General features: G+C 44.6%; 1 protein-coding gene across 1 annotated transcript; it reads right to left on the reverse strand.

The window, feature by feature from the left end:
• Window positions 1–10,579: 10,579 nt before the first annotated feature.
• On the reverse strand, window positions 10,580–48,040 carry LMO2 (LIM domain only 2). The gene is made up of 8 exons (XM_052652179.1): window positions 47,942–48,040; window positions 45,942–46,088; window positions 24,594–24,601; window positions 23,204–23,345; window positions 22,565–22,835; window positions 22,171–22,519; window positions 17,918–18,133; window positions 10,580–11,568 (listed from the first exon to the last, which is right to left on the reverse strand). The coding sequence occupies exons 1-8, from the start codon at window positions 48,038–48,040 to the stop codon at window positions 11,349–11,351; spliced, it is 1,452 nt and encodes a 483-aa protein (XP_052508139.1). The 3' UTR covers window positions 10,580–11,348.
• Between the last annotated feature and the right edge of the window lie 24,049 nt (window positions 48,041–72,089).

Below are 72,089 nucleotides of genomic sequence, written 5' to 3' on the forward strand. Positions count from 1 at the left end.
TGGTTGGATCTCCTGGCAGTCCAAGGGACTCTTGAGAGTCTTCTCCAACACCACAGTTCAAAAGCATCAATTTTTCAGTGTTCAGCTTTCTTTATAGTACAGTTCTCACACCCATACATGACTACTGGAAAAACCATAGCCTTGACTAGATGTACCTTTGTTGGTAAAGTAATACCTCTGCTTTTTAATATGCTGTCTAGGTTGGTCATAGCTTTTCTTCGAAGGAGCAAGCATCTTTTAATTTCATGGCTGCAGTCACTATCTGCAGTGATTCTGGAGCCCAAAAAATAAAGTCTGTCACTGTTTCCTCTATTTCCCCATCTATTTGCCATGGAGTGATGGGACCAGATGCCATGGCCTTAGTTTTTTTAATGTTGAGTTTTAAGCCAACTTTTCCACTCTCCTCTCTCACTTTTATCAAGAGGCTCTTTAGTTCTTCTTCACTTTCTGCCATTAGGGTGGTGTCATCTGCAGATCTGAGGTTATTGGTATTTCTCCCAGCAATCTTGATTCCAGCTTGTGCTTCATCCACCCTAGCATTTCACATAATGGATGTACTCTGCATATAAGCTAAATAAGCAGGGTGACAATATACAACTTTGAGGTACTCCTTTCCTGATTTGGAATCAGTCTGTTGTTCTATGTCCAGTTCTAACTATTGCTTCCTGACCTGTGTACAGATTCCTCAAGAGGCAGGTCAGGTGATCTGGTATTCCCATCTCTTTCAGAATTTTCCACAGTTTATTGTGATCCACATGGTCAAAGGCTTTGGCATAGGCAATAACGCAGAAGTAGATGTTTTTCTGGAACTCTCTTGCCTTTTCCATGATCCAGCGGCTGTTGGCAATTTGATCTCCGGTTCCTCTGCCTTTTCTAAATCCAGCTTGAACATCTGCAAGTTCACAGTTCACATACTGTTGAAGTCTGGCTTGGAGAATTTTGAGCATTGCTTTGCTAGCGTGTAAGATGAGAGCAATTATGTGGTAGTTTCAACATTCTTTGGCATTGCCTTTCTTTAGGATTGGAATGAAAACTGACCTTTTCCAGTTCTGTGGCCACTGCTGAGTTTTCCAAATTTGCTAGCGTATTGAGTGCAGCACTTTCACAGCATTATCTTTTAGTAGGTATAAGTTGACACTTCTCATTCTAACTTCTGTTTTTCTTAATATCATTCTGTGTGATTTTCTTAACTCTGTCCATAGGCTCACTAATTCTTTGTTAAGCTGTTAAACCCATTCACTGAATTTTAAATTTCAGTTCTTTTGTTTTTCTTTCTAGAAGTTCCATCTAATACTTGTTCAAATCTACATTTTTTTTTAAAAAATAGAGACTTGTTCTTTTAATATACTAAATAATATATTTAATATATTCTTAATATATTTAATCATTTAAAAATGTACTTATTTTATATTATCCTTTAAACTGTTTTTCTATGAACTGAAATTCTTGGGGTCTACGTGTGTTATATTTTCTGATACTTGTTCATAGCAGGATGTATACTTTGCATTTTACTTATTTATTTAAAGCTCATCTTGAGTGAGGCTCTAGATTTTCATGGACATTTTGCATAATCTAAGTTTAGTTTTCTGTGGAAATTCTGCATGATCTGCAAGTATGTCGCTTCAGAGAAAGTTGGTGTTTGTTTCTTCCCAGTGAGACAGGAAGAATCACTGGACCAGTGTAGATCTTTATTATAATTTTCTAGGCTGTGTGTGTTTTGTCAATTCAGAATCTGTACAGGCAGTAGGCCTGAGATGTTGAGGGGAAACTTTTGCTTGCTCTCATCCAGTATATCCAGGCAGAGATTACAAAATTCCCTGACATCTCTCTGAGTCTGTGGATAGATTTTTTTTTCCAGTCCACTCTTTCACTGTGGATATGGCCCTTTGCTATCTCTGCTTTTATGTAGGTTTTTGCTTCCACTCCACAGCAATTCTCATCCCTTAATCCCTGCATGGTGCCACACTGCAGTGACCAGTAACTCCCCCAGCATGTCTCAGGAATAACTTGATAAAATTTTTCTGACCTTTATTTCTGGATCTAATCTTTTCTATATTTGTTTTTCCTGCAGTTCAAGTTTGCATTTAAATATCTTTTAATCAGTTTTATTAAAAAAGTTATAGGTGTTGTAGGTGTTATCTTAGGGTGTCATCTTGCCTAAACGAAACATTTTCCAGTTTAGATTACATCACTATTACACCTTTTGTAGTGTTGGATCTGATGCATCTTACCTTCCCTTGTTCAGTAATGCTGGGTATACCCACTGTTGGGCACCTTGGTTTCCTTATAAACCATGGCAAGCTGGATCCGGAGCTTCGCTTTCTAGTGGTTACCAGAGGGAAAAGGGTTGGGGAGTGGGGCAAAATGGGTAAAGGGCATCAACTGTATGGTAATGGATGGAAACTAAATTTTTGGTGGTAAGCACACTCTAGTATATGGGCTCAGTGGTAAAGAATCTGCTGCCAGTGCAGGAGACGCAGAAGACATGGGTTTGATCCTTGGGTCGGGAAGATCCCCTAGAGGAGGAAATGACAACCCACTCCAGTATTCCTGCCTGGAAAATCCCATGGACAGAGGAACCTGGCAGGCTATAGTCCATAGCATCACAAAGAGTTGGAGATGACTGCGCACACACACTCTAGTGTATACAGAAGTACACATGAAACTCATATCATGTTATGAACCAGTTACCTCAGCTTACACCATGAAGACAGTGTTTCTTCAACAAAGTAATGATACCCAAGATGGTTAAGGGAGAAGGCAATGGCACCCCACTCCAGTACTCTTGCCTGGAAAATCCCATGGGCGGAGGAGCCTGGTGGGCTGCAGTCCATGGGGTCACAAAGAGTCGGACACGATTGACCAGCCTCACTTTCACTTTTCACTTTCATGCATTGGAGAAGGAAATGGCAGCCCACTCCAGTGTTCCTGCCTGGAGAATCCCAGGGATGGGGAGCCTGGTGGGCTGCCATCTGTGGGGCCGCACAGAGTCGGACACAACTGACGCGACTTAGCAGCAGCAGCAGCAGCAAGATGGTTAAGAATCCCCTATTAATAGTAGTAACAAGAAAACAACCATGTTTTTAGTGCGTGCTAAGTAATTTCAGCTACCTCTGAAGTGTATCTTGATCCTATTGACTTTTCTCCATCCTCATTGCAAACACACTCGTTCAAGCCACTGTCATTTCTCACTTGGCTTAAGCAATATTCCCCCATCTGGTCTCTCAATAAAAAGCATGTTTAATAACAATAGTGATAATAAAATGCTGCTGAAAATCAGAGTTTTATTGCTGGAAAAATTGTAGGAAAACTGTAAGAGAGAATTTATTCTCTGAGTAAGTTTGGAATAGATAATTTCAAAAAGCTTTTCAACTCTGGGATTGTATTATTGTGATCAGGGATTTTCAAATTCTCTGTGGAGTAGAATCAGTTTTTGTTTTTAATTTTTCAAACCACCATGGACTGATACTTTGGTAAAATACAATAGAAAGTGAAATGACCAGGAAAATTTAACAATTAGATTCAACAGACATAAGATTATCAAGTTGCTCTGAGAGTTTTAAAATGTGTTTTAATTATGGCTTACCACATAATAAAATACCTCAGAACTCAGCGGCTTAAGACAGCTATTTATCTCACATAATTTCTGTCGGTCAGAAATTCAGAGCCAGCTTAGTTGATTGATTTTGACTTAAGAGTCTCTCTTGAGTGACATTCAAGGTTGCAGCCATCTGAAGACCTGACTAGGGCTTGAGGCTCTGCTTGCAAGGTGGCTTCGTCATGTTGTAGGCAAGTGCTGGCTGATAGCAAGAGGCCTCAATTCCTTTTTACTGCATGGACCTCTCCATAGAGCTGACTGAGCATCTCCACGGCATGGCAACTGGTTTTCTCCAGAGCAAGTCATCCAAGAGATAGCTCAGTGGAAGCCACAAAGTCCCTTATGACCTAACCTCAGACATCACGCTGTATCATCTCTGCAGTACACTATTGGTTAGATGTGGTGGTTTAGTTGCTCAGTCGTGTCTGACTAGATGGGTTTGTCTTATGTGATATGAGAGGAGACCACACAAGCATGAAGCTGGGAGGAAAAACTCTCTGGAGGAACAGACTCACAGACTTAGAGAATGAACTTATGGCTGCCAAAGGGGAAGGATGGGAGGAAGGAATAGTTAGAGAGTTTGGGATTGACCTGTACACACTGCTACATTTTAAATGGATAACCAACAAGCTCCTACCATATAGCATAGGGGACTGCTCAGTGTTATGTGGCAGCCTGGATGAGAAAGGAGTTTAGGGAAGAAAGGATACATGTATAATTATGGCTGAGTCCTTTCGCTGTCCACAAGATTATTAACTGGCTATTCTCCAATACAAAATAAAAATTTTTTTAAAAAGAATCTCTGGAGGTATCTTGGGAGACTGACTGCTACAAATGCTTACTTCCAATTTCCACACGTCCCTGTCTGTAAACCAAATTTTGAGGAGCAAATTCCTAATCTATAAGAAGCTTCTCTTCTTGCAGATGAGGAAACTGAGGTCTGCCTGAAGACATACCCCTTAATTAGAGACAAAAATCAGGTTTCCAGTTTCCATTTCAGCATTCTTTCTATCACATACCTTGACTTCTATCTATTTTACCTATTATTTATCTAAGTGGCATTGGCCTGAGCTTCTCATTAAGTAATGAGAATGAATCAGGTGAGGTGGAAAGGCAGTGAGCGACACACAGAAGCTGCAGCTGTGGGTTTTCTTAGGATCACCGCAAAGCTATCTTCAAGGTATCCATCAAATAGGATGATTCAGTGAGCCTGGTTCAAAAGCTTCACAATGTGACAATGGAAATGGACTTGATTTAGCTTCAAAGATTCTATTAACTCAGAGAAATGATGATTTTCTGGGAGAATTAACACATAGTCACTGAGAGGACGAAAGTCACTTTAGTGCTTTGAAACTTCTTTCAACTCAATTCTTAGATCTTCACACAAAACATTATAGCTTAGATTCCTGGTCCTATAACACGTTTCAGAGCCACATGATTACATCGTGATCCTGATTTCAAAGGACATGTAGAATTTGTAGCAAGCTCATTTTATAAGGTTGAGAAATCACTTGCTCCAGAAACTGGCACTACCAGACCACCTGAGAAAGCGATATGCAGGTCAGGAAGAAACAGTTAGAACTGGACATGGAACAACAGACTGGTTCCAAATAGGAAAAGGAGTGCGTCAAGGCTGTATATTGTCACCCTGCTTATTTAACTTATATGCAGAGTACATCATGAGAAACACTGGGCTGGAAGAAGCACAAGCTGGAATCAAGATTGCTGGGAGAAATGTCAATAACCTCAGATATGCAGGTGACACCACCCTTGTGGCAGAAAGTGAAGAGGAACTAAAAAGCCTCTTGATGAAAGTGAAAGAGGAGAGTGAAAAAGTTGGCTTAAAGCTCAACATTCAGAAAACGAAGATCATGGCATCTGGTCCCATCACTTCATGGGAAATAGATGGGGAAACAGTGGAAACAGTGTCAGACTTTATTTTGGGGGGCTCCAAAATCACTGCAGATGGTGACTGCAGCCATGAAATTAAAAGACGCTTACTGCTTGGAAGGAAAGTTATGACCAACATAGACAGCATGTTGAAAAGCAGAGATATTACTTTGCCAACAAAGGTCCCTCTAGTCAAGGCTATGGTTTTTCCAGTGGTCATGTATGGATGTGAGAGTTGGACTGTGAAGAAAGCTGAGTGCCGAAGAATTGATGCTTTTGAACTGTGGTGTTGGATAAGACCCTTGAGAGTCCCTTGGACTGCAAGGAGATCCAACCAGTCCATCCTAAAGGAGATCAGTCCTGGGATTTCTTTGGAAGGAATGATGCTAAAGCTGAAACTCCAATACTTTGGCCACCTCATGCAAAGAGTTGACTCTGGAAAAGACCCTGATGCTGGGAGGGATTGAGGGCAGGAGGAGAAGGGGACGACAGAGGATGAGATGGCTGGATGGACATGAGTCTGAGTGAACTCGGGGAGATGGTGATAGACAGGGAGGCCTGGCGTGCTGCGATTCATGGGGTCGCAAAGAGTCGGACACGACTGAGCGAATGAACTGAACTGAACTGAACTGAGAAACTGGCACTGATTGGATCCTCCTCCTACACGCATCATTATCTGTATCTGGAAGGAATTGCTGGCTTGGGACACATAACCTTTACTTCTAAGGCCAAAAGTGTATTAAAATTGTGACAAACAAATAGTACAATATCACCAACTTCTAAACTAAGGTATTTTCACTCTATCATCTCTCCTGTTCTCCTAATTAAATCAAAAACCCGAGAGAAGAAAGTCAAGATTTCTGAAGTTTTAAAAAAGTTTTACTTGTTAAAGAATCAAACTTTTAAAAAAAGATGCTAGAATAAAAATCATGCACCTATGTATCCTTTATCTAGATTCATTTGTTAACTTTTTTTTGGCTGCACCTCGCAGCAGGCTGGGAATTCCCCGACCAGGGATGGAACCCACAGCTTCTGCAGTGGAAGTGTGGAGGCTTAACTACTGGACTACCAGGGAAGCCCCTTGCTTTAACATTTTTTTCACTCATTTTCTTTGCCATTTCCTCCTGCTCTAACCTCTCTCTCGCTCTCTACACACATGCACACACACACATATACACATCACATGTGAATTTCTTTTATTTGAGAATAAGTTCCATATGTCATGACCCTTTAGTCCTAAGTATTTCAGTACCTACCTAATAGTAGGGATAGTCTGTTTTGTAACCACAGTTGTCAACCTCAATAAATTTAACATTTGTGCATTAGTTTGAACTGATCTACCTATTCATTTTTCAATATTACCAACTGCCCCCATGATGTCCTCTATAACTTCTCCCCTCTCCAGTACTGGAGGGAAAGAAAAGGGCCAGGTATTAGATTCAGTCATCAGGTCTCCTTAGCCTTCTTGAATCTGGAACATTCCACAGCCTGCCTTTATTCTTTATGACACCTACATTTTTGAAAATAGAGTTTCATCTCCTCTCTTTTTGAAAATACAATATTCATCATTTTGAGTTTGCCTGGTAATTTGTCTCATACTTAGAGCCAAGCTCTGTATTCTCAGGCAGAATGCTAAAACAGGGATGGTGTGTCCTCCACAAAGGATCACATCTGGAGACACACACAGTCCCACCATCCCTCACTGATTACCTGGTCAAGGTGCTGTCCAATTTCTCCACCGAGTAATTATGGATTTCCCCCTTGCAATGAATAACAATCCGTGGGAAGGAACTGTAAGACCATCCAAGTACCCTGCTCTTTCTCTGCTGAAATTTAGCAGCTATTGATACTTCTTGCTTGATTCTGTCATTTCAGTATGATAGTTTCAGAAGGAGGACTTTCCAGCTCCCACACTCTCTTCACATTTACCAGTCAGCATTCAAAACTCTGCAGTAAACGAGAGCCCTTTCTTCTCTCCATTTATTTATTATCCGTATGAACCCACAGATGCTTATTTTTCCCCCAACACTTTATAACTCATTACTGTCCTTCATGACTTTCGTAATCAAATTGCCCCAGATTTGGCCACTGATAGCCCCTTCAAACTGGCTTCTTTGTCCTCGTGACATGCCTACATTTTTAAAAGCACTTCCTTATTTTCTAGTGTAATAAGATGTTCCAGGCCCATTTTGTACCTCTCTTGCACCCTTCCTCTGTCCCTCAGAGATTCCTGGGTTTGGATCTTGATTTGCCATGCAGACTCAAAACTGTGGGAAACCCTATCTACCCTGTTTATTTACTCACTGGTCCAGCCCCTCTCCAGCCAAAGGTGACCATAATCACCACCATCATGAAAACTCTGGGTTCATTTGACTGCCTGCTCTACAAGGTCGAGGTCTCTGAGTCTTTGCTCTTGTCTGTGTCACCTCCTTGCTGGTTCAGGGACATTTAAAATGCCGCAAATAGCCACGCGTGGGCCAATTGAACAGTTCCTTTACTTGTGTCTCCATAACATTTTTTACATACCTTTACTATGGTATCATTGTACTTTGGTTACATTTCTGGCTAGACTGAAGTCAAATATTTTCAAGTGACCTGGGGAGGAGGGTATTTATTTTCCCTAAACTGCAGATGAGAAACCAGAGGTTCAGGGAGGTGAGCCTAAGAGAATCAGCAGAGCACAGGATGAGGTCTTGATTACAGCCAACTTCTGCCCTGTATTTACTGTAGGACCTTAAGCAGGTGACGAAGCCTCTCTGTACTTCAGTTTCCCTGGAATCAATGTGGAGGATAATGAACAGAAACTGCCATGTAGGGCTGCTTTATGGCTTAAAGGAGTTAATACTTGTCCAGCCCCTAGAATAGTGCCTGGCACATGGTAAGTGATGGGTAAGTGTTTGTTAAGTAATTAAGTGATGTCATTGCAATTCAAATCCCAGTCTTATGATGAGAAAGCTCCTAGCCACTGCTCTGTTGTAACTTTATAGGATTAAGATTCCCCGAGAAGCAGTGATTCTATTTTTGTTTCTGCTTAGTGGCTAAGTCATGTCCAACTCTTTGCGACCTCATGGACTGTAGCCCGCCAGGCTCCTCTGTCAAAGAGATCTCCTAGGCAAGAATACTGGAGTGGGTTGCCATTTCCTTCTCCAGGGGGTCTTCCTGACCCAGGGATTAAAACTTCGTCTGTTGCATTGCAGGTAGACTCTTAACTACTGAGTCACCTGGGAAGCCCAGTGACTCCAGACAGTAGTTCTATTGCAGACAGCAATAAAAGGAAGCTGGTTTGGGGTATAAAACATGAACAAGATAAGAGGAAATGAAATATCCCAGCTAACTACTGAATTAAGGCATGGACTGAGGAAGGATGTAGGTACCTTGTCCTGACTCTGGGTCTTGGGGCACTGGCTGCACAGCCTGGTAAGGACCACCAGGTAAATTTTGGAAGTTAGTCCCTCTCTTTACATGTCCTTGTCTCGAGTCAGCTGCGGCTTAGACTTTTGGCCCCCTGGGGTGACATCACAGAGACTGCCTATGCATTCACAATTCTGCAAGATGGCGCTATAGACAATCAGAAAAGTTAATTATTGCTTTACTGAAGATGGGAAAGGCATTAGCCAAGTTCTTAAATCTTGTGTGTGTCATACTATTTTGGGGGTTAAGAATAAAATTTACATTTCTAAAGCAAGAATCATTTTTATTCTTACCTAATCGTTTACATAACTAAAATCTATTATTATTATCAATAATGTCGATATGGTTGAAAATGGTGGATTGCATTGTGATTGTTCTGGCAGATGACAACTGCTAGCTGAGTTACAACATTATGTAGAAGTTTTCAGTTTAGAGACCAGGGGTAGACAGTGTTTGTCTGCATGCGGAAAGGTTACTCAGGGATTAACCATTGTGTCAAATATTAGCTATTAACAATTTAGAGCAGATGCTCTACCAAACTGGGAGATGTTGGAGAACGTTCTCAAGCTTGAGCATGAGTCAGGAGCATTTTTAGGGCTTTTTAAAACAAAGATTGTTGAATCCTATTCCCAGCATTTCCAACGCACTCTGTCTGGGATGGAGCCCATGAATCTTCACTTTTAATAAGTTCTCAAGTGATGCTGATATTGCTGGTTCAGGGACCACAATCGGAGAACCACTTCCCTCTGTTGATTTAGAACAAACATCCCCTCACTGGCAGTCCCTTCCACCACCTGATCTGAAACTCAATATAACTAGATTTGATTTAAGCAGGCCACCCTCAGCAGTCAAATTTCCCAACCACTGTTAGTATTTTACAGACCAAGGGAGCCATCACTTATTTCTCCAGAAGGAAAACAAACAAAACCCAAGCAAACCTTAAAGTTTTTAAAGGAATATCACGGTTAATTAACTGTAGTACTAGATGCATGTTTCTGCTGTCTTGATAATTAAACACATTAAGACTTCGTGGTACTTGCCAATATTTTTATGTAACAATTGAAATACACCTCTGTTAGTCTGTCATTGGGACATTCTTGAACTAGAGACCTGAGAGGTGATGACCAGCAGGTGGCGCTCTGAGCCAACTCATGGTGGCCTGGATGCAGTGAAAGGCAAATATCCAGACAAGGTGCCTGCTTTAAATCCTCAAAGCAAGGTTCTTTTAACCACTTGTCATAAAACACCCTGAGACACACGTCTTGGAAAATCGAAGTGTCAAGCTCAGCATCTTTGCCACATTTCAAACTAGGTAATTACTTCTCTCCCAAAGGGAATCTGTTTTATGTATTTGCGTCCTTTCTAGGTTACAGGTTTCCCAAAGGCAAAGATCTTGCCTTCCATTCACTCCATACAATGCTGAAGTGAAATGCTTGTTTTACAATAACAATCTAATTATTCTACGTCCCTCTGAGCTTACATGATGACCTGTTACATACTAATTGCTAGTAATATAGAAATGTGCCTGCCTCCTATAAACCCCACACATAAACCTAAGTTTTATTTGACCTAAAGGCAAATTGCTTATATATTTCTCCTTTTTAATATAAAGTCATTTTTCTGCCATCCCAAATTGTAAGTCATTGCCAAATACACAACACTGCATTTTAGTCAGTCACTTTTATTTTCCGCAGTTTTTTTTCAAACTACACACAACAAATACTTTGATATAATCTAAGATAATAAAATAGTTGAACAACTTTTTTTTTTTTTAGATTTACATTTGTATAGAAACAATCTGTGGAACTCCTCACTTCAAAACTAAGGTGTCTAAAAACAGTGATTCATCAGCATTGCTTTAAATAATTGTTTGGTTAAAAGTCGCAATTTTCATTCTCAACTAAAATGTTGTCTCCATGCAGTATCCCTTGGGTCCAAAGCTGAAGGCCTTGGGAAGGTGGCCAAGAAGAAGAGGATGGCCACTCTTTATCTCTGTCCTTCTCTCGTGTGGAGGACAGTGGCTGGAACAGGGTTGTCATAAAAACCAGGGAGAAAATAAATCAATTGCACATCTCTAGTTTTCAAGGGTCAAAGACATAACAAGTCTGGGCAGAACATGTCCCTCTCTGTAGATGGAAGTCCCATTATGACGGCACCGTAGCCCCCCACGACTCTCTCCTCGGCTAATCATGTCAGTTATTACCCAGAGGCTGGGACCACTGTCCCTAAGTTCCCCAAGGCCAGTCATTTTGTGACATTTAAGTTTTGCCCTCTTGCATCGTGTCACTTGGATGCTGTGTCTTGGTTCTCGGTGCCCAGTTAGGGTCTACCATCCCCTAAGAAATGCCTCAGCCCACCCTCAAATCCCCAGAATGCCCAAGAGCGTAAGACCCCACAGAGACAGGGGCTTTTCAGTGAGTCTCCTCCCCGAGACACTGGGGCCCCTGGCCTATATCATCCCATTGATCTTAGTCCACTCGTAGATGTCCTGTTCGCACACTATGTCGGAGTTGATGAGGAGGTATCTGTCACCCACACAGAAATGCTTCTGACAGGCGGCACATTTGAAACATTCCAGGTGATACACTTTGTCCTTCACCCGCATCGTCATCTCGTAGGCACGGATCCGCTTGTCACAGGATGCACAGAGACCATCTTGGCCGAAAAGCCTGGGGGGAGGAAAGAGAGAGAAGCTAAAAAGGCAGGGGCAGAGATGAGACTGGAAGAAAGAGCCTGCAGATGGGTTCCATGACGTAGGCTGGATTTCCAAATTGTCGCGAAGCAAGGAAGAGCTGGGTCCAGACAGACGGCCAACTAATTCATGCACCTCACCACAACTGACTGTGACTAATTCATAGTCTTTCCTAGAAGGAAGAGGGTCTTCTGACATGAAGCCATGCCTGGGGCATTTGTGTTTGGCATAACTCGCTCCTCTTCCGAGTTCTCTCCCTGCTTCTAGGATGCCCCAGGACCTGCTTCTGTGAAAAGAGTCTTAACAGAAGTGATTGAAGAGGTTAGCTGTGTATAAACTGATACAGCCGTGATGGAGAAGAGTATGGAGATACCTTATAAAACTAGGAATAAAACTACCATATGGCCCAGCAAGCCCCCCTACTGGGTATATACCCTGAGAAAAGCACAAGTCAAAAAGACACATGTACCCCACTGTTCACAGCAGCACTATTTACAGTGGCCAGGAACTGGAAGCAACCTAGATGTCCATTTACAGAGGAATGGATAGAGAAGTTGTGGCACACACACACACACACACACACACACACACACACACACACACTGGAATATTACTCAGCCATAAAAAGGAACGAATTTGAGTCAGTTGTGGTGAGGTGGATGAAGCTAGAGCCTGTTATACAGAGTGAAGTAAATCAGGCAGGGAAAAACAAATATCATATATTAACACATATATATGGAATCTAGAAAAATAGGACTGATGAACCTGTTTACAGGGAAGGAATGGAGACACAGATGCAGAGAACAGACACAGCAGAGGAAGGAGAGGGCGGGATGAACTGAGAAAGTAGCATTGGCATACATACACCACCATGGGCAAGATAGATAGCTAGGCGGAAGCTGCTCTATAACACAGGGAGCCCAGCCTGGTGCTCTGTGACAACCTAGAGGGGTAAATCAGGGCAGGGGATATATATATATATATTATATATAGTTTTACATATGTAATTGTGACTTACTTATGTTGTATGGCAGAAAACAACATAACATTGTAAAGTAATTTTCCTCCAATTAAAAAAAAAAAGGTTAAAAAAAAAAGCTTAGGTGTGGATTGTGTGTTTCCTCCCAAGGGAACTTTTATTTTAGAAGGGGAGCAAGAGTAAAGCCCAGGGGCCTTCTTGAGAGGAATGCAATGAAATGGGCATCTTTCTGAGGCTCCCTCCCACACACTATCACATCAAGGGTTCTAATTCCACCCATGGGGAGGGCTGGTCATTAACTTCTCCAGAGCCACACAGGCCATTGCACACAACCGCTTCTGGGAGATGGAGGGAGCTCAACAGTGAACAGTCCCTCAGCCACCAGAGGGACGAGCAGTATCTCTCCATATAGAATGGAAGATCCTATTTCAAGATCCTCGCTGGCCCAATAACATAAATCTCTGAAAAACTTCTCTTCTGTCATCAAAATCAAGACCCTCCCAAGTCTCAGTTGGCTGGTCATTTATTTTAAGCAATATGCAGTGTCAAAGCAGGAGATGCACTATGGTGGTGCCGAGTGCATGCTGAGTTGTTTCAGTCCTGTCCGACTGTGCGACCCTATGGACTGTAGCCCTCCAGGCTCCTCTGTCCATGAGATTCTCCAGGCAAGAATACTGGAGTGGGTTGCCGTGGCCTCCTGCAGGGGATCTTCCCAACCCAGGGATCGAACCCGGATCTCTTACATCTGCACTGGCAGGCGGTTCTTTACCACTAGTGCCACCTGGGAAGGCTGGAGCCTAGCGCAGTGGTTCTCAAAGTGTGGTCCTGGGACCAACCGCACTGCATCCCCTGGGAACTTGCTAGTAAGTGCACACTCAGGCCCTCCTGATTGAGACGCTCTGTGGGTAGAGGCCCAATTCTCTGTCTGGTCCTGAATACAGCCAGGTGATGCTAATGCAGGCTGAAGTTTGAGAATCAGCCCACATGAGTGGGATAACACAAGCGCTGGAATCAGAAGACTCAGATTCAGGCAGGACTGGCCTTGAGTACCTAAGTGACTCTGCTGAGACCTCTGATGACTGTGAGCTTGTGGAATGACAGTCATCAAGCATCAACCTCACCCGGCTGTTGGAGGATGGAATGCAGCAAGTCAAAGCACCAGTGTTCAAGGGTGAAGCCAATACTGGCTGGGTTTTAACACATCTTGGGGGTATTCCCAAAGGGGCCAGTCTTGCTGCCTGATTACATGGCATGTCAGCAGGTCTTTTCCATGGGAAACCTTCAGGGCAGTTTTAGGTAAATACCTGTTCTTCTCAGAAGTTCTTAGGAACTTCAGCGTAGCAGAGAATCAACTGAGAGGATGTAGGGGCGATGAGAGCAGTTGAGAAATTTAGAGCAGAATGAATGAAACCAGGAAGACGCGGTCGGTGGGTAGAGAGCTTGCGGTTACAGCCAGGCTGGCTAGTTTCCCTCCAAATCCCGCTCTTCATGCGAAGATCTCCGAGTGTTTTCAAGGCCCCACCTGGGAGCAAACTCATTACTGGGGGAAGAACACTTCATCCCAAGACAGCAGATGCTGGAACTGTCGGGAACTGCCACCTTGGAGGTCATGGGGTGGAAAGACAGTTCTGATTTCCTGATTGTTCAGTAAGAGGAGTTTGGGCCTGAGTGAGAATAAATGACTCACAAAACAGCATGGGTGGAAAGCAGCCAACCTCCTGGGGTGTGTGGCCCTTACGGAAGGGGAGCATTTATTAAAGGGAAATCGGGGGGTAAATTACAACACACGTCAGGCAGTTAATGACAGGAAGCATGAAGGATTAATATCTGGGAGATACCTTCAGATCCCGACATCACCTCCAATCAGCCAGTTCTCCTGGAGCCAGGCACATCCTCTGCCTTGGCTTCTGTGTCTTAAGCTATAAGACAAGAGAACTGGAAGGGAAGGAAGGCCTCTACAGCCCCTTCCAGCTCTGGTGTGCTGAGACTTCACTAAGTGAAAATAAGCTAGGACTTGACATCTAACGTGCACATTCACCTCTGGCACCAAGAATTGGTTACTTAGGCTGACTATCCCAGAAACTGACCCTGAGGCCAGGATTTATTAAGGATGTGCCATCAGGGAAAACAGGTACAGTGGCAAGGGAAACCAGACAGAAGATGGAAGGCAGGCCAACGTGCAGTCTTGGGCCAAGTCCCCCAGAAGGGAGCTTTGGCCTAAATGCACGGCGACTCTGGGGTGTAAGTTATGTCTCCAAGTGGCCTTGGCTCCAGGCAAAATTACTGGACTTCGGTCTCTGGCAGTGCCAGCCACTGGGCAAGGTCTGCTGGGCATTGGGTGGGTGGGTGGTGGTACTGGGCAGGCTTCTGGCTTTAACAGAAAGGTGCTGTTGAAGGTAAAACAATAGGCGGTGGGGGCTGCACTGAGCACAAAAATTGTAAAAAGGGATCTGGACTCGGTACTGACATTAACAGCTACTGTTAAGTTCCCAACAAAACAACATAAATAGCACAGGGTTTATTTGGGTTCAGGCTTCCCTGGTGGCTTAGATGGTAAAGAATCTGCCTGTAATGCAGGAGACGTGGGTTTGATCCCTGGGTCGGGAAGATCCCCTAGAGAAGGGGATGGCTACCCTCTCCAGTATTCTTGCCTGGAGAATTCCATGGACAGAGGAGACTGGTGGGCTGCAGTCTATGGGGTCGCAGAGAGTCGGACACAACTTAGCGACTAACAGTTTATTTAGGTCCTGCATGGGGATCTCCTGATTATGTGAGGCTAAATGTCTGAAAAAGACTTTAACAGGCCAGGCAGCAACTGGAAACCCTGGGGAGAAGCTCTCCTGGGGTGACAGTAGGTGGGGGGGTTGGGGGTAAGGACTGAACACATCCCAGGACACATTTCGTCACTCCTCCAACTTGCCTTTTGCAAAGGCACTGTCAGCTATGTTAAGAATGCAAGCAAACAAGTCCATGGCTGAAGGGCCATGCCTGCAGCAAGAAACGATTTTTCTCCTCTGTCAAGAGGTGTCATGTCTGAAGCTTCCACCTGCCCATTTTAATAACAATAATATAAATATGAAAGGATGGCTGGAAACGCCTGCGCTAACACAGAGTTAATTAACATGTTGCCTAGGAATGTAGCAGGGAAAAGAATTATTTCATGTCACCAAGACACAAGTTAATTAACACTGGGTTCTCCCAGACTATTTTTTTTTTTCTCTCCTTTTTAAAAATGCAAGAGATTAACAAGCCCAGGCAGCACGGGATTTTCTTCTTGAATGTTATATAAAACCTCAGAGATAGGGAGAAACCTCAGCTCTTTTGACCTTACTCTATCTGTACTTCACTTAATAAGATTCAAATGATTTGACAGGGATGTAGTCAGGGGGCCCAGTGGGAATCATTTACCCATCTGCTTTTCCGCAGTGACTTGGCAAACTAGTAGCGAGCAGAATCAGGTCTCTATTTACCCCAGTTCTATGGTCTTGTTCCTTAATAATAATAATAATAATAATAATAATAAAGGATCAAAATTAAAATCATGATCCTTGGAAACTTGACTTCTTTTCTCTGAACCACCAAATTTGCAAGGACTTTAATCAGGAAATTTAGGGGGGAGAAAATGCTTATTCTGTCAGTCTCTGGGTAAATAGATAAGCTTGCTTCACCATGGAATTGCCTGCAATTTTTTTTTAATGTAAAATGCTCTGACGGCAGGTTTGGGAGAAAGAGCTGGCCTGGCAGCCAAGGGCACTGGAGTCTAAACAAGCTTCCCTGGGTTGGGTGGTCCTAGTGTATTAAGGCTGCATGCTCCACAGACCCTGTACCCCACGAAGATGGCAAAAAAACCTGACAGCTACACAGTCAAGCAGATTTGACAGCAGAGGGCACAGAGTTACCTCTGCCGCAGCTAATATGAAACTGGAAATTTCATATGAAACTAGAACATTCCAGGCAAAGGCACTCTTTTGAGAGTTGGAAAATTCACATAGCCAAATGTATGACCCAGAGTATCTGAGATATCTTCAGTGCCTCTCAGTGGGCGTTCTAGAGTTCCTCTTCTGCCTTTCCCTTCTTCCATCACTTTGTTCATTAGGTTGGGAAAGACTCTAATGATAAACGTCATGAGGGTTACTGAAAGACAGCAGCTAACATCTATTTGATACCCATGCACCACGCCAAGCACCTTACATGTACCACCCCATCTAATTCCCGCCCCTTTCTGGAAGCAGGTACTGCTATTCTATAACCCCATTTTACAGATGAGGAAACTGAGACTTAGGAAGGTTATATAACCTGTCCAAGGTCACAGAGCTAGAAAGCAGTGGTGCCGGGGCTCAAATCTACAGCTGACTTCAGGGCCTTCCTGCTGTGACCAGAACTGCTTGGAGTGCTGGGGTTATATTGTACTTTCAATTTTTTAAAATTTATTTTTAACTGAAGCATAATTACAATATTGTGTGGTGTTCTGCCATACATCAGTATGGATCAGCCATAGACATACACATATCCCCTTCCTCTTGAGCCTCCCACCCCATCCCACCCCTCTATGTTGTCTCAGAGCCCCAGATTGAGTTCCCTGAGTCATACAGCGAGTTCCCACTGGCTATCTATTTTATATACATTAGTGTATATGTTCGGAGAAGGCGACGGCACCCCACTCCAGTATTCTTGCCTGGAGAATCCCATGGACGGAGGAGCCTGGTAGGCTGCAGTCCATGGGGTTGCGACAAGTCGGACACGACTGAGTGACTTCACTTTCACTTTTCACTTTCATGCATTGGAGAAGGAAATGGCAACCCACTCCAGTGTTCTTGCCTGGAGAATCCCAGGGACGGGGGAGCCTGGTGCGCTGCCGTCTATGGGGCCGCACAGAGTGAGACACAACTGAAGCGACTTAGCAGCAGCAGCAGTGTATATGTTTCCATGCTACTCTTTTTAAATATATCATCACATTATATCGAGATCTTACAAAAGAATACTTAGAACCTATGCATATGTTTTTGAAGCATCAAATGAGCTGCTAGGAATCTACCCTCAAACTTACAAGCTTCAAAATTCCCAGTTCCCTTGGCATACCCTGCGTCTTCCTCCTCCCACCCTCTCCCCTTGTCTGACCTCCAGAGGGAACCACTATTCTGAATTTTGTGCTCATCACTCTCTTGCCTTTAAAATATGAGAACTGGACCACACAGGCATGTGTCCCCGAGAACATGCTTCTCTAACAGGAAGAAAGGTCAACTGCTCCCCTGCACAGGGCAGCTGAGACCAACGTGATCTTGGCTGGCCCAGGAGGCAGGCGCCAGGGAGACAGAGCCAGGGCCCCAGGAGGGCGGCGAGGACGCACCTGAGATAGTCTCGGCGGCAGAGCTTCCGGCCCAGCTTGTAGTAGAGGCGCCGGCCCACCTCGCCCAGCCGGCACCCGCAGAGGTCACAGCTGAGGCAGTCCTCGTGCCAGTACTGGTCGATGGCCTTCAGGAAGTAGCGGTCCCCGATGTTCTGCTGGCAGCCTCCGCATGTCAGCAGGGACGGGGGCATCTGCAGCACCTCGTCCACCGGTTCCCTGGAAGGAAGGCCACGCATTAGGGATGGCCTCACCTCGGGGAGACCAGCACCAGGGGCTCAGGAGTCACACTGCACCCCACAGAGAACCTCACTCAATTGTCTGGTGACATCGGAGAAAGGAGGGGAGAGCATACACCTAGGGCCGACGACGGGTAGAGAGGCCCCGCCAGCCTTGGGTTAGGACAGGAAAGGGGCTAGCCCCTACGTTCTAGATCCTAGAAGAAGCAAGGGCGGGACACCAAGAGGCACCCAGGCAAAGGGTACTGCACACCCCCCTCCACCTACAGCCCAGCCCCCTCCCAGACCTGTGGTCTCTCTTCTTCCTGATCCCCCCTCCCCTCATACTCTACCTCCACACCTCATCTCTTTCCTCCCCCCATATCCCAGAGCCAAGGGCACTGCCCAACCCCAGAGGAGGCACCAGGACTCTAAGAGCTGCTTGTGGCCAGAACAGTGACTAACTAGTGGATTAAACATCTTCAAATTCCCTTTTGAATCTCTGCGCCACCTGGACTCCATCCCTTTCCAACTGCACGAATGCAGAGATGAGGAAGAAAGGGTCCCCAAATTATTTTAGGTTGCTTTCTCTTTCCCAAACAAAAATACCATCAAGATATAATAGAAATTCTCATTATTATTATTTTTAACAGAAACTCCACATCCTATCCTTCTTACGGAATGAGTCCTTGAGGAAAAAATCTCAGGTGTTGATTAAAGCCACTGTTATATTTATAAAGGAGATCAAACAGAACTTTTTGCACATGAACACTTTTACAGCAGCAAAACTGATTCGCATGAAGTTGATTTAGGAAAGAGAATGGGGAGAGAGTGTGGAAGGCAATTAAACACTGAAATCTCCTCCAGGCAATTGTTAAGAGTGAGCCTGTGACATGTGTTCTTTCATTACAAAATCATATAGTGTCTCCAGTTCACTTAACTGGAATCTGAATCCTTTTGTTTTACATTTTAAAAGAAATAACTTTACTTGCCAGAAGAAGATAAAAAAATAATAGGGTGCGAGAAATGATTCCTGCACCAGATGGGACATAGGAAAAACTGAATACCTGTTGATCTGTAGCAATTAACAAATGCTCTCTTGAACTTCACTCAAACACAAATCTATTTTTCAAAAATCTGTTATGTTTGGAAAAATGGACTTGCTTCTAACTGTGAAACTCCCAAAGGGAATTTCCCCCTTGGTACCTTGAGGATATAAATCTGTGTCTCCTATTTCCAGCTGATGCTGGCTTACTTGGTGACCTTGCATCCTGACTGGCCTGTGCCCACAGCATTTAAGGCCCTTTATACTTAGGAAGGATGAGGCTCAGGGAATCAGTGTTGATAACACACTCTGACACCTTCAGAGAACTCTGTCTTTAAAGTGCACACTTCCCTGTGAATATTCAAGCCTATTGAAACCGAGCCCACACTTTGTAGAATGGGTATGAGGGTCCTTTGTGAGATGATCTCCTTTTAGACCAGGGAACTGTAAAACCCAAACTAATTATCTCCTAAAAACTCCAGACTTTAAATAGAGTTTTAAACATCCACTGAAGCCTGACTTGTCTTTGTTTCCACAGGTTATGTATAAGGACTTCCACCCTCCCTCCTGAAAAATAAAACACCCAGCATTTCCCCGTGCCTCAGAATCACTTCTCTTCCCTTTTCACAGCCCGTGGCCTTACTTTAGGCTTTCAGAAACATTCATGGAACCTCAGCACCACTGGATGCCCTGACGCAGATTCTGCCAACCAACTGTGAAAGAAGAGAATTTGCACTTAGCTGGTGCAAAACTGCCTGGAATTGAAATGAACTGCTCCTGTTATTCACAGGGAGGCAGTAGGGGCCACCGATGGCACAGTAGAGGAAATCTGTGTGTGTGTGAATTCTGGCTGTCTTTCTGTCTAAATGTTTCATTTGCATAGGCCTAGGCAAGTTTCTGGGTGTAATTTGGAGTTGCTGATCAGACTGACCTCAGTCACACTGACCCAAGTATGTACTCACTGAAGCATCTGGTAGGGTAGTGGTCCACAGGAGAAATGTTAAGCCAAAAAGCTACTGTCTGTGGTGGCCTAATATGAGATAGGAAAGGACTATCTTTCTATAATTAAAGATAATATCACATTATCTTTGGTGGATGTTCCAAGCCAATAACTGTGGGACTCACCCTCTAATTAATATTTTACATTCTCCTAGAGCCTATCTGAACATTACACCTCAATACACTTTGGCCTGGATTTCTGGGATAATTTCTCAACAGTTTCCAAGAAAGATATGGGGGAAAAATGTTCTGCAATAATTTCTCAGCTAGCTGGTCCATCTCCAATTAGAGCCTATCTTCACTGGGCAAATAGTGAAGCAAAGGATAGAGAAGAGCACCCTACTGAGCATCCTTCCCCAGATGCCTGCTGTGTTATGAGGTGAACATGTTTCAATTTTCCAGTCTCTTTGTGAAAAAGCACAAACTTTGAAAGGAGCAAACTTCCTTCAGGGAACTGAAACCTCCAGATTTATCTTCTAATAAAAAGATTAGTGACTAAGTTCTATTGATCGAAAAGGCATTGGGCACCTTTCAAAGGTAATTCATCCAATGCACTCTCTTATTGTATTACTATCATCTTGCCCAGGCTCTGAAAACTCAGGGCTAAGTTGTCATTCTAGGTTTGTTAAAAAAAAAAAAAAGAAAGTGAGCAAAGCACCCTTCCCAGAGTTTTCCTAAACAAATACTTAAAAAAAAAAGCAATGTTATTTTTTTCCCTGAGAAATTAAGGAAGCTGGGTTTTTGTTAGAACAAACCTGACTCCTTGTAGATCTGGCTTCTGAACCTTCAAGATTGAATAGTGATGTTTATATTCTCACTGGATCATGGTTACTTCCTGTGTTTTATGAGAACACGCTGAGCTTTTATGCTGGTAAAACCCAGGTATATAAACACCATAGGAGGCTGAAATTGGGAGGAGGAGGTATTTCAATCAGGAAAGCACAATTCTTTTAAAGCAGGAAAAGAAAACAAAACAAAACAAATGCCTCTTAAAAGCACAAATGGACAAGTCATTAACCAGCTCCTTTGGTCTGTGTAACAAATCCCTTCAAAGGATTTAGACGGGGACTTCAAAGGAATAAAAATTCTCAAAACCAGACAGCTAATGAATCTTAAAAGGGCATTTGCGCTGACGGGAAAATGACATCTTAAACATCCCTTTCTCCCCATGTTAACACTGAGCAATGGGCTGAAGGTAAAGATTGGGAAGAGGGGAATACTTCAAGCCAGTCAGGGGCTCAGAAAACAAATGCGGTTCATTTAGAGCTCTGTTTCCCAGACCCTAAACCCTTTGAGATTGTGACAAAAGCCGTTTAAGACTCCGCTCTCCGGAAAAATTCACCTATATCCAAAATGGTGCACTAACTTTGGAGGTTCAAAGGTACCCATCGGTGGACTCCGAGGGGAGAGGCGTGTCCGCGTATCCAGACTAACTCCCGTGTTGCTCGGCTGCTCTAAAGTCTCTGGAGGCCTGAGTGAGCTCCGAGGTGAACTCTTGCACCTCCTCACCCGTGGGTCCCCGGCGCCGTGGGCAACCGCTCCACCTGCGGACCCGGAAGGGGACCGTCGGGGACCCGGGGTGGGGGGCTCCACTTGTAGTGTCCCCCTTTCCAGGACCAAACGGACAAAGAGAAGGAACGAGACGGGAAAAGGGAGCAGAATCGAGTCCTGAAGGCTCTCGGGACTGCACCGGCGCGCCTCTGACCTCCCCTTGTGCAAACTTTCTGGCCCGAAGTGGCTTTAGGGAGCGTCCCAGGGAGCCGCGAGGGGCCCGCCGAGGCGCCGGGCCGACCGCATTCCTGCCGCCCGCCACCAGCCCCTCTCCCAGGGTCCCCGGGGTCACCCAAGAGGATGCGGGAGCCCCGCGCACGGCAGAGGGAACCAAGGGCACGCCGCGGGCGCGCACCTGGAGCCTTCCCGCCGGCCGCCCGCCCCGCCCCGCCGCCCCGGGTCGCGAGGCCGTGGACCCTCGTTGGCAGGGGCGTCGCACTTACTCAGATGGGTCCAGGCTCTTCCTCTCGATGGCCGAGGACATTGGGGAGGGAGGTGGCGTGCCAGGCGGCGGGGGCGCTCCCTTTGTGGCGCGGGGCTGGCCGGCTGCCGGGGCTCGGACCCCCTCGGGTGCTCGGGCGCCGCCGCCGCCGCCGCCGCTCCTGCGCCTCTTCTTGCTCCGGCGCTCTGGCGGCGAGCTCGCCCCTCCGCGCTCAAGGACAGTCACCGCGCTCCCTTCAAACGCCAAAGAGAGAGAGCGAATCACCGGGCTGCCGGCGCGCCGCGGCCGAGGAGGGGACCGGGGCGCGCAGCCTGGCCCCGGGCGGCTGCAGCTGCTACTGCTGCTCAGGACTTAACCTTCCATCCCGGTCCCGCAGCCGCCGCCGCCGCCGCCGCCGCCGCCGCCGCCGCCGCCGGGTCTGGCTCGGCTCGCGCGCTGTCGCCGGCTCCGCGCCGCCCGCGGGGATGGTGCGCGCCCGCCCGGCCGCCCCGCGCCCCTCGCACCTTCAGCCGGGGTCGCGGCGCGCAGCTCGCCGCCGAGGGCAGGGAGGGGGCGGCGGCCTGGGGGCGGGGAGGGGACCGCGCCTCTCTCCCCCGGCTCCCTCCTCTCTCGGGAAGGTCTATTTTCGCTCAGCTTCCCTCTGTCTCTGGTTTCATTTCCTTTTTCCTGATCACGATTCAAATACAATAGAAGGAAATCACATTTAAAGAGACAGCTGCCCGGTCCCCCCCGCCACCACCATCTTTTTTCTTCCCTTTTTTTTTAAACGGGGCTCCTGGGGATTAGCGATACAAACAGCGGCAGCCGCAGCAAGACTGAGTTGGCTTCTTAAAGGGGCCAGCGTCGGGGACAGGGAGACTCGCTCAGAGACCACCTCTGCTTGGAGAGGCGGCTGGGTTGCCTGTAAAGCATTCGTTAGGGCTTTCCCTCTTCGGCGTTCCCCTTTTGGTTAACTAAGATTGAAAGTGACCAGCGGGCCGCTCAAGGAAGAAAGAAAAAACGAAAATGTGAAATAAACACATACAGAGATGTACGCGTTCCAAGTGGCTTTCGGGCGCGTCCGGGGTTGGAGGTCCCAGGTCCGCGGCCAGGGAACGCGGAGATGCCCCCAAGACAGCGCGGCTCTGCTGGCTGAGGACTTGTGACTGCGTCCGCGCTCCAAAAAGACGACGGGAGCTGTGCGAGCAGGGACCGCACGGGCTGGGTACGCCTCAGCAGTACCAGGGGCAGCTAATCCCGAGGGAGGGTGTTTGGGAGGGACCAAGCTGGTCTGAGTCTCCTCTCCATCTGCAGGCGGCAGAATTCCCTCCCTCAGCATCTTTAAAAATCGGACCCCTGCAGTTAAACTGGCCCCGTAAAGGGCCAATAGCACTCTTCACAGAGAAAAGTGCCTCTCCAATGATGGAGATCAATGCTTGGAGACTATTTTGCCCTGGGTCAGGAAAAGAGAGAGAACGCAGACTTGTTTGGTTCAGGCTTCCCCGTCTAATCTCAAGGGCAAATTCCAAGAAGAGAGGCGAATGTAGAAGGGGAGAGGAGGAAGCTAACAGTCTTCTCTTCAATAGAGCAAAGCTTTAGGTCCCTTGGGCCTCATCAGAGATCCCTGAAAATAATTGCATTCAGAAATTATTACTAAAGGCCTACTTGAGCGTGCCACAAGTCTTGTAAAGAAGAAACTACCAGTATTCTCAGGATCCATGGTTTTATAGGAGCAGTCTAGATCATGGTCATGGACACTGTATTCCCGTTTTAAAGATGGCACTGAAGGGTCTGGATGAAATCACCCTGGAAGGTGAAGTCAGAAGTACATCCCTGTAGGCTTCGTTTTCCTTGTTTAAAGCTGATTCTAACTTCTTACATGCATACCTAGAATTTACCATTGTCTGCATGCTCTTGTCCTTTTCTTATGTCCAGGTCCAAAGCTTAGGTCCCTATGGGTATAATGAAAATCTCTTTCTAATTCCTCCACTGTCTCCTGTGTGTGTGTGTGTGTGTGTGTGTGTGTGTGTGTGTGTGTGTGTGTGTTTGTGTGTGAAAGGCAGTCTTAAGAGCAGCTTTGGGTCCAACTCAAGCCTTTCAATCTAAAAAGAACTTCTCCTGCTCAGGTCCCTGTTTTTAATTGAAAAAGGAAAAATGTCTAGTATTTTTAAGTCAGTCTAAATTATGTGATAAATATATAACCCACCACTCTACAATCAAAAATGAAAATAAACAAATAGGCTGTGATGAGCAATTCACCTGCTTACAACCAATCAGTGTGGTGGTGAAACGCTCAGACTTGGGCATTGGACTGCCTGCGTTTGATTTAGGCTCTTACTTATCAGCTAGTGGAGCCTATCTAGGAAAGTCACTTAATCTGAAGAGGCAGTATTGGGTAGTGGCTGTGGAGTCAGGCTGCCTTCATAACAACCCATGCTTTCCTACCTGTGAATCTAGTGGAAGAGCAGGAATTTATAAACTCCCAGGATCCTTATCTGTCAATAGGGGTACGAGAGCCTGTTGCATCAACTGTTGTAAGGATTAAAAGAGTAAACGCATGCAGTGTGGCCCGTAGACCTGTAATGAACTGAGGATAATAATGGATATGAGATTACATGCCTGCAAAGCATTTGGTGTATATTAAGCACTCATAAATGGTCATTTCTGTGTTGTAGAAAAAAATCGCTGGGAGAATTTAGAGAGTTTGAAATTAACTTCACAGGTGAAATGGAGGTTAAAAATAAGAACTTCCCAATTTCCCACCTAGGTTTGAAAACCTGTCCCATTTTTAAAAAGCAAACAGAACAGTGTCCTTTCACTTCACCTCCTTGTGCTCGTATACAAAACATACATGCATTTTCCAGTTTAATGTTCACTATCTTGATGACTGCGTGATGTGTTTTCATCTGCTTGCTTTTATTAAATCTGATAAGTTGCTTCCTTCCTTGCTATATAGTTTTGCATGGAGCCTAAGTTAGTTGTTAAATTAAATATATCCTTGGGTTCCAGGAGGTAACCTCCAAACGGCCAACTTTGGGACATGAAGTTTCCTTTTAATAATATGCTTCTGTTTTGACCCGAATGTGTAAAGAAAGAGTGATTACTGATGACTTTGGGTCAGTTTCTTATCTTTCACCACTCTTTGGGGAGAACTTCCTTAGAGAAAGTGAATATTTGAAATGGTATCTTAAGATTTCAATTTCACACACAGTGGTTGTAAGAAATAACTGCCTGCCGGTGGGATTTCATTTCTATTCAATGGGCAATTAAATTGCTCAAATTTAAGTTTAACATTTAGAATCGAGTCTCAAAATGTGTTTTCATTATGAATAATTTTAAAGCAATCATGACCTTATTGTATCCTTCCATAGCAACCTTATGCTTTATGTAGAAGAACGACTCAGTAACTAGGAGGCAATTTGAACATGTAAAATGGTTCTTGAGAGTTGAGGAAATCTCGACTTGATCCCTCCCCAGTGGGTTTGCAATTTAATTCCTTTTACCCACCCTTGACTCCTTGCAAATCTTACATACCTTAAAATTTAGAAAATTTCCAAGTTTTCCTTCCTGACTGTGAATGTCACAGGAAGACTGAATCAGTTGGCATGATGATTCTGACTCTAGGTGGATTACTTTCCTTCTGTTGGCATTTTCTATTCTTTTTGCTTATTATATCTACAATTGTTTTCTCAGGAAGAGCAGTTTCAAGTGACTAAGGCTACATTTCTTTGCTAAAATGTGCTTCTAGTAGAAAGGAAAATGCAAATGTCATTGGGAAAATGCCAAGAATGACAATTTACCTCTTCTATTTTTTTTGCAACCTTTAGAAGCCAAGTTGCATCATATACCTGTTAGTTATGACATTCACTTATAGGGACAAAAATGAAGATTTGTCTTATTATGGCTTCAGCTCCCATGGAAACGCCTTTAAACAACTCAGTTGTCACAGGAATCTGGTTTCCAAACTCATCTCAGAACATTTCAGGGCATGTTGATGGACATATTTTCAGAATGTTAGATCTATCAGTAACATTAGTGAAAAATAAACCAGTTTTCCTATATAGGAGAAAAAAGCCCCATAAATATTTTTCAAAAATCTTTATCAACTGAGTTTAGGAGATGAGCATAGGTGTCAGAAGGCATAACTCCACTGTTTACTAGCTGGGTGACTTGGGGGAAGTCATTTCACCTCTCTGAACCTCAGATTCTATATCTCTCAAATGGAGGCAACAGTAAACTCAGCAGGGTTGGGACTAGAGTAAGGTCACAGGGATATCTGCTTACTTCACAGGGGTTTTAAGAGGATTCAATAGGGTCATGTGTATAAAAATGCTTTGCACAGTGATGTAAATGCTTTGAAATGATACCTGTTGCTATTACCCCATCTTTCAGAAGTCGTCACTACTGTATCAGGAAGCAGCAATCTCCTAGCTAGTCAGGACATCCACCAAAGAATGCTGAGACTGGGGTGCTGTAGAAAAAGCTGAAGTGTACCTAAGACATCAGCTGGCTTCAGGCTTGGGAAGCCCCCACTTTCCAATCAGAAATTCAGGAATGTGACCATTTAGGTCTTAGGTAGGCTGTTGACAGCTTCATCACTTCCCTTCATCTGCTTCAGCCACATCCCTGATTGCATGTTTCTGATTTTCCCCTTTCCAGCAACTTCTAAATCACCTGTTAGGACTGAGATGAGAGACAAAGTCAAAGTGCTTAAGTAACTGCCCCCAAATGTCACAAGTCCACAGCAAGGTCTTAAGCAGAGTTAAACTCATGGCATGTCTGGGTGGAAGGAGCCTCTGAAATGTGGTTTCCCAGCTTGCTCCTTGGAGCAGTTTGAAGTGTTTCCCTAGTAGCCTCCACCCGTTCCTGCTCCAGCCACAGCAGCTCTGCACCTATTGACATGTTGCTCAGCCTCTCTGGACTTCAGCTTCTGCATCTGTAAAGGGGGCATATTCAGGGTACCTATCTCATGGAACCGCTATAACAATTCTGTGAAATGAGACATATTATATAAGGTACTTGGAAAGGAGACAGGCACAGAGTAAGCTTCTGCAGAAGATTCAGCTTATACAGACAGATTCCAGCTTTAAAATATTTGAACACCCGTTGGTGATTCAGGGCCCCACTGATGGACAAGGCAAGTGAGACCTAGAGTCAACAGTTCTTTCTTGTCTCTGTCCCCTTCAAACCCTCTCCCACCTTCTCTCTTGGGTACCAGACCTTGAATTTATTTGCTGCTCTGAATTCAAGGGGGAGTCAGAGCTGGGCGAGCTGACTCACAAAGCTGTCCTGATGCCCTTTGTTCATGAGATTCATATCCTCCCTTTAGTTTCTCAGATGCAGCCCTACCCGAGTGACACAACACAGTGCCTAGGATGCTCAAACGGCACACTTGAAATCCAGCTCCTTTCTGTGGCCTTGAAAGCCTTATCCTCTCTGGCCCCTTCTACTCTTTTTCATTACAACCCCTTCGCTATGCTAGATCCACACTGATGTTTTCCCTAAAGTTTAAAACAAACCAAGTCAACTCCTACTGGAGGGCTTTTGCACCTGCCCTTTCCTCTGCCTGAGATGCTCTTCCTCTAGAGCATCCTATGGCTCCCATGTACTTCATTCTGGTTCAAATGTTTATCCTCATAAGAGCCTTTTAAAATCCCATTTCTTATCATCCTCCATTCCCTTATCCTGCTTTATTTTTCTTCCTAGTATCATCATTACTTCTACTTTACTACATATGTGTTTGTTTTTTATGGGTTTGGTTTTGACCTTTCTTCCCAGCTAGAATATAAACTCCATAAGAATATGACTTGTTTCCGATTGTGTCTTTAGGACCTAGAATGTGCCTAGCACACAGTAGGCTTTCAATAACTGTTCATTGAATGAATGAAGGAATGAATAAATGACAGCCCTGCTCCCTTTGGCCAAAGTATGCCTGCACTATGCTCTCCAGGTAAAAGTTGAGAGGGAACTTGAAGATCACTTGTTTCCCTAGAGCATTGCTATTGGGAGAAAATAAGGGCCCATATACCATTCAGATTCAGACCCAGGAATTTTGTTTGGGAACCAGATCAAACTCGTGGCTCCTAGGAACACACAGATACAGGTGGTGTCAGTAGCAACAAGGACCTGCTTTGAAGCTTGATTCTCCACTACAGGTCCCCCATGCCCACAAGGAGACGTGGTTACAGTGGGCCAATGCATAGAATACAGTCAATTCTGTGGGTAAAGGCACAGGCTTTGGATATAGATCGGCTTATGTTTTAGTCCTGGCTCTTTCAGCTATGTGGTTTTAGGCAAATCATTTGATAGCTCTGAGCCTTAGTTCTGTCACGTGTAGAATGAGGATAATTATATCTTCATCACAGGGTTGGAGGAATAAAATGAGATCATGCATGTCAAATGCTTAGCACAGTGCTCAATGGATGGCGGCTATTATTAGAATTAATGAAGCTAAGAGAACCTCAGAGGAGGATAGTCAACCAGGGCAGGCCCTTCTTGACACACAGGTGGATAACTGGAGTTATGTTACAATATAGGGCTCAGTCCAAGCAGGTGGGGTCAGCCTCCTTGCCTGGGGAACTCCTGCCTTATCTCACCAGCTCGGGCAACCCCTAACCCCCAGGAGGCAGGTGGGTTAGACTCACAGACAGCTGGCCCAGCTTCACACTCAGATAGGCAACAAAAAGAGATGGCGTCAGGAATCTGTGCTGGTCACTGGTTCTTCAGAGTTGGGGGTCTCTGGTCTGAGACATCTCACTCCGGATAGACCTTCCATTGGAGGAGGGGCTGGGCTGCTTCTGGGGAAGCAGTGTTTTCTGGCATTCGTGTCTAGCTGAGGGCCCTGAGCCTGGCGGGGGAAGGGAGTCTGACCTTCCTGAAGACACTTGACTTCCTAAGCTCCAGACCTCAGGCGAAAGGAGTCTTGTATGTGATGCTCCTGGAAATATCTGTAACTGAGGGAGATAACTTTCAGCCAAAACCAGGGAAAGAGCTGCTTGCTTCTTAGTGCCAATTTTCTCTGCTTCCCTTCAGCTACCCCTCATGTATCTGGCTGCCTGACTAATCCATCTGGACTACTCTTTACTTCACTGTCACCACCCTGCTCAAAAATTTGCAGTGACTCCGTTGTTGCCTGTGATCATTGGCAAGTAGCTTAACCTTTTGGGATCTTGATGCTCTCATTTTATAGAAGAAAGAGGTGGACTGAAAGGTTAGAGCTGCAGCTCTATGTGAGATTCTGTCCTTCTAGAAGATCAAGACAAACTCTTGATGATTCCATGAAAGATGCTTGTGACCCTGCCCATCCCATCGAATCAACTTCATATCCCAAACCCCTAGAGCCTGACCCTTCCCACCAATCAGGCTGCTCCTCTTTGACCTCAGACATCTGCCTCATGCCCATTTCTGTGCACTGTTTTATTCTGTTCTTTCCAACAGAAATGTCTGCTTTGTCTGTGCTCCAAAACTTTGGTGCTAGAATTGTAGATGGGTTAAGAATAGAGATTAATAAACCTGGTTTCTAGTCTCCACTTTACAACTTACTATCTGGGTAATTAATCTTAGGCAAATCTCTGTGCTTCAGTGCCTGCAGTGATAAAATAGAGGCGATGATAAATATAGGGTGAAGAGGCATGGCTGAGATAATGTATGCAGCAGGCAGAGCACAGAGCCCGGCACACAGTGAGTGCTCGGTAATAGCAATCATCCTGCAGTTTGTACAAAATCCTCCCCAGTCTTCTCTGCTTCTCCAGATTGTGTCCATCAACCTGGAGCCCACTCAAGCCACATCTCTGCACTGAAGGTTTCTCTGTCCCCTGAACTCAACTCCTTCCAGCTCTTGGTTCTGGGGCCTGGGTAGGTGCTCATTAGACTCTGCCTTGCAGAGCCATGATTTTATGTGTGCATATCATCTTGCCATCTCATAAGTGACTTATGTTCTTAGAGAAGAGAGATCATAATTTTCATTTTTGCTAAATTTGGAGATATTCAATAATTCCTTTTGAATTAAAGAGTTCACATATCACCACCATGTTATCAATTTCCCAATTCCTAGCTTTATACTGACATTCGTCAAGATGTGAGGGTCTCCCCGCTATCAGTATTGAGGATGGCCCATGCATTGTCAGTCATAGACCTCTTTAAAAACTTGCCAACTCAAAACTATAAAACTCATAAGAAAACACAGGGTAAAAACTACATGATGTTGGATTTGGCAATGACTTCTTGAATATGACACCTTTTATTGTCACAGGCTACAAAATGAAAAACAGACAAACTAGACTGTAGGTTAAAAATTTTGTGTATCAAAGGACAGTATTAGGAGAGTGAAAATGCACCCTATGGAATGAGAGAGAATATTTGCAAATCATATAGCTGATAAAAGGTTAATATCCAGAATATTTAAAGAACTCTTTTAATTCAACAGCAATAAAAAAAGAAACCCAATTAAAAAATGGACAAAAGACTTGAAGAAATATTTCTCTAAAGAAGATATACAGATGGCCAATAAGCAGATAAGAGTTTCAGAAATAATAATCATCAGAGAAATGCAAAACACAGCCACAATAAAGTACACTTCACATCCATTAGGACAACTATTATCCCCCAAACAGAAAATGACAAATGTTGGCAAACATGTGGGGAAATTGGAAATTCCATGGTCTGCTAATGGGAATATAATATATATATATAATATATAACATATGGGCTTCCCTGGTAGCTCAGCTGGTGAAGAATCTGCCTGCAATGCAGGAGACCCTGGTTTGATTCCTGGATCGGGAAGATCCCCTGGAGAAGGGATAGGCTACCCACTCCAGTATTCTTGGGGTTCCCTGGTGGCTCAGAAGGTAAAGAATCTACCTGTAACCACTCCACTATTCTTGGGGTTCCCTGGTGGCTCAGACGGTAAAGAATCTGCCTGTAATGCGGGAGACCTGGGTTCAATCCCTGTATTGGGAAGATCCCTTGCAGGAGGGCATAGCAACCCACTCTGGTATTCTTGTCTGGAGAATATCCAAGAACAGAGCAGCCTGTCAGGCTATAGTCTATGGGGTTGCATTACATTATGTGTTAATGTAATATAATTTATGGTATAAGAGTGTTCTGCAAAAAATTAAAAATAAATTAATATGTGACTCATCAATTCCACTTCTGGGTATATACCCAATAAATAAATATACATAAAATGTGTGCACACTATCTTGCCACCTCATAAGTGACTTACATTCTTAGAGAAGAAAGGTCTGCCTTAAAAAAGAAATCCTGTCACATGCTACAGTATGGTTGAAACTTGAGGATGTTATGCTAACTGAAACAAGCCAGTCATAAAAGGATAAAGACTATATGCGGTAGCTAGGGTAGTTAAAAAGACAAAGAGTAGAATGGGGGTGGCCAGGGGCTGGGAGAGAGGAGAGTTATTTTTCACTGGATATCATATTTCAGTTTGGGGAGAATAAAAAACCTTCTGGAGATGGACAGTGGGTGACAGTTGCCCAACAGTGCAAATATGCTCAATGACACTCAGCTATATTCTTGGGAGTGGTTAAAATAGTAAATGCTATGTCATGTATATTTTTCACACACACACACAAAACCCGGTAAAAGTTAAAGACCTTTCCCTAGGTGCACAGCTGTCCAAGGTGCAAAGAATTTTGCCTTTCATTTCAGGGACCTTGCAACCTTCTCAGGTTCATCCATAGATATATTTAACCACATCCAATGTTACGGTGGCGACAGTGGTAAAGAACCCACCTGCCAATTCAGGAGATGCAAGAGATGTGGGTTCGATCCCTGGGTTTGGAAGATCCCCTGGAGGAGGTCACGGCAACCCACTCCAGCATTCTTACCTGGATAATCCCATGGACAAGGGAGCCTCGCAGTCTACAGTCCATCGGGTTACTAAGAGTCAGACATGACTGAAGCAACTTAGTGCGCACACACAAGGTTACAGTGAGCCCTGTTGCATGAGCTCTGAGACAGTCTTTGGGCCCCCCAATGGCAATCCCTGCCCACTTAGGCCCCCGTCAGCAGTGCTGGTCCCTGACTTCCAGATGATGTTCTTTGCAGGCCCACTAGGCCCCAAGGACAGAGGAAAAGGGGGCAGTTTGTTATTATGTACAGCCTCCTCCTTAAAGGGACTCATGCTCTCATAGATTCCTATCTGCCCTCTCCTCTGAGAAACCGAGGGTTAGCATAGCAGGCACAGGCTCCACGTGGAGTGATGGTGGCAGGATTGGGGGGGTGGGGGGTGGTCCCATAGTAGAGCATCTTGAATACCCACTTTGGGGCACAGTCTCTCTCCAGACGCCCCTGGGATGCTCATGGGCCAGTTCAGCTCTCCCCATGATATTAGGCTACAGTCCTTCCCATCACGCTGCAGAAACTGCCTTGGTCACAGCCTGCAAAGGAGGAGCTGTTAAAAACTCTTCCATTTGTATTTCCTGCATGGCTCTCCATCTGGAAATATCTTTTATCTGGCAACTTTTGCAAAGCGAACTGAATCTTGAAGGAGGTCCTGGCAGGTTTATGCTGGCCTCTCCATCACTCCAATAAGTCATTTCCACCCTAACCTTCACCAGAATCGAAGAATCGTGACTTGGTCCCGAAAACGGGACAGGCATGGCATGGCAGCAAGTCTTCCCGCCCCTGAGGCAGCTTTTTAACCCTGAAAACACCCACTGGGAGGGCAAGAGTGAAATCTAGACGATTACACTACATACACTCTCTCAACTCAAACATTACTTCAGCAGGGAAGCCCCCAGCCCCTCATGACTGTATTAGGACCCATCATTATATGACCCCGCTCCTAAGTTTTTCGTTTTTAAATATTTTTTCCTTTTTATTTATTTAAGTAGAGTTGACTTGCAGTGCTGTATTAGCTTCTGGTATACCACAAGGTGATTCAGTTTTTGGTTTTTTTTTTTCAGATTCTTTTCCATTATAGGTTATTATAAGATACTGAATAGTTCCCTGTGCTATTCAGTAGGACTTTGCTGTTTATCTACTCATTGCCAGTTTGGATCACAATGGATAATTCTACATTTTTGTGGTTGTTAAGTACTGTTGGGTTCCCCCAAACACTGCAGGCTCCTTCTGCGTTGGAAGTGAGTCCAAGAGCCTAGCCCAGCATGTATTAAGCACCCAATAATTACTTACTGAAGGAATGAATGAATAAAATGCTCTTACCTGCCTCTCCACCAGTTACTTCAAGTCCAGGGTGAAAAACAGCTTCTTTTCAGAGTCGGCGTTACTGAAAGAAAAGGAGAGGAACTTTCTGGTAGGTAGTTAGAAGTAGAATGGAGGGAGAGGGGGAAAGAGTTCTTTATCTTCAGTTAGGGAAATGTTTTCACAGGTCCCTGATAAACTAGGGACAAATGCCTCCAGGGGTTTGCAATGGCCTGAGCGTCCTTGATAGTGTGGCTGGGTGGGGCAAGTTGAGCTTTGGCATCTGGGCAAAGGGATGGATTCTAACGGTTTCTTCACTGGTTGAAAAGGCTGCTTCCTGCCCAGCTTTCTTTTTTTTTTTCTTCGTTATGTACCAGCTCAGCTTTTAACGAGGAGGAGTGGCCCCCTTCTCTAAGTGAGTGGAGGCCGGCAGAGCAGGAGCCATGCTTATCACTGCTGTTGGGCCGGTCAGCTGGATGGGCCAGCTGCTCTGAGAAGGCAAGTGTCCTGTTTGTGCCTCATACTTTGCAAATCTCACATCCCTGCAGGTCTCAGAAATCCCCCCATCCCTGCCCACCGACTTAGAAAGGCAAGTAGCCAGGCTCCCACTTGACTGGAGAGGAAATTAGAACAAAGTCCTTCCAAACCTGAAACTTGCCTCAACTAGAGTGCCAGGGAATATATATTCATGGGACTCTGGCCGTCCTGCTGACAGGAAGGTCTTTTGACAATTTATTTTTCAAGAGGAAGAGTTTCATTAGGCAAAAATCAACTAAAGGCTATGTTCAATACCTACTAAATGCTACTTGTTGGGTCTGTTTTTTGAAGATTATAATTAGGAGTAGATGGGCCCATTGTAATTAATAGCTGCCTGTCACTGAGCATGCACCATGTGCCAGGAATCCTGTATGTTTTATCTTAGTTAATCCTAATATAACCTTCTGAGATGAGTAGTAGTAATATTTCAATTTAACAGATAAGGAAATTGAGGGTCACAGAAATTCAATAACTTGCTCAAGTCACACAACTATGTAGTAAGGAGGTGGATGTGAGGTCTTCCGACTCCAGACATTTACTCTTACCATGCTATGCTCAGTTGCTCAGTCTTGTCTGACTCTTTCCGATCCCATGGACTGTAGCCCACCAGGCTCCTCTGTACATAGAACTTTCCAGGCAAGAACACTGGAGTGGGTTGCCATTTCCTACATTTGCTTGTTAACAACACATATTCTGGGGCCCACACCAAATCTACCAGATCAAAATCTCTCAGAAAGTCCCTGGATACTCAACCTCCTTGCCAGACACTAACACAGCACTATTTTATTTTTATCCCTGTACTGATCACTATCTGAGATCTTCTCACTTATGAATTTGCATATTTTCTTTCTTCCCCATTAAGTGACAAGTTCCACAAGTGCACCAACAGCACACCCAAAGTTTTATCTCCAGAATACTAAATAAGAGTAGTACCTAGTAAGTACTCAACACGTAATTACTGAATACATTAGTAGACACTGTCCAAAGCACTGTGCTAAGGATGCTGAGTTTGGAGACAGGTTAAGAGGAAGACTGGTATTTTATTGTTAAATACTAGTGTCTCCCAAGGCTATGGGGTGGGGAAATGTTGGCACACATGCCACATATTTGCCACATATTCCAGGGAAAGAAACTCAATCCTAAAAAACTTAAGTGCAAGATGACATAGCATGTCAGTGGGCGAGCCAGGTATAATGTTGTCACTTCCTCAAGGACCTTTATCTCTTACTTGAGAAGCCAAAATGAATGCATATGTAATGGAGAACAGATATATGACTCACAGCAAGGTGCTGAACAGAAATGGAATCAGATTAATTGGATTAAGGAGGAATTGGAGTGGAAATAGATGTGGAAGGTTTTCTGGAGGAAGCATTAATAGAAAGTGAGGTACCCTTGATGAATAAATACCTGGGTATTTCCTTTGTGTCAGACATGTACTGTGGGCTTTACCTAGAGTGGGGTATTCACATCTCTTACAACACCATAATGGAGTAAGTATTGTGATCATAACTTTATGGATGGGGAAACTGAGTCACAGAAAGGCTAAGAAACTTGCTACAGGTCACAGAGCTGAGGAATGAGTAGGGATAAACAGCAGAGATTTCAAAGCCCATAGTCCTAAGCACACAGTGAGTAAAGCACGTGTGACTGGCAGGAAAGAGCCTGAGTAAGTGTCTGGGTGTGGGGTCAAGAGTTGGAGGTGTTGTTCTGGGGGTAGTCATGGAATAAAGACAGGTTCAGGTTCCATTTCACTGGAATATTGTTATGATTCAACTCGACAACCTGTCTGCCATTCCCGCTTGTTTAAAGACATTGCCTGTCCAAACACACCACCCTTGGCTGTGATTACAAGTGACTCAAAGGTCGATAACCTAATCAGACATTGGCAAAGTGAGGGGAATCCCTAGGTGAGCAGCCCCCTGAGAAGAGAGCCCCCTAGCCTCTTCAGGGAGAGAAAGCCTGGTCCTGGGGACATCGATATAGGACAGGAGCCCACCTGCTGAAAAATGCCAGGAGGTGATGGAGAAGAGAGATTAATTTCAGGTGGTCTGAAAGATTAATATACTTGACTGTGGGCTGTACTGACTTCACATAACCAGTTCAGTATGTGAGGTCCACTTTCTGGTGGGAGGGTCCCTGGAGCAGGTCACCCCAAGAGGCAGGGAACATACAGAAACTAGAGACTTCAAGGTACTTTGTATAAACTTTAGTTTCGGTTTGATGGCGCATCTGCTGGGCTATTTAGATGACTTTGCCTGCATCGCTTATCCACACGTAGCAGGAAATTCCCTTGAGGACACATACTCCTCCTCTTTGAGGGTGCATATATTACAGTGGTCAGGTCATCTGGAGCTCGTCAGTCATCTGCCACTCTGGCGGTTAGGATTTTTGCCCTTCAGTGAAAGCCTCAAGTGCTGCCACTGTTTATGTTACACTGTGAATGTCACAAGGTTCTAATAGAACCTCAGACATTCCTCTGCTGCACCTGCTATAATACATTCCTTATGTAATCAAGCCCTTAATCCCATTCCTCTAGCCCCAAGGGGTCACTTTTATATCTGGGGCCATGCACAGGGAAATGTTCATCATTTCTGCTGGGGATTGTGACCAGCAGGGTCCCCTCACGGGGTGGTTGGGAAAGGTTAAGAAGATCAATGGAGTCAGTAGCGTGTGTGGGTGAGTTTAAGGAGTTGGGACATCAGAAGTGAGTTATCTAGGGGAGGGACACTGGAGAACCAGGTTCCTTCTATAGCTTCTAATCACTCATGTTTCTTTACTATCTGGGCCTTTACTATCTTGGAGAGCTGTGCCTCCCATCATGTTGTGTGGACCTGGGAAGTCACCAACACAGGCATGTGGATTTGAATGGTTACATGATCCGGACTCATGGGCCAGGGACCAAACTTGATAACATTCAATCAATGTCCTGTCGGGTCCTGGGTAAGACAGAGCAAGACATAGAGACCTAGACCAGTAGCATTAGTATTGGTGGGTGTAGCGGGGAGCCTTTTTTCATGAATCTTGGGTCATCTGGCATGGTGTGAATAAGGAAGTGGCTTGCTCATAGGGGCTGAGTGCACCCAGTGACTGGGTCTCTGGGATGTAGCCTTGATCATTTGTACATACAGACTAGCTTGGGGAGGACCTTAAGCAGGAGGCTTGCTTTAGGAGGTTTAGGAGGGGGAAGTTTTAGCCACAGTGGTAATGGGGTTTATTATGCCCAATAGGGAGGAGAGGGTTAAGTTTGGAGGTCTGTTTGGTGTTCACCTCTTTTGAGTACATGCTGAGTGGGCTATCCCCTGAGGGGAAGATCCCTGTGTTCTGGCAGGGGCACCTTGGCAGATGATGTGGGTAACTGGGTAGTCATTCTCTGAGTGGTGGTTGTCTGAGATCAGGTCATCACCTGGAAGGCTGTGATAGGCTCCCTGGGCAAGTGCAGCTCTTGACCCAGGTCGTGGATGCATAGGCTGATATTAGAAAGGCTGTCACAAGGATGCACAGGGTAGAAGGCGTGTTAGAGGTCACAAGTTGTTATGTGCTGGGCATCCAACTGGGCATTGTAACTATGGTAGAGGAATCTTCAGAAGTGGACACTAAAATGCAGAGTCACATTCCTTTTTTATTATCCTGCTGGCTGCTTAGGATAATGTAATCTGTTTGGCAGGTGGTGCTGGGGAAGAAGAGTGGTACACTCCAAACAGATAGGAATGCCAGTGTGGGTGCCACATTGCCCAGTTGTCCTGGCATTGAGTAGGAAAACTGTGTCCCAGACTGAGCCTACATCAGCCATATCAGGTGGAGCCAGCTAGTGAAAACCTACAGGTTTGGCACTAACATTTTCAGATGTGTAGGCTCCGCAGTGGTATTCAGGGATGTCATTCATAATGCTAGGGGGCATCTGTATCCCACAGTGTGAAGGGCTGTCCTTGCTTCAACATCGTGTGGTAGGGAATAGAAAGCCTCAGACACGTTCTTTTAGAACATCAGTGTTGAAAATCAGGATCTCTTTTGCTTTTCTCCAAGATCCACATGGTGGTAGGTGTCGGTCCAAGGGCTTTCCCTACAAGAAGGGTCTGAAATTAGCCAGGCTTTAAATTCATCATAAATTCCATCATGGGGGACATTTTAGAGGCTGGTGGTGCTTGTTCACCAGGCTGGTAAAAACATAGTATCGGGGATTTTACTGTACTGCGTATGGCCAAAGGGTCCCAGTTTAAGATGTGCCCTTGGTCTGGACATTAATCCTTTGTGGATTGAGTGCTGATTGAAAAAGGATAGAAGAATGGAGGACCAGGGGCGTTTGCAGCCGTTGGATACAGGAATTTATGACTGGAGCCTGGATCTCCCATTAGAATCAGTAAAGGCAAAATGAGGTCATTTTGTTATGGGTGAGGGGCCCATAGGAGCAGGGATCAAGGGAGATAAAAGTAGTAAAAGAAAACTGATTTGGGAAACCACATGCCATTTTGTAGCTTTAAGAAAAAAAAAAAGCCAACTCTGTAGACATCTTCAGAATTTAGTTTTATAATAAAAACTGTTTGAATAATTAGACCTTCACATTCCTGAAGATAAAATAAACATGTACTCTTATATCTCATCTTGCTCAATAAAATTGTTCAGAAGATCAAACGTGGTAAAGACAATGTAAAATTTAACATTTTAATACTGACGTAGTACACTGTTTTACTTAACATTTTGGGGAGTAACTGCCTCTGACTTCAACTCAAGAAAACACTTTTTGTTGCTAATGTAATCAGTTTTTGTAATGGCGTCAGCAAATAAAGGGATGCTTATTATTCAAAAAAAAAAAAAGATGCATTATCGCCGAGTCCATGGTAGCACTATGGGAGGGGCGAGCCAGTAATAGACAGGGGTCCTGTCCACCATGACCGGCACGTGCAAATCTGGCTCAGGGAACCTGGGATAAGGGCCCATCTCAATCTGTTTGTCACTGGGAATGTGGTTAGGCTTTTGTCCTCAGTCATTCTGCTGAGACTGACAAAGTGCACCCAGCTCTCTCCCCTAGGATTAAATATTTCTGGGAGAGCAGTAGAATATGGCTGGAAAAGGTGAATGTAGCCTCATATTGGAGGTGGTTCTGAATGTCAGTCTCTAAGACTATGAACTTAATGAGCCATTAGTTCTTTGCAGACTTTTGAGCAGAAGAAGGGATGTGACTGGATTGCACTGGGGCTGGACTGGGGTGGGAGAGGCAGGAGGTGTCTTTGCTGTCTTCCTCTCCCTGGAATCTTATTCTCCGGATGCAGGTTCTCCTTATTGGAAAGGCCTCCCTTCGTCCCCAGAATAAGACGCTGATAACCCTGACTGCCCACTTCCTTTCCCCACAGCACATGCACCATCCAACCCCCTATCTGTTTACTGGCCTATTTGTTTAGTGTCGGTCTCTCTCTCTCTAGTTTGCAGGTACCATTCAGGCAAGAGCAGTGTTTGTTTTGTTCACATAAATGTATCTCCGGGGCCTAGAACAGGTCCCGCCATGTCTTAGGCATCCTAAGGTGAATAGGTGAATAGAGTGTATTATTGCCTCATTTGATGAAAGGGAAAATTGATGCCCAGGAGAAGTAAGCAACTCATCCAGATAAGACAGTTAGTGGTTGCCAGAGTCAAGATTTGAGTCCAGAAAAGCCTGATTACAAAGACTGCTCTTCCCGTAGGGTACAATACTCCAGAGGAGACAGACCATTATAACTGAGAAAAAGGGTCTTTAATAAACTGAAGTGGGAACCTCGACAGAAGAAGAAGGTTAGGTGGTGATGGAAGAGAGATGAAAAATCCACTTGACTCCACGCTTGGAGTCCGGGAGGACAGGAGAGTCCTTGGATACCCATCTGAGCATGCTGTGGCAGGTACAGTGCTGGACACCAAGGATTTAAAAGTAAACAAGACACAGTCCCCATCTTGAGAAGCTCACCATGCAGGGGTGGTGTGTCGAGGGTACACTTAACTGAATTCAGGGAGCAGGAAGGATCCCCAAACCCCCACACAGCATCACATGGGCATGCTGCCGGCTCCCTTAGCCAGGCACTGGCTGAGTAGCAGCATCTCATGGTCCTGTTCATCTGTTCAGTACAGTCACTGAACACGTGGGTTGTACCAGATGACGTGGTGATATTACAGATACAGAGGCGGGTTAGACAAGGGTCCATTCTCAGGTGCATACAGAAGCAAGAGGTGGCAAAGCTTTCACTCTGATTCATTCCCCAGCTAGAAAACAAGTGCTTCCCACATGCCAAACACTGCTAGACTCTGAGGATAAAACAATGAACCAAGTAGTTAACATCCCTATACTCAAGGAACTTACAAGTGGTACATAATTGTATGTGGTATTATTGTTACTATTATTAATAACAGCAATGACTGGCAAGGGCTAAGTGCCAACTGCTGTCAAAACACTTATGTGATTTATTTCACATATCCCTTTCAATGACCCTATGGTTACCCCAATATTACAGAGGAAGAAACTGAAGCTGCCATCTCCCTAAAGTCTATGATTTTCTGGGAGCACAAAGGAGAGTGTAACTAACTGTGATAAAGTCAGAAAAGGTTTTACAGGATTTTTCAGAGGGCACCTAAGGACATATGAGTGTCCTCGAAGCAGAAACACTGGGGCAAGAATCTGGAATGGTGAATACCATTACAAATGGTGAATACCATTTGAAGCATAATACCTGCTTCAAAGGGTAGTTGAGAGAAGTCATCAGGATAAGATATGTAAAACCTGAGCCCCGTGCCTGGCAAGAATTCGATATTCTCAAATGTTTGCTCTCCTTCAGGTCCCCCGTGGTGGCCGGAACACGTGACCACTCTCTCCATGCACTTGGATTTTTTAGAAGACATACAAGTCATCTTGCCCGTGGAGGTCACTCCGGGATGATCTCTGCCCTCAATTCAGAGTTGGAATGTTTGTCATTGCCAGCCAGGGCAACTCTTCATTGTATGAGGTCGTAGTACAAACACACACACACACACACACACACACAGGGTTGCTGGGGAGTTTGTGGTAGACACCAGCCTCTCTTTTGGATCAAAATAACTGAGTGGTCTTTGTGGCTGGTCTAGAGGAACACATTACATGAGTAAATTAGCAGTTCCCCCATGACATGAGCGACCACGGGGCGCACACTCACAGACAACGCCTGACTCACCGTGGGGCCTCTCCAAGTCACAGCCCATGAATAGATGCTCTTCCTTCCTCCCAGAGAAGCCAGGGTGCCAAATACCCCGGAGAAGCTTAAAGGCTCGTCCCTGCTATGGAACAGTATTATTTTACAAGACTAATCTAACGATCACTTCTTCTGGCTCCTGGAAGAAGAAAAAAACCGTTCCCTCTCGACACTGCACTCATCGGAGGCCGATGATGTAATCCTGGTGACTTCCCCAATCAGCTCTAGGCCGCCTGCCCCCCCACCCCCGCCCCCCGGACGTCTTCCCAGCTAATTGCCCTGCTTCGCACCTGTTCCTTCTTGGGAGGCTCTGGCACCCTAGCGCCTGGGGCCTGTGCTACCTCCTGTCTCTGCCAGGACACCCGCAGGCCCTGGTGGACAGCCAGGCCCCCTCCACAGCCTGGGGCTGAGCGGATACTTCCTTCTCACTTCTGCTCAGGGTCAGTGGCTGTTCTGCGAGGGGGTTGCAAGCCCACGGCTCGGGGGCTGGGCCTGTGGGCCGCCTGGGTGTCTGTCTGACCGGATGGAACGTGGCTCTCGCCGTGAGCTCTCACACCATGTGTGCTCTGCGTGGCACCCCTGTGTCTTCAGGGCAGGGCCACTGCAGACGGCACCTGCCTGATGGCGCACATCCTAATTCAGACCCTCCTTTTCTGCCTCAGAAACTGGAGAAGACTCATGATTACAGCTTTGAACCAGCTCCAACAGGCCCTCTGATTCCAAGAAGCCATCCTTGATGCCGTGCCTGCATAGCACCCCCCTCTCCTAGGGCTCCTCCTGCTGCTCTTCTCCCCTGCACCTCCGGCCGGTCTTTACTTTTTCCTCAGAGAGACACAGCTGAACATCTAAGCACACTCACTCCATGGAGCACCCTATTATTCCAGTACAGGGATGCTTCAGGCTATACTAGAAAGTTCAGAGGCTCAACACAGGCTTGGATCTGAAGCCTGGCTCAGCCACTTACTAGCTGGACCAATTCAGATAAGGTACACGGTCTCTCAGAACCTCAGCACCCTCATTTCTAAAACAGGGACAACAGTCCCCACCTTGCAGGGCTGTCGGGTGGATTAAACGAGATAAGGCAAGGAGAGAAAGAGCCTGTGCGAGTGCCAGTACGGCATGGCCCAAGCAGGACTGTCTCAGCCAGCAGTAATTTCAGTGCATGGATTTGATCTGCTCTTCATTAGATGTGAAATTCTAATTTGGCTCTTCCTTTGAACCCCTCAGGGTGTATGTGTGTGGGTGTATATGTGTATGTGTGTATGTGTGTGTGTATGTGTGTGTGTGTGCGCACTCAGTTTCTCAGTCTTGTCTGACTCTTTGCAACCCCATGGACTGTAGTCCACCAAGCCCCTCTGTTCATGGGATTCTCCAGGCAAGAATATTGGAGTGGGTTGCCATCCCCTTTTCCAGGGGATCTTCCTGACCCAGGGATCGAACCCAGGTCTCTCTCATTGAAGGCAGATTCTTTACTGTCTGAGCCATCAGGGAAGCCCCAAGGCACAAGGATAGGCAAACAGAAGTCACTCATAAGTAGCTGGGTTTGTGTTGGCTGCATGTTGATAAAAGAGACTCCTGACTCCTACCTCTTCTTGTCCTTTTTTTTTTTTTTAGCTGTGCTGGATCTTAGTTGGGACACCAGGGGTCTATTTGCGGCATGCAAGATCTAGTTCCTTGACCTGGGATTGAACCCGGGCTCCCTGCATTGGGCACATGGAGTTTAAGCCACTGGACCACCAAGGAAGTCCCCTCGCCTTCCTTTGTCCTCACCACAAGGCTCCTATCAGCAGCTCTCTAAACCTCGTCTCTTTGGTCCCGGGCTTTGGGGCCACATCAGGCTCTCCTTTCTTTGTGCCCCTAGTGAGCTCACCGGCTCTTGAGGTCCTGGTTTCCGTGCTGTCGTTGCATCCCTGAAATGGCTACTTTCCCACGAGAGCCTTGTCTCTCATCTGCCTCCCCAACGTTTGTCATCTATCTGCTGGGCCAGGCCCTACCTCAGGTTGACAGCTCACCAGGCCTCACCCTCCAAGTCTCTTCTGAGCATAAGCAGCCCAGCCTGATCCAAAGATAACCTTTTATACCTGACAGTACCGCCTACCATCCAACTAGGAGCTTGTCAATAACCGGGCCATCGCTCTTCCTGCAGCGGCTGACAACACAGGTACCCACCAAGTCTGCTCTGGGATAGTGGAGTAAAATTATTCTGGTGGTGGAGGTGATGCTGAGCACATGAGTTGGAATCTAGGGGAATCTGAATCTAGTCCAGCCTCCTTGTTTTGTGAACAGACGCCTCATCCTCTTTGGATCTGCAGCAATAAGCACAGCCCTTGGCATAGAGCAGGCACTCAATAAATAAACACAGGGGAATTGAAAAGACCAAGGACACATTTTTTTTAAACTAGCAGGCTCCCTTTCTCAATGCCTGTTGATGTCCAATTCATTTCTCTAGCAAATAAGAAATTTCTTTTGCAAATAAAGTTAGCTCACGTCTAATCTCTCATAATCTTTCCTTCCCTTTACTTCTGTGGTTGAAAATAAACTTATACCCGAAAAGAAAGAGATCTGATCCCGTCTTCTTTCCTCTTTCATCTTCTCTTAATCTTAGGATCATGGCTGGGCTCTCTGAAACTCAGGGCCATTTTCAGAAACTAGCGCTGATGAAGGAAATATGACACAATCGAACATTTTTCTTATCTGGCAGTGTGGTCTGGTGGTTCGCACAGAGGCTCTGCGAGTCGGAAGTCTGGCTTTCTATTTCTGGGGCTTAAGTGAAACCATGTAACAGCAGTCTTTGCAGCGCTCACTCTTGCTTTCTCTTTCTCTTGCTCCCTGTAATGAGTCCGAAAGGGAATGGCTTTAGCCACAGCAGTTGGTATTTCAACCAAGAAAGGAAGCGTCCCACCCTGCTGGCCCCCGCTTCAGCCTTGGTTGAGGCTGTGAGGGTTAGTGGTGAACAGATGAAAGATAATCCAGAGAAATGGAAAGTGAGGGTGATGTACCCCAGAGTGGTTTGGGGCTGAGAGTCTGAAGACACCGTGATGACTGGTTTAACCACATCAAACTAAAGCTTTACTCTTGCTACAACCCAGAAGCCTGAAATTGCCAGAGCTCTCGGGGTGGGGGCTGCGGTGGGGATCTTATTCGGCTAAGGAGCACCCTGTGTGCCTGGAAAAGGAGATGGGAAATCACTGGGTTTGCCTTCCAGAGAGTAATTTCAGAAGTGAGAAAATGGGGAACTCCTTTGAACTGCAGTAGAAAAATGGGAAGAGAGAGGGAGAAAGATCCCAAAAAAGAGGGGGTATATATATATATAGTTGATTTACTTTGCTGTACAGTAGAAACTAACATGACATCGAAAGCAATCATATGCCAATAAAAATGAAAACAGCAAAGAAAGAAAAGAACCAAAGTGACAACGAATTTAATGAAACCAGAAAGGGACAAAAAGAGGCAGGAATTAAAATGAGATCCTCGGAGGGCAGAAGACTACGAGGACACACTTTATTGCTGGCCTAGGAGAATTTACACGGTGGCTTGTGAAGGGCCTCCTAAGAGGGTATTTGTGTCAAACCAGCCTAACAGAGATAGAGGCATAAATTTCCTAGGAATTCTACTATACTCCAAACTTCGAAGTACTTCAAGTTTTGAACAGCCTGAACCTTGGCAGAAAACTTTCAGCCTTTGATTGATCAAATTCTCCCACTGTAACTATGCAAGTTCTGGAACTGTATCTAGAAAGAATAGGGCCAGTTGGGGGAAAATAGTCATTTAACATGCCATTTCCTTCCTCATTTCTACTCCGCTGATCTTTAGGTCTCAATTCCTGCTACTGTAGTTGTTGTTTTAACAACCAGGAAGCTATGAGACCTTTTGGGTTATCTTTAGAGTAACACCCTGCAGAAAGTTTTAGGCTGAGCCTTGGGCTGGGCCATCAGATGGCATTTGCCATGGGCTTATTGCTTTGAGTTCTCTCTACTGGGATGGTTTAAACGTTATATTTTCCCTGTTAGTTATATGTGCATTTTGTGAAGTCTCAGACTACGGTGGGAATATGTTGTTTTATGAGCTCTCAGTGGTAACACACAAAGAAGGAGGCTGTTTTGTGTGCTTTGGGGGTGCTTTAAGGAAAAAAATCTCTCTGGAGAGGCAACACTAAGCAAAGGACGCTGTAGTTAGAAAAACCTTAATTTGAATTCTGGCTCAGCCCTTTGTACAGGCAAGCCACTCACTCACTGAATCTCCACTGTTCGTCTATAAATGAGGATTATAAAGCCCTCTTCAGGCTGTTGTGAGGATTTAGTAAGACGTAGAATTGGTGTAATTTCTGGAACATAGTAAGTGGTAATTCACTGCCCCTCTATGCAACCTGTGACAATTTTTAAAAATTAAAAAAGGGGTTTTCACTGTGGAGATTTCTCTCTAGTGTATTGATGTTTATGGAGAAAAAGCCTTAGTTGGCAAAGGCTTTCAAATTGGTATGGGCTTCCCTGGTGGCTCAGATGGTAAGGAATCTCCCTGCAATGTGGGAGACTTGGGTTTGATCCTGGGTCAGGAATATCCCCTGGAGAAGAAACTGGAGACCCACTCAAGTACTCTTGCTGGGATGATGCTACAGACAGAGGAGCCTGCTGGACTACAGTCCGTGGGTTCACAAAGAGTTGGACTTGTATAAGCTCATTTTTGTACAGGGATCAAATCAGCAATAACTCCCATGTGAAGTGGAGCTGAGCAAGGTCCCTGCACTGCTCTAGAAGACGGCAGCAAAGGAAGAGCAAAGCACTTGTGTCATTTTGATTCTAGTGTGTTACCACCTTTATGTATCAGATAACATAGCTTAAGCTGGGCCCAGACATGTTGGAACCAGGCTAGAGGACCTGTGGGGCACCATCCCTGCCCAGGATCCAGTTACCTGCAGGACTAAGCTGCTTCTCAGAAGATGACTTGTCTCAGGGAGGGGCAAAGTTGAGGGATATTTGTCCAATTCAAGGACAATGGGTAACAGTGGAGAGAGGGCAAAATTGGTTCTGATGACAGCTAAAGCATCCACAACAGAGCCCTGGAACAAGAGCACTATAATAAGAGTGAGTGAAAACTGAATCAAAGGTTTCTCACTCGAATATTTGGGGAATAGAAAGACGTAAGACATCGGGGCTAGGTCCTTGGCTGTGAGCAAAGATGGTACTAGTGGCTTCAAAAGATGATTGCCTTGGTTTGGGCAACAGCATGGTGTTTTTGATTTGTTTTTAGATTTTTTTTTTCCTACCTAGTGATGTGAAGATTTATTTAGTTTTCATTTGGGGGCAATTAAAATATTAATATTTTACAAGACTGCAAAATACATCCTGAAAAACACAACACCAGTGCTCTGATTCTCTACTTCTCCAAATCAGAGCAACGTCACATCTGTTTAAAGAAGAACAGATTATAATTGACAGAGATATCAGGATTTTGTCAAGATTCATCAATATTAATTTGAAAAGATTATGTACTGAAAACAGCAACATGTATAAGGAAGCTACACCCAATTTTGACCCACAGATGCATTCACCTGTTCAACACATTTATTGAATGAATACCTGTTATGTGCCAAGTTGGACATCAGTGTGTTTGGTGCAGACATCAGTGCTGTCAATACACAGAGTCCACAAGAAATATTCCTAGGAAATTTTGTGCCAAGACTATTTTTTGGGGAAATGTGATGGATCTGGAGCCCCCCGCAGAGCTGGAGCCAGGGGAGCCTATAAAATCATACCTGATTACAACACCCTGTGACCTTGTTTTATCTGCAGACTTAGATGCACAGTGGTTTAGACACATAACTCTTATCTGTGAGAAGAAAAAAAAATCGGCTCAACCAGGTGATTTCTAAGATCTCTATTTTGTTTGAACATCCACAAACTGAAACTCAAAGTAAGCAGTAACAAATCACTAACCTGGCATTTTCAAAGCAGCATATATTACTTTGGGATCAGTTTGATATGGCCTTGGCTGATCAGCTTCTGAAATGGTCCACATCTTCCCCTTCTTGCTTTTACCTCTCTTTTAGCAGGATCAGGCACTACTTCGCTGTATGCCCTTGCTGCCATGTAGAATTACAGGCCCCCAGATAATAGCCAATAGGGATTTCAAAAGGAATTCATCTGATTTTTAAATATTGGCAAATGATTCAAAAATATTTTTAAAACCTTGCATGGGCCAACACTGTGTACAATCAAACAACAACGACAACAAAAAGAGCAAGCTAACTTTAACCTATTGTATCTGGTTTGCAATCTGATTTTTATAATTAGGACTGGACTGAGTTAGGAGAACTGGAATCCAGTCATACCTTCCTCTGATCTCTGCATGGCCTTGACCAAGTCATCAAACTTCCCTGGGACCCAAATTTCCTCATTTTATGATGAGATTTTAGAATTCAATATTCCTTCCAACTCGGAAAGCTTGTGCCTATGTTCTAGAGCAAGGCATCATGAATGGACATGTTGGCTCATGATTATGTTCCTGTTTTGTGTTCAAGACTAGAAAGTGCAACCCATGTCCTTTCGGTCGGGAGGCAAGGAGGTTCTGGAGGAACTTAATGGCCTACCTTTCCTCCTCTTCCCTTTAGTATTTTGAAACTACTGAGAACTAGACCAGGAGGCCAAATGGGAATTAAATTGTGATATATGTTTTAGGGCAGGTAAAGCTGAATAATGATCTTGCTTTTAACCTGTGGCCAGAGTCAGAGCCTCCCATTACCTCTTCCCAACTTCAGGCCCAGCGACCTGCTTGCAGACAGTTAGGGCTACAGAACAGAACCTGACACTGACATTCTTAATGAGAACCTGGCCTCGTCATCTCATGGGAGCGTTCCTGAGTGACAGCCAGCACCCAGCATGCCCCACCGAGTCGTGCCCCAGGTGTGCTCACCTGGACCAGGAGCTCCAGGAAGTAGAAGCAGAGAGGAAACCTGACTCTGCCTGCAGAGAGGCCACCAGGGACAGAAACAGGGCTGCTGCTAGTCCACATGGCGCCTTTGGAAGAATTTTTTTAAAGATTCCCTTTCCTCCAAGCAGACACAACCATATCTTGGGTCACAGCTTGGCAAGCAGGAAACAAGCCCAACTCAACCACTTGGCTGCATGATCACAGCAATGGCTGGTTTAGGAGCTCACGTTGTAGGGGCTGAGGACAGAACAGCAAGGTGGGGATCTTGAGGGCTCCCTCTATACACTCGAAGTTATTGTCATAAGTTTGATGGTAACACTGACCAGTATCGTGGCCACTAGTCACATGGAGCTACATAAACTGACATTGAAATTAATTGAAACTAAAAATTTCAGCTCTCAGTCATACTGCTGCTGCTGCTGCTACTGCTAAGTCACTTCAGTTGTGTCTGACTCTGTGCGACGCCATAGACTTCAGCCCATCAGACTTCCCCGTCCCTGGGATTCTCCAGGCACGAACACTGGAGTGGGTTGCCATTTCCTTCTCCAATGCATGAAAGTGAAAGGTGAAAGGGAAGTTGCTCAGTCGTGTCCGACTCTCAGCGACCCCATGGACTGCAGCCTATCAGGCTTCTCCATCCATGGTATTTTCTAGGCAAGAGTACTGGAGTGGGGTGCCATTGCCTTCTCCACTCAGTCATACTAGCTCCATGTTAAGTGCTCAATAGCCATACAAGGGCTTCCCTGGTGGCTCAGATAGTAAGGAATCCTCCTGCAATGTGGGAGACCTGGGTTCAATCCCTGGGTTGGGAAGATCCTCTGGAGGAGGAAATGGCAACCCACTCCAGTATTCTTCCCTGGAGAATCCCAGGGATGGGGGAGCCTGGTGGGTTCCATGGGGTCGCAAAGAGTTGGACACGACTGAGCAACAAAGCACAGCCACACAAGAGAAGACTCTAGAGAGTCCCTTGGACTGCAAGGAGATCAAACCAGTCAATCCTAAAGGAAATCAACCCTGAATATCCATTGGAAGGACGGATACTAAAGTTGAAGCTTCAATACTTTGGCCACCTGATGTGAAGAGCCAACTCATTGGAAAAGACCCTGATTCTGGGAAAGATTGAAGGCAAAAGGAGAGGGGGGTGACAGAGGATGAGATGGTTAGATAGCATCCCCAGCCCAATGGACATGAATTTAAGCAAACTCTAGGAGACAGTGAGGGACAGAGACACTTGGTGTGCTACAAGTCCATGGGGTTGCAAAGAATCAGACATGACTGAGCGACTGAACAACAAACCACACAAGGCCAACTGGCTAGCATATTGGACGGTGCAAATACAGAGCATTCCCATCACAGGAAGTGCTCTGGGATAGCATTCTTACTTTCATGGGATCATTCTTGGTTGTATTAACCACTTCTAAGTCTTGACCCGTTTGCCTTTCTCACCTCCCTCTTGTCACTGCCCATTATGTCCTACATTCTCCAGCCTTTTAGACCATTCATGTTGCTCCTAATACTCTGCTGCTAAGCTGCTACTGCTGCTAAGTCACTTCAGTCTTGTCCGACTCTGTGCGACCCCAGAGACAGCAGCCCACCAGGCTCCCCTGTCCCTGGGATTTTCCAGGCAAGAACATTGGAGTGGGTTACCATTTCCTTCTCCAATGCATGAAGGTGAAAAGTGAAAGTGAGGTCGCTCAGTCATGTCCAACTCCTAGCGACCCCATGGACTGCAGCCTACCAGGCTCCTCCGTCCATGGGATTTTCCAGGCAAGAGTATTGGAGTGGGTTGCCATTGCCTTCTCCGCCTATTACTCCGGGTCATATCAAATCACTGTATTTTTGTTCATGTAGCTCCTTCTTCCTGAAATTCCCTTTCTCTACTAATTACTTTTTGTCCAATAAAATCCTGTTCACCCTTCAAATCCCAGGTCTTATGCTGATTTGCTGTATCCCCTAGGTGGACACTCTTCACTCTCAAGAGCTCCCAGAGCTGCTCATTCATCTCAGCACATTTCGTGTTGATTCTAATGGTGTCTGCCTGTCTCGTTTTCCCTGCTCACTGCGTGCCCTGGTGGGCAGGCCTTTTTCACCTCTGTCTCCAGGGCCTGTGTAACAAAGACCCTCAAAGCTGCATCTCTGGAAGGCAGCATAGCATTAAGGCTCTGGGTGGGACAATTGTGTAATAATATCTTTAGATACAAAGCTTTGAGATTCACCAGCAGTGTTTTGCCCTCTCTGGCTCTGAGCCTCAAACCACTGGGAGATTGACACTGTTTTCCCCAACTTCATGAGGGAATAGAGGCTCGAAGAGGGGCAGTCACCCAAGATGACTCAGCTAGAAATGACAGAGTGACATTTGGACAGAAGTCTCACTGCCTCCAAAGCTCAGATGCTGGGGTACCTCTTGTCTGAGGGAGAGGTCTGTGAACGCAGCCTGGCAGACCTACACTGGCTTACTTTAGGTGGGACTAGGACAGTCATGTCCAGATGTGAGAGTTGAACCATAAAGAAGGCTGAGCACCAAAGAATTGATGCTTTTGAACTATGATGTTAGAGAAGACTCTTGAGAGTCCCTTGAACTTCAAGGAGATCAAACCTGTCAACCCTAGAGGAAATCAATCCTGAATATTCACTGGAAGGACTGATGCTGAAGCTGAAGCTCCAATACTTTGGCTACCTGATGTGAGGAGCTGACTCATTAGAAAAGACCCTGATGCTGGAGAAGATTGAAGGCAACAGAGAAGGGGTTGGCAGAGGGTGAGATGGTTAGAAGGCACCACCAACTCAATGGACATGAGTTTGAGTTAACCCTGGGAGATAGTGGAAGACAGAGGAGCTTGGCATGCTACGGTCCACAGAGTTGCAGAGTCAGATGCAACTTAGCAATTGGACAACAACAGGACAAGGTGTTCTAGTTAAGCAGAGAGTTAGGCAGCTATACACAGACACCTGCCCCTACCCTCTGACACCTGCCCCTACCAGGGAGATGACTGACCCTAGGAGATTCTACAGGCTTAATTCCTCTGGACAGGGCTGGGCCTAGTCTAGGGACTCCCATTTGTCCTTTTATTTTCCTCTCTGTGTTCTTTTTTTCTACTGACTTGGGATGCAGTAGAAAAGCCAGTGTGACTCTGAGCTGGGAGGGGACCTGTGTCCCTCGCTTTCCCTTCTGCCTCGGCTTCAGGTCAGATGCTCTTATCTCCACTCTGTCCTCAGAGTCACCATTTCCACAGCAGGTTTAGAGGAGCTGAGCAGTTTTATGATGACATAAAAAAATATTTCCTTCCTGTGAGAGGCTTCAGTGTCATAACTAACTCCGGGCATCTTATTACTAGAACTCTTCCTGCATAGGGAGAGATATTTTATACTCAAAATTTGTTCAGAAGAGTGGACAACTGTGGGGGAAGGAAGCCCAGCTTGTTCAGTACAGCCTGCCCTCCCACCTTGACCCCTGAACAGGTTTCTGGGAGCAGTACTGTGGGGCAAGGCAGTAAATGACACAGCTCGATCCTCTAACCTCACAATCACCTTGGTGTTGTCCTTCTCTGCTCTTGCCCTCCTGCAAATTCTCATTTTCTTGTTTCCCATTTCTTTCTTCTGCACACACCTTAAATATCTCACAGAGTCCCCCTGGCATTGTGTGGCCTTGTGGTGGGACACTCAACACAGAAAATGCTTTGATGTGGTCTCTGAGTTCTGGCTGACCACTTCTGCCCCCTCTCAACCCTCCATGAACTATGCCTTGAGGTCCTGATTCAGCACAAAGGGGTTGAACTGTGAGCCAAGATACACACTGGCGGGGAGAAACACCTGCACATTCAGAGCCAGGTCAGTTGGCTCCTGGCAGATCGCCTCTGGCCCTGCCCCCACGCCCCGCCCCTACCTCAGGCCTCCTGCACTTGTTATTCAGACCTTGGCAACCTGATTTTCTGAGCGCTGGGGTTCCTGGTCTGTCTTTGTCCCTGTGTGTGACATTGGCTGAGCCTAATCTCTAATTGAGGACCAGACTGACAACCTGTTGTCTCCTCTGCTTTGATTTAGCATTTTCAACCTGGGACTGTCCTCAGCTCATGTAAGCCCTTTATAAAGCCTGAACCTCTTCTAAAACTAAGCTCTTTGATGTAGCCCCTAGTGTGAGACTGGTTGTATTTGAACCTTAGTCCTTGTTGTGTAGCTGTGGATACATTATTTTGCCTTCCCAAGCTTCCTACCTCTTACCTATAAAAGGTAGAGATTATAACATCATCTCATGAAAGTGCTGTAAGGATTCATGGCAAATGAGATATGTAAAGAGCTTCTAACATACTTGGAACATATTAATATTATAGAAAAGACTCAATAAAATACCATTATTCCTACCTTTATAAGTGTTTTCATTAGTTTCCAAATAAGGAACATTTCTAGGGAAACCTAGAAACCTAACAGGCTCAGGATGGTTTTCATGGAAGCATCCTGAATTCCCCCAAGATCGATGAAGAAGGCCCTCCCCACATGGGATGGCTCCTACACAGACCTCTGGGGAACCCACAGTATTTCCTCTACTTCCAACCAACTCAGGGCTTAGGATATTTTCTGTTCATGAGCTGTCTCCAGGCCTATATGCTGATGAGCTATAACACATATGCATTAAAAGTGATTTTATTTTCAGATCTACAAACAGCACCAGTCTTCCCACTTTATAAGGCCAGAGAAGGGTCACAAGGTCAGAGCTTTAGCCCAATTGTAGAGAATGTGCCTCTGGCCCAGGGAGGTCCAGAAGACACTAGACTGTCCCTCTCAGAGCTGCTGGATGCCCAGGCCTCCCATCCTAGGAGCCGATCAGGCTGACAAAATCTAGAGGTGTCTGAAGTATGGAGCAGGGCTGGTTGTGGGAGCAGGTGGGAGTGAGGTTGGGAGAAGAAGGAAGGCAGGAACCAGAAATAATACCATGAGACCAAACAGATGGAAGCTCATCTCTTGAGAACTTGACAGTTACGTCCAAAAGAGTATGAACAAAACCCAAGTACAATGTAGGCAGATGATGATGATCAAGGAACCCAACCTGATGGAGCAGGCAGATGGTGTATGTGGACTGGATGGCCCCAGGGATCAGAAAGAAGAGCAGTGAGAGAAGCCAGTAGCAAGATGCATAGGCAGGAATTCTGCTATAGAGCTCAAAGCTGCCCATCCCTGCCCCTGGTCTCCTGCAGCATTAGGGAAACCTAGAAACCAACGCTGGGAAAAGGATCAAGCAAGTGGGACAGGAGTTGTAGCCTGCTGCTGGGGTTCAGAACTAAGGCTCTGGTCTCTCTCGCTAGGTTCTAGAAGAGCCAGGGAGGTGGGTGAGCACCACAGGGAGCAAGGAGGCAGAAAGGCACAGCACAGTGCTTATGACCTTAACCTCTCTGTACCCAGTAAGGTTTGCCTCTTTGGCACTCATCCTCCCTTTCTTGGTGACAGCCCTTGCCGTTCCCCCGGGAAGCCATCTCTTCCCTGCTTTCAGTCCCTGCCGTCTGTGTAGAGTTCTTACATCCAGCCACCAGAGTAGACCACATGACCAAACCTGGCCAATCAAAGCACTGCCTCTCTGGCCACAGGGATTGGTTCAGAGAAGAGCAGTCACCTTAGATAGCTGATGTTGCTGTAAGCATTTGTGACCAGGCAAAATGGAGACTGAAGGAAGAAAAAGAGCAGAGCAAAGAGGAGACAGTTTCTAATGATGCTGTTGGAGCCCTTAAATCCAGCTGTTCCTGGAGCTAGTCCCTGGTCCTGGGTTTTCAGTTGCATATATTAATAAATTCCCTATTAGCAGAAATCAGCTTGATCTGCATTTTTTATCACTTTCAACCAAAGCATCCTAACTGAAGGCTGAAGCAACTGAAGAGAGCCTATTTTCAGGCACAGGTTTGCTCATTGATAGATAGCAGGTTCCTGGTGTGGTACGAGGCCAGGCTCCCACTGGTCCAGGGCTTGGGTAAGACTCAGGCTACAGATGCCTGACATCACTGTGGATACCCTGGCAAGGCTGAGTTGGCAGAGAAATGATCAGAGATACAGAAAGCCAGGTTCTTTCTAATGCCTTACACTCTGCTTTTGTATCTGCATTTATCTACCCTTGAAAGAGTTTATGTTTAAACTACACCTTCAAAAATATCTTTATATTTGCATAACTCTATCTATCTATATATCTACTTTCTTGCCATGGAAAAACCAACGCAGAGAAAAGTGTAGATGATTCTCTTAGAAGGCAAGTCCCTGGAACAATCAGACTAAGAATCCCATTAAAAATTGAAATTTTTAATGACAGCAAAAGCACCCATTGCTGATATCTGTCACAGTTCCTGATTTCTTCCTTCTTATACGCCTAAAATGTGAAGACTTGGTTGCCATATGAATTCGTTTAATTAGTATAACTGCTGAACCAACAGACCCCAAAAGCCTAATGACGCAACATAATTGAGACTGACTTCATGTTCTCATAATGGCACTGGCTTGGTGAACAGCTCACAGGGCAGGCTTCTTCTGTGCAGTCATTCAGAGATCCAGATTGATGGAGGTTCTGTCATCTTCAACATGTGAGGTCCCCTGGATTCTAGCCAGCTGGACAAGGAAAGAGCATTGTGGGAGAGGATTTTATGGGCCAAACTTGAAAGTGATGAGCAATTCCTTATTCCTTGACTAGAATATAGTCCTGTGGCTGTTGTTACATGCAAAGGAAACTGGGGAATGTAGACCCTCTGTGTGTCCAGGAAGGAACAGAAAATATGTGTCATCAGTCCCTGCAACTGCATTTGATGTTTCTTTTCTGAATTCTGAATGGTGCTTTGATCTTGAAATTTCTTTATTAGTTTCTTCTTGGGAAACTTTGCAATGCCCAGTGGGTTTGGCACTATAAGAACTGCCCTAGAGAAGCAAATTATTTCTCCCGTGTACATTCAGCTGGATACTCAATTCATATTTGTTGAATGGATAAGTGAATTCAATAAGCCTGTTTGAACGTAATATATTGTTTAACAGATCCAGCAGTTTCAGTTATTAAAAACTGGAGAAAATAAGACAAAATTTACTATTTAACCCTAGAAATCTAATTTTCTTAGAATTTCTGCTTAAATGGACATCTCTTCCCATCTTCATTTTACAAATAACATCAACATCATCGAAAGGAAAAATCAAAGAAGTAGAAACAAATACACATGCTCTTTCCCATTTAACTCAACTGTTATCAAGTACAGGCTACTGTCCATAGTGTCGCAGAGTCAGACACTGAAGTTACTTAGCACACACACAGCCGGTTACTACTGAAACTTTTCTCTCTTTCTTTGGGCTTCCCAGGTGGTACTAGTGGTAAAGAGCCTGCCTCCTAATGCTGGATAGACCCAGGGTTTGATCCTTGGGTCCAGAAGATCCCCCGGAGAAGGGCACGGCAACCCACTCCAGTATTCATGCCTGGAGAATCCCCATGGATAGAGGAGCCTGGTAGGCTACAGTCCATAGGGTTGCAAAGGGTCAGACATGAATGAAGTGACTTAGCATGCAAGGGGAATCCTTTGAATGCTTGAGAAAACTGCTCTCTCTCTGTGTCCTTCTGTGCCTCTAATATACAAAAGTCCCAAGTTCTCAGCTGGTCTCGGTTTCTCTCCTTTATGGCTGCTGGAGCTTGAATATTGAAATTCCTCACCAGGGCTTTTCAATAGTATCGCTTCCTCCTGCAATGTTGAGCCTTACTGCTCATTTAAAAACCATTTAACTACATGTTTTCAAAGTGCTTCCACTGCCAGGGTTTTATTTGATCCTCCAAACAACTTTGTGAAGGTGAGATGAGGTCACTGTTATCCCCAGCTCCCAGAAGGGTGACCAGGTGCACACATTAAGGTGGTCAGAGAGCTAGAAACCAGCACCCAGTTCATCTGCCTTTCCATTAAACCAGGGGTCCCTAGCCTCTGGGATCTAGTGCCCAATAATCTGAGGTGTAGCTGATATAATAATAATAGAAATAAAGTGCACAATAAATGTAAGGCACTTGAATCTTTCCAAAAACATCCTCCCACCCCATCCAAGGAAAAACTGTCTTTCATAGGGCTTCCCTGGTAGCTCGAATTTTCCAGGCAATAATAGTGGAGTGGGTTGCCATTCCCTTCTCCAGGGGATCTTCCCAACCTAGGGATCGAACCCAAGTCTCCTGCATTGCAGATGGATTCTTTACCATCTGAGTCACAGTGGGCTCTAATGAAGATCCACACAGCCAAAAATAAAAATTAATTAATTAATTAAAATGATTTTTTAAAAAACTAACTTCCATGAAACCAGTCCCTGGTGCCAGAAATGTTGGGGACCGCTGCACTGAACCATCTCCTGAAAGAGCGTTGTTTTATTCATCTCAAATAAATCCCCTCCCTTCACTGTTTACTCCTGTTTGCTATTGCAGATAAGGAACAGAAAAAAAGACAAAAGATCCAGATCAAGATAAATCTCTTATCCTCCAGTCAACACAGTCTGTACCCAAGCCTCAAAGTAGTTCCCCTAACAATAGATAATTTGTTCACTCAACTTCCTGCCTACCTTATTTATCAATAAGGAATTTGCATGAATTTTCCTCATTGTAACCTAAGAGGCTTTCTACTATTATGGGCTGCATCTTAAAGGGAGTAGACCCATTTTCCTCTAAACATTCAAAAAGGTATTTTGAAAATAAGAGAGCAGGGTGTGGATTTGTTTTGTTTTTTAAAGTATACAGTGGTTTCCTCACTTCCATAAATACAGTCAGAGTCACTTGTTGGCATTGTATCACTAGGAGCTTAAAGATAGAAACTGGGTTGATTTCTACATAATGATCCAAATAAAAAAGCCTGAGAAATGAGCCCTGAGCCGCTAAGCCCACTGCAGTGTATATAACAGGTTTATGTTTAGCAGTGGCCATGGCAAGTTTCCCTGATTTGTGAGCATAAAAATAAAGCATTTTTCCTGTGGATTATTTCTAACCTGCAAATTTTTTCCATAGCCAGATTTGCCTTGACCCAGGGGGTAAACCTTTAGTGAGCAATGTTTCTCGCTGGCTGTTCCCATGATGCTATCAATCCCATTGTAGGACCAACAATTATAACAATAAGAGAGACATTATTCATCCAGTCCTCCCTTCCTGCTCTTAAATTCATAAAAATCCCTGCCACCTGGGCAGCTGTTGATGTGCGTGTGTGTGTGCACACGTGTGCACTTAAAGTGACCTGATTAAAATTATGTGTAAAACACACAGTGGAAAAACCCTGAAGGGAAAAATGTTAAAATAATTAAAGTAGCTGCTTAAGAGTGGTGGGAGATATGTCTTTTACCTTACTCTCTTTTTCTAAAAATAACTGTGATACCATTTGTTACATGAATAAAATTGTTATCATTAATTCAATATAAAAAATTTAAATACTTTATTTTTCTTCAGTGTTTATTGAGCACCCACTATGTGCCAGGTTCTCATCTGGGTCCTAAGAATAGAGGATGAATAAGAAAAACAGTTCCTTCTTTCATAGAGGTTCTGTCATAAGTAGGGGAGACAGGACATAAATAAGTGATTATATATAACTGATTTATTAATTCATGTATTTAACAAGTATTTACTGAGTACCTACCACATGGCACGAGTGTTTCTAAGCACTGCGGTTCAGCAGTGAACAAAGCATGTAGACAGCTTTGCCTTCAAGAAGATTACATTCTAATGATGTAAATACTGATTTATTTCTAGCTAAAATAAGTAGCACGAAGTAAAAGTACAGGGGACCTGCCTCATCTGATATCCCTGAGGAAATGACATCATTTTAAGCGCCTCAACTAAGATGAGGCTTTGTTTTGCCCTCCAGGACTGAGAAGGCTTCCCTGGACAGGGCAGGAGTTTTCCTGGGTGACTGAATTCTGGCTGAGGCTGCCTGAGTTCCATCTGCTTTAGAGAGTAGCCTGGTGTGAGAGATGCTCCCGGCGATAGGCAGACAGTGGGTAGGGATTTGAAACTGCGTCTCCATTAGCAGTCACCATCCATTTTTGCCCCAGTGCATGATGTCTGGGATGTCCTGATACAGAAAAAAGCAAGGCCATCCTTCCCCTGTAGCACAGACAGTAACTAATGGACCCTCCTTCCCCAGACGGGAAAAACAGGGCAAGAAAAGACAAACCCAGCCTGAGCCTGAGGGGCCTGTGCTTTGCTGGTCAGGAGGAAGCTCGATTTCTGGTCTGCCTTTCAGACTGCAGAGCTGCGGGTCGCCCGCCTAAACCGCTTTCATGCACATCACGCCTGGGTCTACATGGAAATGGCGGAAGGCACATAAATGGAACACCCAACCTTTGTCCTCACTTTGAAACCGCAGGTAAGTATTTAGGTCTGTGTTGTATCGATCATGCCTCCCACTGGCACCAGGAAAAACGCTGTGAAGCAAGTCAACTTCCCAGTGACAAGGAAGTCATTCTCCTAATCCGCTCTCACTGGACAATCAGGTTGACAAAAACCATTAAGTTTTCTAAGATTAGAAATTCACTGTCAGAGGGAGCCATGTATAGAGTTTTCCACTCCATTACACCCAGGACAATAACCAGAGACCAAGTGACAGGAAAAGGTTTCTTAAAGTTTCCTGTGTCCTTGGGTGGAGGGAAATAAATTAACAAGTGCCTCCCTTTTGAAGGACATGGGTTATATATTATCTCATGAATCAATGCAACCACTTCCGAGGTGGGCTGCGTCGTTGCATTTGATAGAAGACTAAGCTGGGGCTCAGCAGGATCGGGCACCATCTAAAATCACCTGGCTCATTCACATGAGACGGGACTGAGAATCAGAGGCACTGGGCCAAGGGGGGCGTCTGAAAGCTAATGACCTACTTTCTTCGGGTTGAACTGCACTTTAACCATTCTTAACCTCATTTCCCTCTGAAAGATGCCATGGTTCTCTAGTACAGGGGTCACCAACCTCTGGGATCGAATTCTTGATAATCTGAAGTGGAGCTGATGTAAAAATAATAGAAATAAAGTACACAATAAATGTAATGCACTTGAATCATCCTAAAACTATCCCCCATCCACCTGGTCTGCGGAAAAACTGTCTTCCATGGAACTGGTCCCAGGTGCCAGTTTGGAGCCCACTGCTCTAGCAAGTGGAGGTAGGTTGGTGTAGTGCTGAAGACCAGAGGGTGCCAAGTTTATGCATCAGCTCTGCTCTCACTGTGTAACTTGGGGGAAGTACCTGCCCTTCTAAGCCTCCTCCTCCTCCTCTTATTCATAAGGAGACAATAAAAAACACTCCTCCCACAAGGGCTCTGGAGATTAAACGAGATCACATACATAAGGCATTTAGCATCTTGCCAGATACATGACAGGTACTGAAAATAGGAGTCAGTTACTAATAGGAAGTGGCTCTTTAACTTATTTAACTCAATTTGATGATAAATTTATATAACTTCATTACCAAAGGTTTAGAAAATAGAAAAAAGGAAATATCACTCATATTCATAACTACTCTTATCATCACTGTAATTCCTTCCAGTATTTTTCCAATGCATCTTTCTTCTCTTACAGATATATTTATTTTTGTCTTTGTATTTCAGTGTCCATAAATAAAGTTCTTTTGGCACACAGTTATGCCAATTTCTTTATGTATTATTTATGAGCAAGCTAGTGCTCAGTGGAGTTGAGTAGTTGTGAGACAGAATTTGGCCCTGAAAGCCTGTAATCGTTACTATTTGGTTTTTGACAGAAAAGGTTTGCTGGATATCTGATCTAGAATATATGCTCTTGAGTGGAATTTCTATGTTACAGGGTATGCACTTGTAACATCTTTACTGGACAATGTCAGTTTCTAAGGTGGTTGTACCACTTTTATATTCCTATCATTACATTCTTACCAACACTTGGCTTTATCTGAATTAAATGTTAACCAGTCTATTGAGTGTGCAGTGTATCTCCTTGTGGTTTAACTTGCATTTTCCTGATTAGCTATTGGATTTCTACTTCAGGAAATGCCTGTTCAAATCTTTTGCCCCCTTTTCTATTATGTTATCTGTCCTTTATCTATTCTGAATACAGTTCCTTTGTCATTCATATGTGTGAAAATATCTTCTCCTTGCTAAGATGTGTCTTTAAACCTCATGATGGTGTCTTTTAATGAACAGAAATTCATTGTCTTTTTTCAATTAGCATCATACTAATTCATTAATTAATTTCAATTCACTTATTCATGCTGCTTCTGTCTTTATTTGAATAATTGCACAATATTCTATGGTTGACTTATCCATTCCTTCATTGTTGTTCAGTCGCTAAGTTGCATCTGACTCTTTGCAACCCCATGGACTGCAGCACACCAGGCTCCTATGTCCTCCACTATCTCCTGGACTTCACTCAGATTCATGTCCATTGAACTGGTGATGCTATCTAACCATCTCATCTTCTGCTGCCCTCTTCTTTTGCCTTCAATGTTTCCCAGCATCAGGGTCTTTTCCAATGAATCAGCTCTTCATATCAGGTGGCCAAAATATTGGAGTTTAGCATCATTCCTTCCAATGAATATTCAGGGTTGATTTCTTTTAGGATTGACTGGTTTGATCTCCTTGCATCTAAGAGACTCTCAAAAGTCTTCTTCAGCACCACTGTTTGAAAGCATCAGTTCTTTGGCACTCAAGCTTCTTTATGGACCAACTCTCACTTCCATATATGACTACTGGAAAAACCATAGTTTTGACTATACAGGCCTTTGTTGACAAAATGATATCTCTTCTTCCATTACCTGACATTTAAGTTGCTTTCAACTTCTCCTTGTTATCACCTAACAATATGTTGGAAATGAAATTGTGTGGGTACTACCCTAGACTTAGCTTAATGAGAATCATTAGAGAGACAGACCAGGAATTTGAATTTTAAGAGGCCCTTGACTATTTTCATACACAATTAAGTTTGAGAATCATAGCTGTGGAGAAACTCACACATAGATGTATAAGGATGTATATATAGGAATGTTCACAGCAGCTTTGTCTGTCATAGCTCAACCTGAAAACTACCCAAATGTCTGCTGCTGCTGCTGCTAAGTCTCTTCAGTCGTGTCTGACTCTGTGCAACCCCAGAGATGGCAGCCCACCAGGCTCCCCCATCCCTGGGATTCTCCAGGCAAGAACACTGGAGTGGGTTGCCATTTCCTTCTCAAATGCATGAAAGTGAAAAGGGAAAGTGAAGTCGCTCAGTCATGTCCAACTCTTAGTGACCCCATGGACTGCAGCCTACCAGGCTCCTCCGCCCATGGGATTTGCCAGGCAAGAGTACTGGAGTGGGGTGCCATTCTAGGATCAGTAAAATGTTCCAAAGCAGTAAAATAGGTAAGTGGAATAATATTCAGAAATGAAAATGAAGAAACCAGAGTCTTACGTGATGCTGTGCTGTGCTTAGTTGCTCAGTTGTGGGGAATATGGATAAGTATTAAAAAAATAATGTTGACCACTCATGCATACACACACAAAAACAAGTCTAGACACAAAAGAATATGAACTTGATGATTCTGTACAACAACAGAAGGTTCGAAAATAGACAAACTGAATTATACCATTTTGGGGTGAATACTTAAGTGACCACAGTAAAGTGAGGCAAGGTAGGTATGCTCATTAAAGTCAAGGTTATTATATTTGAGGAAAAAGCACTGTGTTTAGGAAATAGCACATGGAAGTTTTGGCGGGCTGGCAGACCAAGGTGATGGCTACCTATGCATTCACTTTATAATAATTTGTTAAAGTATACATTTATGTTTTGTTCACTTTTCTATATGTGTGATTTGGGGCTTGCCTGGTGGCTCAGTGGTAAAGCATCCACCTGCCAATGCAGGAGATGCATATTCGATCCTTGGGTCGAGAAGATCCCCTGGAGAAGGAAATGGCAACTGGCTTCAGTATGCTTTGTCTGGGAAATCCCATGGACAGAGGAGCCTGGTGAGCCACAGTCCATGGGGTTCAAAGAGTCAGACACGACTTAGCAACTGAACCACAAAAACTTGTGTGATATATTTCACAATAAAAAAATTTAAAAGAAAAGTAGCTGCCAGAAATGGTGACTCTGAGCTAGCCCTGTGTGTGGAAACTGCCAGATCCACTTCACACCTTGCCTTCCCACTTGGCCAAGTCCCCATAGCCCACCCAACTGCAAGCTGCAAATTTATAGGCCAACCAAGCCCAGATGGTTTCCTGTGATAGCTGCTAGGGGCGCAATAATGAATACATGTCTCCCTGCACGTTTCTGAATGCGTTTGGGCGGGATTTTTACTGCAGGCAGTAAAACCTTGTTACAAAGTCTCTCACTGTCTCAGGAGCTTGGTAGCATTGCGATGGAGCCACACCACCTCTTGTTATAGGCAGCCCGTCCTCCTTGTCCCACATAGAATCCTTGAGAGCTGGCTTTCTCTCATTGTCCTCAGAGGCCATTTGATTGATTGTTACTAATAATCACTGTGTTTCAGGACAGAACCGGATTCCTGTCCTCACAGCTGGAACTTCCTCTTTGCACTAATTGGAAAAACATCCTCCGGGAAACAGGGTAGCTTTATTGAGTCAGTCTTTGGCCATGGCTATGTCAACTGGCAAGATGAAGTTTGCAGCAGAGAGATGAAAGCTCTGAAACCTTCCTGGTGCACTGGCCCCAGGACTGAGACCAAGAAGCCAGGCTGACTGGATCGATATCCAGACCCCCATTTGGAATTGTTAAGGGCCACATAAAGGAAGGGCTAGCTTGACAGGTTGGGGTCAATGCAGAAGTCCAATAGCCATCCCAATTAATGATTCCCTAGTTTCCTTCCCCTTCTTTCTCATTAACAGTAGCCCTGAATGTTAGCTGCATAATTAAGACCACATTTCCCAGATTCCCTTGCAGTTAGACAGGCTCACGTGACCAATTCTGACTAATGAGAATGCAAGCAGAAGCCATATATGGAACTTCCAGGAAGGGTCCTTAGAGAAAGAGTATATGTCCTTCTCTTCCCTTCCTTTCCTTGCTTTTGGCTGGAATGCAGTTGGACAGGGTTCAAGCCATCTTGAACAATGGGGTAACTTAAATGGAGTCCATGCCAGTGGATAGCAAAATACTGAACCAGCCCTGGACTCACTTCCTGAACTTTTTCAAAAGAGAAGCAAACTTTTATCTTAAGTCACTGCTTTGGGGGACTTTCTGTCACTTGTAGTTGAACCCAATATTAACTGATACAAAGCATTTTTATACTGGAAAAGAAATGAAAGCAATCTCAGTAACCCATAAAAAGTGACTGGTTGCATTTGTTTAGCCATTTGCTGACTCATCCATCACATTTTTAGTGAGTACCTACCCTATGCCTGGCTATCATCTAGGCATTAGGAATATAGTGATTTTAAAAAGAGAGAGAGTGGGTGTCTATGCCCTCAAGAACTTTGTTAGAAGAGGAAGCAGAAGGCATCAATAAATGGACAGCTAAAATGTAGCTTAATTAGTGGAACCGTAAAGGCTGAATTGTTTAAAAATATATTTTAACAAGGTGGGAAAAATGTTCATGACATATTGCTTAATACAGTAGGTTATTAAAGATCATGCATAGTGAGTCCAGTTTGTAAAAGAGCATATCTATTTGCATGGAGAAAATCAAAACTGATGGATACTTTGAATACCTTGAACAGTTCTGGCATTTAGCAGGTGAACAATAAATGGTTAATTAATAAAAAGAATCTATCTCAGGGTGGAGGGATATTTCTATCCTCTTTCATATACTTTCCAAATGTTCCCCCTATAATATATATTACTTTTGGAAAAAGGCAAAAAATATCATCATTAGGTAACAATGCAAATTATAAAGTTGAGAATCCAGACAAAAGCTGTCGCATAGTGATTTAGAAGGCAAACTAGGCTGTGCTTAATAGGCTCAGAAAGAAACTCAAGTCTGAGGTCTGAGTTTGGTCTCCCCCTCAGGGGGAGGACCCTGGAAGGGTCTGGTTCTCTGCCCCAGGCGCTGTCTGCAAGCAGGCAGCAAAGTTTGCCCAGGGCTTTGTTCTCCATTTTTAGTGGAGCAGGGCTCACTGCAGCCAAGTTATTAAGCACTAACCCTATCACTTCGCTTCCCATGGCTCCTCTGCTGGGCCTCCTGCCCCACCATTAAAGCAGCTGTTGTTGTTTTGTAGAGGCTAATTAACTCCACACTGCATGAAGCCAGACGCTAATTGGCCCCTTCACTTAATCAACTTTAATGTCTCTCTTCTGGTGGACCCGGCTGCTGCTTTTTGTTCTCGATCCCCAACAAATGCAGATCAAGGGACCTGGCAATAACAGCCTCCAGTGGGCACACACAGCCCCTACCTGTCACCTACCATGGAGGGCAAAGAGGCTCATTTTGACCCTCAGCTCAGTGGGCAGACTCTTAAGTTCACAATCGCTGGAGCATCTTGGGACCTGGGCTTATTGCTTCTCTTCCAAACAGTGCATGATGATATGAGTCATCAGATGGTTGGTTTCTCAAGAGAATCAGCCTCATCTCTGCCTGTTGCTGACACATATTTAAGGCTCTAAAACCTAACACTTACACAACTACTGTAACTACATCTTACTGTTTTTTTCTGTGGTGGATGCATGTCAAGTCCTTTCCAAACCAACACGACCACCATGTAGCTCAGGGCAAGTAAGCAGTACATAGTTTTAACTGAAGAAAAAGAAGTACCACTTTTATACCCATTTGCCAGATGAGGAAACTGAGGCAGTAATAATATTTACATCCATGATTGAAATGACATGCCCATTCATTACAGTCATAGACCTATAAGATTAAGACTGAGAATTATAATGATCCCCATTTTTGGAGAGAACTGGAGGCTTTCAGAAAGAAAAATGCCTTTCCTAAGGTCACAAAGTGAGGTAGACAGAATAATGCCTCTGCAAAAACATTCACATCCTAATTCCCAGAATCTGTGAATATGTTATCTTACAATGCAAAAGGATTTTGCTGATGTGATTAAGTTAGGATATGAAGATGAGATTATTCCAGATTATCAAGGTGGTCCTGATATAATCACCATGGTCCTTATAAGAGGGACAAAGGAGGCTCAGAGTCAGTTGGAGATGTAAGAATGGCAGCAGAGAAGATGGAGGAGAGGATCAAAAGCCAAGGGATACAAGCAGCCTCCAAAAACTGGGAAAATAGAGATATGGATTCACCTCTGAAGCCTCCAAAAGGAACATAGCCTGACAACACCATATATTTTAGACTTCTGACCTCCAAAAGGTCAGTTTTCATTCCAATCCCAAAAAAAGGCAATGCCAAAGAATGTTCAAACTACCACACAATTGCACTCAGCTCACACGTTAGCGAAGTAATACTCAAAATTCCCCAAGCCAGGCTTCAACAGTACATGAACCAAGAACTTCCAGATGTTCAGACTGGATTTAGAAAGGCAGAGGAACCAGAGATCAAATTGCCAGCATCCATTGGATCATAAAAAAAGCAAGAGAATTCCAGAAAAATATCTACTTCTGCTTCATTGACTATGCTAAACCCTTTGACTGTGTGGATCACAAGAAAATGTGGAAAATTCTTAAAGAGATGGAAATACTAGATCACCTTACCTGCTTCCAATAAAATCTGTGCACAGATCAAGAAACAACAGTTAGAACTGGACATGGAACAATGGAGAGGTTCCAAATTGGGAAAGGAGTATGTCAAAGCTATATATTGTCATCCTGTTTTTTTAACTTATATGCAGAATACATCATGTGAAATGCCAGCCTAGATAATTCACAAGCTGGAATTAAGATTGCTGGAAGAAATATCAATAACCTCAAAGCTGCAGATGACACCACCCTTCTGGCAGAAAGCAAAGAGGAACTAAAGATGAAGGTCAAAGAGGCGCGTGAAAAAGCTGAACTCAACACTTAAAAAACTAAGATCATGGCATCCAGTCCCATCACTTCATGGCAAATAGATTGGGAAACAATGGAAAGAGTGACAGTTTATTTTGGGGGGCTCCAAAATCACTGCAAATGGTGACTGCAGCCATGAAATTAAAAGATGCTTGCTCCTTGGAAGAAAAGCTATGACAACCCTAGACAGCATATTAAAAAGCAGAGACATTACTTTGCCAACAAAGGTCCATCTAGTCAAAGCTATGGTTTTTCCAGTAGTTATGTATGGATGTGAGAGTTGGGCCATAAAAAAAGCTGAGCAATGAAGAATTGATGCTTTTGAACTGTGGAGTTGGAGAAGATTCTTGAGAGTCCCTTGGACTGCAAGGAGATCCAACAAGTCAATCCTAAAGGAAATCAGTCCTGAATATTCTTTGGAAGGACTGATGCTGAAGCTGAAGCTCCAATGCTTTGGCCACCTGATGCAAAGAGCTGACTCATTGGAAAAGACCCTGATGCTGGGAAAGATTGAAGGCAGTAGAAGGGGATGACAGAGAATGAGATGGTTGGATGGCATCACTGACTGGATGGACATGAGTTTGAACAAGCTCGGGGAGCTGGTGATAGACAGGGAAGCCTGGTGTGCTGCAGTCCATGGGCTCGCAAAGAGTTGGACAAGACTGAGTGACTGGACTGAACTGACCTCCAAAACTGTAAGATATAAATTTGTGTTAAGCCACTCAATTTGTGGTCATTTGCTTCAGTGGTTGCATGAAACGAAGACTGACTTTGTCACGGCAGCAGTGGGGCAACCAATACACACTAACAGTGGAAAAGTTAAAGATCTTGGGTTAGGTATCATAATATGAAGTCTCATTTTGACTGAATTGACAAGATTTCCCTATACTCAATCAATATATGGTGATTGTGGATTCTACCTTCCCATAAGAGAGGCAGAACTGTGCATGTAGGATTGTTGACTAGCTTCTCCTTGGGGCCCATTATGCCCTCTGCCAAGTCCATTAAACACTTTTTTTTTTTGGACTGGAGTATAATTGCTTTACAATGCTATGTTAGTTTCTGATGTACAGCAAAGTGAATCAGCTATATGTGTACATTTATGAACTTCCCTCCCCCAACCTCATCCCAAACCCCTAGGTAATCACAGAGCACTTTGCTAAGCTCCCTGTTCTATATGATAACTTCCCATTAGCTATTTTACACATGGTAGTGTTATATATGTCAATGCTACTCTCCCAGTTCATCCCACATTTCATACTTCTTACACCTTTTTTACTTCCCAAGCATCTAAAACCCAACTCTGCCATATATTCATCTGCAGAAAACCAGGGTTCTGTGTCTATCTGAAGATTGGCTTTAACCAGGACAGGATGAATCAGAGAGTTGTGTTTGGTGTTGGGGAGACAGTAGGGAAGAGTGATTAATTCTTGCATTTGAATTCTATCAGTTCAGTTCAGTTCAGTTCAGTCACTAGTCGGGTCCGACTCTTTGCAACCCCTATGAATTGCAGCACACCAGGCCTCCCTGTCCATTACCAACTCCCGGAGTTCACTCAGACTCACGTCCATCAAGTCAGTGATGCCATCCAGCCATCTCATCCTCTGTCGTCCCCTTCTCCTCCTGCCCCCAATCCCTCCCAGCATCAGAGTCTTTTCCAATGAGTCAACTCTCTGCATGAGGTGGCCAAAGTACTGGAGTTTCAGCTTTAGCATCATTCCTTCCAAAGAAATTCCAGGGCTGATCTCCTTCAGAATGAACTGGTTGGATCTCCTTGCAGTCCAAGGGACTCTCAAGAGTCTTCTCCAACACCACAGTTTAAAAGCATCAATTCATCGGCACTCAGCTTTCTTCACAGTCCAACTCTCACATCCATACACGACCACTGGAAAAACCATAGCCTTGATTAGACGGACATTTGTTGGCAAAGTAATGTCTCTGCTTTTCAATATGCTATCTAGGTTGGTCATAACTTTCCTTCCAAGGAGTAAGCATCTTTTAATTTCATGGTTGCAGTCACCATCTGCAGTGATTTTGGAGCCCCAAAAATAAAGTCTGACACTGTTTCCACTGTTTCCCCATCTATTTCCCATGAAGTGATGGGACTGGATGCCATGATCTTCGTTTTCTGAATGATGAGCTTTAAGCCAACTTTTTCACTCTCCTCTTTCACTTTCATCAAGAGGCTTTTTAGTTCCTCTTCACTTTCTGCCATAAGGGTGGTGTCATCTGCATATCTGAGGTTATTGACATTTCTCCTGGCAATCTTGATCCAGCTTGTGCTTCTTCCAGCCCAGTGTTTCTCATGATGTACTCTGCATATAAGTTAAATAAGCACAGTGACAATATACAGCCTTGACGTACTCCTTTTCCTATTTGGAACCAGTCTATTGTTCCATGTCCAGTTCTGACTGTTGCTTCCTGACCTGCATATAGGTTTCTCAAGAGGCAGGTCAGGTGGTCTGGTATTCCCATCTCTTTCAGAATTTTCCACAGTTTATTGTGATCCACACAGTCAAAGGCTTTGACATAGTCAATAAAGCAGAAATAGATGTTTTTCTGGAACTCTCTTCCTTTTTCGATGATCCAGCAGTCCCACTTAATTCCAGAGTACCTCCATTTCATCCTTTAAAAAAAGGTTGTCATGAGGGTGAAATGAAACCTATATGTCTTGCTTAGCACAAAACCTGGCAATGATAAATACTCAACAGATGTTGGCCATAAAACAAATCAATGCAAACTGAGCTCCACTCCTCAGAGCCCTAAGGGTCTAGAGCAGTGGTTCTCAAGCCTTAGCATGCATCAGATTCACCTGGAAGGGACAGGACCCCACATCTGTAGTTTCTGATTCAGTAGGCTTGAGGTGCGTGCTAAGTTGCTTCAGCTGTATCTGACTCTCTGCAACGCTATGGACTGTACCCTACCAGACTCCTCTATCCACGGGATTCTCCAGGCAAGAATACTGCAGTGGGTTGCCATTCCCTTCTCCATGGGATCTTCCCCACCCAGGGATCAAACCCAGGTCTCGCATGTCTCCTTCACTGGCAGGTGTGTCCTTTACCACTACTGCCACAGGGGAAGCCCTAGGTTCGAGGCAGGACTTGAGAATTTGCACTCCTAACACATTCCCAGGCAGTGGGGTTGTTGTCCCACCAGGAACCACACTTTCAGAAGCACTGATTTTAAGCACAGGGCAAAGATCATACCTTCCATGCTTTTTGTCCTGATGACCAGCACAATGCCTGGCATATAACAAGCACAAATGCAACAAATATTTGTGGAGTGAGTACAGTTTTCCCACTGTCTCCCTGAGGCTTTAAATGTCCAGGAAGCTACCCTTCTCCATAAAAGAATTCCATTCTCTATCTTTTTTAATCGCCATCATATTTACTACAACTTGGCACTGACAATCTCCTCTTCATAGACTCTCTGTTTTCCCCTTGAATACCCTCCATTTCCCCAGCGAGTGTCTCTCCCCAGGATCTCAACCTTTTCCATTAACTCCATACACTGCACAGCCTGTTCCAGGACATCAAACTTTAATTTAAACAGAAAATAATCAATAAGCTTAGCAAATTGCCCATGGCAACCTCTGCTGAGTGAATCAAAGGGTTTTATAGGTAATTTAAAGGGTGTCCTCACTCATCCCTCAAGGTAAAGCTTAGCACATTGACAGGAGCCCTTTTTTAGCCCTTTTCGAGCTGGGAAGCTCTGGAAGGAAATGGAAGGACCTGGGTTCTGGGAATGGGGGAGGCTGAACCAGAGAGGAAGGGTCTGTCTTTCAGGATTAAAAGCTTTTAAGTAAAAAGCCCTGACATTCATTTGATGTTGACCCTTATGTGAGTAAGGGGTTTCGGGTTTGTTCGGCTTTTTTTTGTTGTTGCTTTTTTTACAGTCAGAAACAGACTCTGGATAACTTCAGAAAATACAACTATTGAAGAAAAAGGCTAAATGGCTGGGTCTCAAAAATATTTAAAACCAGGGTGGCTCTCTTGAAGGCACTGTTTGGCGCACACCTGTGCTGTTTTCTGTCATTGTGTCTTGATTCAGGATTCATATTCCAAGTGAGCATCTGAGCAGCCTCCGTGGGTCACATGGTCCTCCTTTAGCCCGGGAGGATGGAGCACCCTGATGAACAGTCCCACCAACAGTAAGCGGGGAGGGAGAGCTAGTTCCCCAAAGGAAAACCAAGATAGAGTAACTGAACCAGGAAATGGCAAAGCTGAACTGGCAAAAATATGTTTCTACTATAGAACTCTTCTCTTCTGGTTTTGACTTATCACTTTCTCCAAACAAGCAACCAATCTAGCAGTATTTATGAGTATTTATGAGACCCTGGGGCCTCTGCAGGACTTTGAAGGGCCATGAAGCACATTGCTTGGTTATCTACCCAAGCCAGGGAGCTGTCTATCATTTTCTAAGAATATCCCCCAAACTCCTTTGAGAAGATTGTCCAACTACTAAATATTAATATTTGCAAACAAGACATTCTTCTCTCTATCAGGGTGATAGTAAATAATTGGCAACTGGAGTGCCCTGGGCATGAACTAATCAAAACTATCCCAAATATAATGAACCTGTAAGATCAAACCAGCCCACGCAATCCGACCATCTGTCAGGTGTCTCCTAAGTGGGGTGTTGGAAACCTGTTCCCTCTGATCTTCACAATGGAGGCCAAGAACATTTCCTCATCCCTTGAGAGAAGTACTGGGGTCTTCTTTCCTGAGTTTCACAGACCCATGGCTTTGTCTGGGACCTCAAGATTTAGTGTGGCAACTCTAAGTTGGATGCAGCCTGCTTAACAGAGCTGCAATGATGTGACATTTAATCTGCTGCTTTCTCTTGCCTATTGAACTCTGGGGCCTGGATTCAACACCCAGTTTTGCTGCTTACCAGGTGGGTGACCTTGAGCAAGTGATTTACCCTTTCTGAATGTACCTTTGCATTTGTAAAAAGGGGATAATTATAGACCCTGCCTCATAAAGACTGTTGTAAGCATTACAGGAATTCAAGCTTATAAGGTGCTTAGTATTATGCCTGGTTCATACTTGGCACTCAACAAAGGCTATCTGTTGTCATTATTATGTTATTAACATTTATCTTCTGAAAACATCAGGGGCAGAGGATCCTTGGAAACAAGTGTGTTCAGCTGCTTCCTTGGACAGAGGGGATTCTGAGGCCCTGGGAGGGAGTCATTCGCCCAAGGCTGCAGGGCCGGTTGGTGGAGTACCTTGCCTGTGACCCAGCCTGTGGCAGTGAAAGGGGTGACAGTGGTCGTATTGACCTCCTGTATAGATCAAGAAGGTGGGTACCTACAGGGGTGGTATTGGGAGCCTGGAAAAACTTAGCATAGAACCTGCCTCACCCTTGGCTGTGAACAGCTGAGCTGTGCCAGCACCTCTTGCCACCCCCTGGGGAGCTTAGGGAGTGCCTCAGTTTCTTCATCTATCAAATGGGAATTTTAGTAGCACCTGCTTTCTAGGGTGGCTGTGAATCAATAATGCCCCTGATCAGCTTAGAACTTGCCTAACACTTAATTCTCATTAGCTAGTGTTAGTATCAAGTCCAAGTGGGGGTGGGCAGAGGGAGTGAAAGACCCCAGGGATAAAGATTTGGAGAGCCTGGCTTTTGTCTCTAACTTGGCTTTATGCCAGCCACATCTTTACGAGAGTAATTGGCATTTCTGACTGCCTTTACTCATGTGCAAGTATTTTTATATACCCTCTCATTTCATTTAAGCTCCATGCCACCCTGCAAGCTAATTACTATTATTAGTCCATTTGAGAAATGAGACAGAGGTTAAATGACTTATACTTTATCCTTAAATTTGTTTATTATGGAAAATTTCAAACATGCATAAAAGAAAAGAATAGGATCACAAACCCTCATTTATCTATTCACAGCTTCAACAATTATCAACATATGGCCACTCTCGTTTTATCTATATTCCCCCACCAACCTTTTATCTTCCTTCATTTAAGAAGCATATTCCAGTTATTATATTATTTCATCCATAAATATATCGCCAGATGATAAGGACACTTTTAAAGACAAGTACAGTACCAGAATTCTTTTATATCATCAAGCAGCTATTCCTCTTTTATAGTTCTTATGTATCTTAATTGTTTTCTTTGAACAACAGTAATTTTTTTCACTCAATGTAGTATCATAAACATTTTACCATGTCATTAAATATTCTTCAAAACACTGTAACATATAAGCACAAATGATGTTAATAAATCCATTAATTTGCTGAGCCAATCACCGTTTATAGATATTT

This window comes from Budorcas taxicolor, chromosome 15 (genome assembly GCF_023091745.1).
Source record: "Budorcas taxicolor isolate Tak-1 chromosome 15, Takin1.1, whole genome shotgun sequence".
Taxonomy (NCBI): Eukaryota; Metazoa; Chordata; class Mammalia; order Artiodactyla; family Bovidae; genus Budorcas; species Budorcas taxicolor.

Bases quoted from the DNA above. Each gene is read 5' to 3' on its own strand.
- LMO2 (XM_052652179.1), bottom strand. From the start codon at position 48,040: ATGTGGACTAGCAGCAGCCCTGTTTCTGTCCCTGGTGGCCTCTCTGCA. The intron at 22,836-23,203 runs GTACATCTCTGT...AATCGTGATCAG, and splicing joins CCGAAAGCCACTTGGAACGC to GAAAAAGGAAATGAAACCAG. The intron at 18,134-22,170 runs GTAAGTGCGACG...CCTTCCTTCCAG, and splicing joins AAGAGCCTGGACCCATCTGA to GGAACCGGTGGACGAGGTGC.